Source organism: Epinephelus fuscoguttatus, linkage group LG17, assembly GCF_011397635.1.
Source record: "Epinephelus fuscoguttatus linkage group LG17, E.fuscoguttatus.final_Chr_v1".
Classification (NCBI taxonomy): domain Eukaryota; kingdom Metazoa; phylum Chordata; class Actinopteri; order Perciformes; family Serranidae; genus Epinephelus; species Epinephelus fuscoguttatus.
Genome location: NC_064768.1, coordinates 39,963,565 through 40,035,653, shown reverse-complemented (window position 1 = coordinate 40,035,653; position 72,089 = coordinate 39,963,565). Strand labels below are relative to the sequence as shown.

Here is a 72,089-nt window from a genome sequence, read left to right as displayed (position 1 = left end):
CATGCAAAAACAAATTGGGACACCACTACCCCTCGCGGGAACATGCAAATGTAGGGGTAGGGCTAAGGGGGGGTATTGGGACGGGCCCTAAATCACTCCTCCTGTCCTCTGTCTCTCTGCTGATGTAATTCACTGTGTGCAGGTAACATCAGCGCTGGTAGAGAGAGGAGGGGCTAAATACAAAAGCCAGATATTAGCGGGTGTTAGTGGTTTTTTTGGACGGGGCTTTAGCATCCTTTGGGTTTTGCTCACGAACCTCACTTCATTGATATCACTGATGTTTGGTAGATGGGTACCAATGATGGCCATAAAACCAAAACAGTAAGCAGAGAGATGCAGGAACGTTGCACAGAGCCGAGGGAAACCGCAGAGTCAGGTAATGATTATCCGTGGCTTCATTACTACAGTTAAATGACCTCTTTCACATCACACATGTTCTCCTGTGTTAATGTAGAAATATTGATTAAAGCGCCTTTAACTAAGTGCTGCGAGTGCTTCAACCTAAAAAACATGAATCATTCCCAGGAGTGGATTTTATTGGGAAAAGAAATTAAAGACGTTGGTAATGAATGTGATTCAGTTTGTGACTGCAGGTTTTTCAAAGTGATGCAGCACAAAACAAGTGAGAGACGTGTGTGTGTGTGTGTGTGTGTGTGTGTGTGTGTGTGTGTTGATGAAGAAGCAAAACAGGGGGAATAAGTTAGAGAAAGAGGAACAGGCGAAAGGGGAAGAGTCACGGGTGCAGATAGATGAAGCAAGCTTTAGTTAGGAAAAAAAGGAGACAGAAAAATAAATAAATATAATGATAATTAATAAAATAAAATAAAATAATCTCTTGTTGTCAGGAACAAACGGAGATTGCCTCCAAAGATTTCCATAGTTGCAGACAACACTAGAGTCCGCCGGTTATATCTAGACGGCTCACACACTCTGAATTTGGCGCCTTTAAAAACATTTTATGATTATGAAATTAAAAAAAGAAACTGACGGCAGTGTTGTTTCTTTCAAAAAATGTTTATTGCCGCAAATGAGTGGAGACAAAGTTGCTCACACACCAGTGTACCAAGTGCAATCTCCCATGTGCTCTGCAAAAAACTATCTATTTAAGCTTCACAATCAGCTGTAAAACACATATTTCTCTTCGATCCAAACAAACAGTCTGAGCTTAAAGAGATGAAATGAGGTCAGACCTGCAGATGAGACGGCACTCTTGTTGTTGAAGGTTGAACAGAAGCCTGTTGTTTGTTTGAACCAGCCGTCGCAAAACTTGAAAGATGTGAAGTGTGACAAAGTGTGACTCTGCCGGGCGTATGCTGTTGATTGGGTGTGTGAAATGGTGTAGGATGTGTCACCTCCAGAGCACCGGCTCCGTCTTTAACAGATGTTATTGACATTTTCAACCAGGACAGGTGCGACCACATGCGGTGAAGAATACTCTGTTTCTGTGTTCTGTGGTAAAACACCAAACATATAAATATATTTACGATTTATTATCAGGGGGGAACTTTTTTCTAGTCCAACTATTTCTGTCATGAAAAATATAATTAGGTACACAAGTGTGGTAGAAACAAGAAAGAAAATGATTTCATGACAACACTTGTTAAGATGAATTTTTTTACAGTGTACTTGTGTACAAAAACATGCTGCAAACAAACAGACACAGATGCTGAAGGAGAGATTCAGCCTGACACCCAGAGGCTCCCATTACTGCAGTGTGAAGTCAGCTGAGGTCATTAGGATGATTTTATGAATACAAACTATTTCAGATGAAGTATTCATGACAAGAGGCTGCGGTCGGACCGGTGATTAGTCCAAGATCTCTTTGTTGGAACGTTTAATTAGTCTCCCACATAATGTGCAGACCTAATACTGCTTTTTAAACACAAAAGAAATAAAAGGCATTGATCGTGAGCGATCAATAGAGCGTTGCCCCGGGGTCTCAGCGTTTGAACATTCATGAACATTTGAGCATTGTAGTTGTAAATTGCTGTTTTTCGGCCCCCCTCTCCTGCGTGCTGTGGGAGAAGCAGGAGCGGCAGAGGGTGAGGGGTGAGCTAAGGTGAGGCGAGGAGGGGGAAGCAGGGTGATGACACCAGAGTGAAACTGAAGGTGTTGGTGCGGAGGACTGGCGCTCTGTGGTTTGGGATTGCTGCTGATGTTGAGTGTGATCTGTCTGTCACTTCGACTCACTGTCAGCAGTGTTTGCCCCCGATAGATGCCTCACCTGCTGCTGGGATCTGGCCCGCGGCGTGGTGAGAAGTGGCACACACACTTTGGTGTCATGTTGGCCAGGGCTGGCTTTTTTGGCTGCGGGCAACACGGGCCACGCCCACTGTTACATTCATGACCAAAATGTTGGAATTACTGCGCTGGTTGCCAGTGGGGGTGTGTGTGTGTGTGTGTGTGTGTGTGTGTGTGTGTGTGTGTGTGTACACATTTCCTCCTCTCACAGTAACATTACTCTGCTGCCCAGCCGCCCTCGTGCACATGAAAGGATGTTGTCCAATTTAAATGCAAATTTCCTCGTGGCAGGAGACTCAGTGTTTGGCTAACGTTAGCCTGACAGTGCAGATTAATATACAGTTGGTTTGATTATTCATTATTTGATAGATTTTGTTTTTAATTTGATGGTTTTCATTACTGACTGCTACGGAGTCCTGTGAGGGTCAGAGGGAACAAAAACAAAACTGTGCACAAACAAAGTTCAAATTAAAATTGGTCAAATTAACAGGACACAGTGTTAAACATGCTCTTAACTTGATCATGGACATTCACTCTTGACCTCTGGAAACTACATCTGTTGTGAAATATTCTCAGTCAGACTCAAGGTTCTCTCTTGTGGAGCTCTTTACAGAGGTTGTACTCAGGTTGCACCAGGGTTAGAAATCGTATGTCTCTGAACTTGTAAGTTCCTTTTATCAGTGCCATTGTGCCTGTCTGACAGTTCAGACTCATCCTGCTGAGCTGCTGCAAACTTGCAACAAGAAGGAAACTGCTAACATTTGTATGTGCGGCCCATGAGGGCTGAAAAATGGCACTATATGGGATTATCTACGGGCAGTGTTGGGCTTGTTACTCTGAATTACTTATTATTTGTTATTATTTTCAAAAGTAATAACACTACTTTACTTATTACTCCCTGCCAACAGTAATTTGTTACACTACTCGTTATATTACATTTCTGTTACATTCCATAAAACTGGTAAATGCATATCTCCCCAAAACTCAGATGTGTCTCTGTGTGAATGTCAGGGTGATCATCGCTAAGTGTAGCTAAGGCTAGACAGCTTCTCTTTACCTGGGGTCTTCTGTTGCCTGCAAGCGGTATTTTCCCAAAGATCACCGATGGAGCAACATTTCATCCACCACATATCCAACCACAAGCTTCATCACGTCTCTGTGTCTGCAGCTGTCCATGATCAAAATCCAGTTTGGGTTGTTGAGCCAGTGTGGACCTGCACAGCCAAGGAGGGCTCACCTTTGGTGGGGTGTATTTCCTGGAGCTTCTCGTTGTTGTGCTGTCAGTCGTAGTAGCTGAGGTGTTTCAGAGCGGAGGTTTGAGGACGTGTTTTTCACAGTGGAAACAGTTAAAGTCCGACTACCTGCAGCAGCAGAGTTCTTGTCATCTTTCCTCCTGACATAATCAATGTAATGGGAATATTTCCAGACGCTAAGGTAACATTTCCAACTAGCTTGCTGCTTCATGACGTGCATGCGCAGCGTGATGATTACTAATATGAGTCCACTGATGTGACTGCTGTATTTAAAATCAGTAGTGATGTGACAACAAAAATAACGTTGTAACAAGTTGTTTGGTTTTGCAGTAACTGTAATATTATTACTGGAGTCTCATTAGTAATTAGTTACACTAGTTGTTACTGGAAAAAACGCGTTACTGCCGAACACTGTCCACGGGTTCCACATGACTTATGCTAGGGTTACGTGTTTATCAAGTGCATATGGGCCCAAAATGGACGTCTTATCTGGGGTATCTTTGGTAAACCCACCTATATGGGCAGCTGGCATGGGGCCAATATGGAACCCATGGACAATCCAATCTTCAGCCCATGCACGACCCAAATTGACCCCACATACAAGGAAAGAGAAGTACAGTACAAACAAGGACGATAAAGCTGAATAAGGGTGAACATAAACAGTCGATAAATATGGGAGTGTTGGTGTAACAGGATGCTCTCTTGTTTATCAGTAAAGTGTAACTACACTACAGACTGGATTCCCTACTCACAGTGACAAACAGAGTGACGGATGACTCATGAACAGATCCACCGTGTGTGTTCAATGCACATTGGCAGCTCTGTGTTTTATATACATCTGGTGTATGAGACGTTTGTACCGTCGCTGTGCAACATTTTTATCAAGACATCTGTCGTCCTCATCCAGGAGCCGTCTCACCGTCACATGATGGACTACAACACTGAGAGCACAACAACTGGAGTCAAATCCCGTACATGTGCACAGACTTACATACTCAGCCATTAAAGCTACATCTGGAATGTAGAGCAGCACTGAGCTTCATGATCAAACACAAACAAAGTCGCTCTCAATAAACAATCGAGAGACTTATATGAGGAACTGATGATGGCCAGTGTTGGGAAAGATACTTTGAAAACACAGCTTTGCAAGCTACCAATTACTTTACACTGGAAGAAGCTGGACTACAGCGAAGCTGCCCGAGGATTGATTCATCGTGGAAACGGGAAACAAAGAGCGTACCAGACTGAACTGAACTGGCCCATACTGCTCTGTGGAAGCAGGGCTTATAGTGGAGGGGGAACAACACAAACTGGGTGCTCATCATTAGCAGTGGCAATACGCGTCAGGTGGTTATGCTAATGCTAACGTTACACCAACAAGCTGCTAGGAGTTGCACTAACGTTGACATGCTGCTCCCAGTAGTTAGTGATGTAGGATTTGACTTGGTGTCACTTTGTGTTGCTCTTATGGAGCCGGCATAATGCATTGTAATGTTGTAAAGGCTTGCTGCAGACAGAGAACAGCAGGCGAGATCGAAACAAGGCGGCATTACAGTGTTCCCTGGGTAGCCTCCGTAGCACCCCCAGTGCCCCAGATGATGCTGTTTATTAGGGCCCAGAGGACTTGATATAGAGCAGAGAGAAAAGAGTACCAGCAGTTTGTAAGAAGAGTCAGTGCACAAGGAAAAGTCATGGTACACTCAAGAGTAAAGTAGAGTATGCTGAGAGTAACGGCCTACTGTAAGCACTGCATGTGGCGTTTCAGCTTCTTTCCACCTCTCTGTGGGTCATTTGTATCAGTTCAGATCAGTTCAGTTGTGCAACAGTAAATACAAAGAACACCTCTGTGTCGATGCCTGTGTGTGAAAATGGATGTTGTTGTTTTTAATCTGTCAGCAGACTTATTCCATCTTTACAGCTCCTGAGATCCATCAGAAATACAAGCAGTAATGTGCAGAGGATAGGCCCGTTTCCACTGAAGAAGATCCTGGTACTATCTGGGGGGCAGGAACTATTACAGGAACGTCCTCTCGCTCGGCCCTCTCAACCGCCGTGTCTCCACTGAGCGAGCGGAGTAGGAGGAAGGTTCCTGTAAAGTTAGCGGGCTCTGATGTGACGTAATCGTTGCGCGACCATTATGACCGTGGTGACGTAGGGGCGTAGGGACGCCGTTAGCCGTTAGCGGTGTCTGTAATATCTCCGGTCACGGTCTGTGAAAAAAATATTTTCTGCAGCGGATGTCTTAGTTACAACATGATTGAGCTAACTGGAGTAGTTTCATGTCATATCTGACAACGGGAGGCTTTTAACAGATGACGTCCTGATGTTAGCTTTGCTGCTGTTGTTAGCTGATGCTTTCCAGACATCGTGATTTCCCAAAACTGCTTTGCTAGCTCAACCATGTTGTAACTAAGATATCCGCTGGAAAAAATATGTTTTTCACGGACCGTTTATTGAGTTATTACAGACACCGCTAACAGCTAACGGTTAGCCCAGCTAATCTACGAGAACCTCTTGTTATTTATGAAACGTCACATCCCTCCTTGAGTATATCCAATCAGCACCAAGTAATCCCCAAGCCCCAACCAGGAGTTTCTTGGGGCCGTTCTGAGTACCTACTCTGAGGCAGGGACTTGTTTAGCCCCTGTAAAAGTTCCAGAACTCTGTCCTTCGGGGGTGGTTCCTGCGGTGGAGACACGCACCAACGGCCCCGGCCCCGTAAAATTACCCTGAAGTTCCTGCGGTGGAAACGGACCTGATGTTTTAGCTCCAGAGTTTAGTTCCTGGAACTATTGTTTGTAAAGGGACATGAGATTAGATTGTTCACGGCCATGGACGACTTACAGTGTCGTCCTACCACTAAGTTGGGCTAAACAGTTGTATGTAATGTGTACATCTGACTGATAGCAGCCAAGACTTATCTGTATTCAGTTCCAGTCGCCAGAAGACAGTGTTGGTACTGAATGTTTCTGCGAACCACCAGTACGTCACATTTGTACGTTTCAAACACATCATGTCAATGTTACTAAAGTGTCGTAGTATGTGAGCAAACTGTGGGTGCTTCCCCAGAACAGCAACAGTAATTTCGTTACCATTAGGCCCCCACCTGAAAGGGCCCAACAGCTTTGTTTCCACTGAGGGAAATGGTTTCTGCTCGTCGCTAGGCGATACGTTCTGCATTTTTTTCAGTCAAACTAAACGAAGGTCGAAGTTAATATTTCGAGATCAAGATCACTTACGCTGGACTTATTTTCTGAGCTGGGTGATCCTGTAGAAATGCCACAGCTGAACTGCGTCTCCTTCCTCTGCTGATTACATCCAGAGTCCAGGTGCTGACTGTGTGATGAGCTGCTGCCTCAGTAAATAAGGAGCTAAATGCACACACAGTGAGAACCACAGCGCACATTTGCACCTCGCCATTTTTTAAAATAAATGCAGCCCTCAGTATTTTTAGGCACCAGAACACAACTGATAGCTGGCTGTACTCACCACAACATCCTGTAAGGTCACTTCCTACTGCAACATTAACTTAACGCCTATTTAAGAGCACAAATGGCTCATTTAAAGTGATGAAGATTTCAGATTCCCCCTGCAGAGTTTTAGAGTCTGCTGCTTCGCAGTCTGACAAAAGTTCTGCTGGGTGTTTGATGCTGCTTTGACTGATTTGGCATCCCGGTCCTCTCCTAATGATGATGTTTTACAATTAGCTGTGAAAACTGTGCGAATGTTTTCCCCTCGTCTTGGCAACTGTTCTCTTTGGCAAAGTGCACTATGTTTAGAGAGTGTGTGTTCTCGGCCAAATCAACATTTATGATAGACTATCCCAGATGGGATGTTGCAGATGGTCGCATGATCTGGCCTCTACTGGGACAGTTTCAGTCCTACCCAAACAGTGTGCAATAATCATTTGTGAAAAATATTAGTCTTCGCATGGAAGTGTGTGTGTGTGTGTGTGTGTGTGTGTGTGTGTGTGTGTGTGTGTGTGTGTGTGTTGTATTGTTTCAACCTCCTCTGCAATCAATAACGATAATACAACTGTGAGTTTCTGAGACAATCAGGTGTTTTCTTACTTTCCTGCGCCAGAAATACTGTCAGCTTCAGACTCACACATCCTGTATCACTTCTCCTCTGCACCATCTTCATGCAACACAGTTATAATTGCACACACACACACACACACACACACACACACACACACAAACGCACGCACAGACAGAATCATTCATATCCGTTCAGACGTTTACTGCAGCTGTTATGTTTGTGGCACAGCCTAACTGCAGCGTTAATCATTTCTGCATGGTGGAGAAATCCGCCCATCCCTCTCACCCATCTCACAATTAATCCACATCCTCCACGCTTGGAAGGGTTAACACCGCGAGACGACAAATTATTCCCAACCGTCCAGGAACCCGTGTAAGTGCCTCTCCACCGCCGCACGGATTGATCGATTGCTTTGTTTATCAGTCATAAAACTATTAACAATCAATCTTTTTTAGCCCCTTTTCTTCCGTCTCTCTTCCCGGAGCAGTTTTGTATATGGATGATTATACATTCATTAATGCACGGCTAGTTGTGCGTTAGTCAAATGATCCATGTGCGACTGGGATGCAGTGAACACAGATTACTGCACAGATGCCCATTGAGGAATCTTTTAATTAACAGCATGGTTTACGTCTCAGAGAGGACCTCTTTGTGTCGGGGGGAGCGATGGAGGCTCGGAGTGAAGGATGGAGATGGAGATGGAGGAGGGAGGGAGGGGGTGACCCAATTCTCAAGGGAGCTGATTGAACATGACAGCAATAAAAATAAAATGCTGAGACCTTATGCGTGAGCTGTAACAGGATCTGTTCAGCAGAAGTTCAGCGTGACCCTGCCGGGGTCAGACACCATCTTTGATTTTTTTTTTTTTTGAACTGCAGCTTTAGCTCGGAGCCACGGCTCTGCTCTGTGGATCGACTCCAAGTTTCAATCTGTTGCATAATGTGTCAGCACACTGCGGAGAGGAGAGAAGAAACACTTGTTGTTTTTGTCTGTGTACTTCAGCTCTTTGCATCTTTGAAGGACATGCGCTCGGATTGTTGTTTCTTCAGTATGTACACGCTGGCTGTCCATCCTCCTGCTGCCCGAACCTCCACTGGCATTGAATAATACATCCAGACATGCTGTCAGAGATCAGTTGACCCTGAAACTATTGGATTTCACATTAAAAGCCCCAGCGCCGCAGATGAGTGCAGAGTTCTGCAGACAGTTTTGTTAATCTATGCTCAGACCTTGCCTGAGGGTGCGCGGTGGTGAGGTAAACGTGGCTTGAGTTATGGCACATATATCCATCCAATTACTGAACTTCAGTGTTTTGACCGTGCAAATGAAAGACGAGGGATCCTGAAAACACACACACACACACACACACACACACACACACACACTCGTGAGTGCTCAGGGCAGTGTTTTGTGTACTTTTTTAAAAGATGAGGCCAAACTGCACCAAGGCTAACATGGAGCTGGCAATAGCCTGGGGTTTAAACTTTTATTTACTTTTATTAAAGCGAGCATCACCCCACAGCCTGTACGCACCGTTGACTAACAGCTCACACCGGGTAATCCCTCCCTACTCGCTTGGAAGCTCTCATAACCGTGTCCTTATTGGAGACTGTGTTCCTTTGGATAGCATTAATTATTGACACTAATGCTCAAGTCTTTGCCTCAGCCAGAGTGTCATAATCACTGGGCGCAGATAGAAATGAAAGATTCATCAGTGTGGTGTTGTACTGATGAAAAGCGTTCTTATTGAAGGTAGCATGCCAAGGCTCTGTTTAGGAAGAACAGATGAGCCAAAGAGAGACAGAGACAGAGTGTGTGTGTGTGTGTGTGTGTGTGTGTGTGTGTGTGTGTGTGTGTCTGTGTATTCCAGTAGGGATTAGATAACACGAGTTCATCAGGTTTACCGTTATGTTTCCTCCCTGAGGCGGATGTGCTGGCATTTGTGTCTGTGGATGACTCTATCTCTCACACACGTACACACACACACACACACACACACACACACACACACACACACACACAGACACACAGACACACGCACACGCACACACACACACTCTAACCTCACTTAACCAGCTGACCTCCCTCCCTCTGCCGTCAGCTCGGCAGCAAAGACACAACAAATAACATGTAATGTCATTTGCCATCCCTCCTCCTCTCTTCTTCTTCTGCTCGTCTGTTAACAGTGTAAATTGAGGTAAATGTAATCTGGAGGCTCGTGTGCCGCCGCTGCAGATGATGATCTACGACCGCTGCCGTCCTGGATTGGTGATGTTTGTTTCTGGTGCGATTACCCTGCAGTCCTGGTTTGAAGCAACTTCACTTAAGCTGTCTCGACTACGACTTAATGTCTCCGCACCAGTGGTAGCCTTGGAGGGAGGCATGACGTGTTCGGGTTGTCTGCCTGTACGTATGTTCATCCCTCCTTACGTGTCTGTCCCATTCTCGTGAACACAATAACACCTTAGATTTGGCACAAATGTCAACTCGGACTCAACGATAAAGTGATTTGATTTCGGTGGTCACAGGTCAAGGTCACTGTGACATTGACATTCTTTTGAATGCAATAACTTAAGAAGAACCTTTGGGAGTTTTTTCAAATTTGACACAAAACGTCCCTTTGGCCTCATTGATGAAGTGATTAGAATATGGGGGTCAAAGGTCAAAGTCACTGTGACATAACATTCATTCTTATGAACATAATATCTCAAGAAAGCTTTGAGGGAATTTCCTCAGATATGGCACAAACGTCCACCTGGACTCAACAATTAACTGATTCGATTTTGATGGTCAGAGGTTGAGGTCACTGTGACATTGCATCCATCATCCATCTCATTCTCGCTAAAGCAATATCACATCTTGAGGGAATTTTTTTCAAATTTGGCACAAACGTACACGTGGACTCAACAGTGAACTGATTGGATTTTAGATAGTGAAAAGTCAAAGGTCAGTTTGACCTTGCATATGTCTCATTCTTATGAACGCAATATCTCAAGAAGGGCTTGAGGGAATTTCCTCAGATTTGGCACAAACATCCACTTGGACTCAACAATGAAGTGATTCGATTTTGGTAGTAACAGGTCGAAGTCACGCTTGCATCCATCTCATTCGTGCGCATGCAATAACTCAAAAACAACTTGAGGGAATTTCTTCAAATTTGGCACAAACGTCCACTTAGATTCAGTGGCCAAAAGTTGAGGTCACGGTGACCTTGTATACGTCTCATTCTTATATACACAATATCTCAAGAAGGCCTTGAGGGAAGTTCCTCAGATTTGGCACAAACGCGTACTTGGACTCAACCGATTAGATTTTGGTGGTCACAGGTTGAGGTCAGTCTTGCATCCATCTCATTCTCGTGCATGCAATAACTCAAAAACAACTTGAGGGAATGTCTTCAAATTTGGCACAAACATCCACTCAGGTTCAGTGGTCAAAGGTCAAGGTTGCTGTGGCCTTGCATACATCTCATTCTTATGAATACAATATCTCAACAAGGCCTTGAGGGAATTTCCTCAGATTTGGCACAAGCGTCCACTTGCACTCAACAATTAAGTGATTGGATTTTGGTGGTCACAAGTCAAGGTCACTGTGACCTTGGATCCATCTCATTCTCGCTAATGCAGTATCTGAAGAACACCTTGAGGGAATTCTTCCAGTTGGGCACAAATGTCCACTTGAACTCAATGACGAACTGAGGTAAAAGGTCAGGTTACCTATAACAGGGTCTGTTGCATTCTCATGAATGCGATACCTAGAGAACAAGTTGAAGGAGTTTCCTCAAATTTGGCGCAAATGGTTACTTGGACTCAAGAATAACCAGATTAGAAGAGGGTGGTCAAAGGTCAAAAGTCACCGTGAGCTTACAAAACATGGGTTTGGCTGTAGCTCAAGAATTCATATATATATATATATATATATATATATATATGCTAATTATGACAAAACTTGTGACAGGTTAAAATAATGAAGTGATGACATTTTATATCCAAAAGGACAAAGGTCATTCACTGTGACATCATCATGATCTGCAGAAAACACTGGCCATTATTTAAAGCTTATCTCAGGAACAGAAGGAGAGACAGTGAATGGGTGACACTAATCGTGTGTGTTCACCTTGAAACAAAGATCTGAGCTGGCGGGGAAAGTGTGTCTGACGCCTTCGTGTTTTCACAGACATAAAAACTCAAGTGCAGCTTGACTGGTTCGCAGAGGCACACAGCTGCGAGGCGGTAATTGTAGTTCTTATTGGCGTCGTGTCATCGGGAAGAAAGACAAGAGCAAAGTGATAGAGATTAAAAAACAAGACAGAAAGGCAAAGGAGAGCAGGGATGGTGAGTTTGGTGAGAATCACAGAGTGTGGAATAAAAGCTGGAGAGAGCGTCGAGCAGGCGTGTTCTTCTTCTGGCAGCAGACAAGCTGGTAATTAAAAGTATGGGAAACTCCTGTGAGGGATACGCACAGATCTGACGATTCAGAGAGAGGGATCAACAAATGTTATTGGACCGTATGGAATATTTAGCGCGCACGGCTGCTTCTGATGCTGATTCAATCATCTGTTTCTTTTTGTTTTCACTCCCCTCATCTCTTATGCTTTCTGATTTGTTTGCAGCTAAAGGCTATCGCTCTGTTTCGACTCTGTTACATTTTCCTCCTTAAAAACTTTATCAGAAAATAATCACACAACTTTCCTCGCCTCTCAGAACCTCACAGCTCAGTGTGAACCTGTCTCGCTGCCGCCGTTTACCGCTCTGACTTCTGACTCGTGCGAGGCTAAAGTGTGTCGCAATAAGGGAGAGCTACAGTGAATGGTGGCAGCTAAAGAGGTGCAGGGCTTAGCCGATCAGTAAGACACAAACTCCTCACACCAGCGAGATTTCAGCCCCAGCTTAAAGGCTTCGGGGGAATGGATTTGGACTAACATCACATGAAATTGCTTCTTCAAAGTCTCCTTATCTAGGCACGGGGAAAATCTCAAAATGGTTTTGCAAGTGGTTTTACCGCTAAAAAACATGCAATCACGTTTCACACTTTTAAATTACATACTTAGCTATTTTCTTTAGCAGGGCAGAGGGTCAAGTGCTTAAAGATTTGTCCCCTTTCAGTCTCTTTCATAAAGGTGCAGTATTCGTGTTATCTTACTTTTACAGCCAGACGACTGCCCATTCTAAAAATGCATATTTCTGGCAGATGAATACTGATGAGCGTTACAGACATACATGAACACACACACACATGTACACACACACATGGTGGTGTAGTCCCTGTGTGATTGAAATTGTGCAGAAAAACAAACCCTGAAAGGGATGATGGGACTCAGTTCCCATCTGAGAGACTTAAACTTGACTAATCTGATAAGTAGAGCGCTGGAACCAGCACTGTAAGCTGACTGTTGTTTGTTCACCTGAAATATGGGACATCAGCAGTATTTATAGTTAAAGCCACGATTTCTGCGTGCTTGACAGTCCCGTCTCCCAAAGGATGCCAGACATGCTCACATATGGAGAAATGGAGTCACACATGCAGTTCATGTGATGAAATTGAGAAATGAAGTAATGCGTCGCTATTGCAGCAACAACCACAGGGGAGGTCTTCATCCTCATTACAGGTGTGATGGTGATGTGGCTACATATGTGGCACTGGCATAATCACAGGCGCTATTATGAAGGTGGTGATTGGCCTCATGGGTAAGAGTGATTTTACACATCACACATCCCAACAAGTGAACAGTATGGAGGAAATGTTTCAGAATCATGGAAAGGTATATCCTACTGAGTAGAAAAAGTATTTTGATCGTCAGTCTGATGTTGAATGTCAGATTTAAGCTCCTGTGTATCTGGATGTGACGGCGGTCCTGTTACATAAGGACTTCGGTGTATAAAAGGGGTCGTGGGAACATCCAGCGAAGTCCGGCAGTGAAGATTTTCAGCCATCCAGGTCAGAGCTGTTTCACAAATTATCGGCCACAGGCAGACCCACAGGCAGTTTCACAACATTTCACACCTGACAGTATTTCATGGGGCCACAGTTTCATAAGCGCCTCGTGACCTTAATGACTCACGTGTGACTTCAGCCAAACTCTCATGCGACATAACAGTGTTGATAACCATCACAGACTCCCCATCTGTCTGTAAAGCCTCCAACAATCAACAGCACCAATCTGCACGTGTGGTTTTCTTTTCTTAGTACTTGTGTATATGAAGCAACGTCCAGGAAAGGTCTTCATGGAGGGAAAACCAACCCGAACCCAATGAAGGTGAAGAGTACTCCACCAGTTTAAAACCCTCTTGCTGTGTGAGGCAACAGTGCTAACCACTGTAACACCGTGCCACCAGTGAGAGTTGATATACCAAAATCAAAATGAAAACTTGTAATAATAAAAGCTTGTCTGTGTGTGCTAACTCAGCTTCATCTACGTTTTTCATCAATGCATATATCAGTGTAAAATAATAGAATCTCAGCTGCTTTTTATAACCTTTTAAAACTGTAAAACTTAGCTATGATGGTACGTGATAAAATAAAGTTAACATCCATGTGTGGAGATATGATAAAACTGACTGTGTTAGACCATGGATACAAACAGTTAGCCGAATATCAAGACTTCATAGTCGAATTAATAGTTTCAGAGAAAGTTTTGAATCGAGGTTAATGAACGTTTGTTGGCCGTTCTGTTGACATCAATCACTGTAGTCTTTTGTAGGCTGTGGAGAAACTTTGTGAAAATCATTTTTACCCTCTGCTGTCGATGCTAGAGTTAAGGCCATGTTTACACGAAAACAGAATCGTTTCTCAGTTTCGTTTTGAAAAAAGTTCTGCGTTTAGACGATGTTTTGAAAACAATCACTGTGCACATGGATTCAAAAAATGACCAAAAACGCTGCAGTATACATGTCAGGCCAGTAGTTGGCGGTGTGACGCTTACGCTTCCTTCTACATTCACGAATGTTTGTCTGAACAGACGACGAGGTGGAGTTGCTACAGTAAATCTACACTATGATGGGGAAGCGCTGATAAATTCAACAGGGTGAGCAGCACAAGCAGAGCTCGGGAGTCCACCATTGTTGTTGTGATGGTCGACTTTCTTGCGCGTAATGCGCATGTGTGAAAAGTCTCCGTTTTCAGAGGAACTGCATATTGCAAGTTTACATGACAATGGAGACGGTGCTGTTTCCAAAAAATTGCACTCTGGAACCCGTTTTCAAAACGTTGCATTTTCAGGCACCCAAACGCCGCTGTCGTGTAAACGATCGGCCAAAACGCAACTAAAGTTGACTGTTTTCAGTTGAAATTGTTGTCGTGTAAACAGGACCTAAGTTAAGATTAAGTTTCTGGTGTAGCCGGTCCAGTCTGGTGTGCGAGCTTAAACCAGTTTTATTTAATGCAATTCAGCTGAACCAGCATTTGTTATTACGACACGTTCTGGCAAATTAAAAAGTAGCCTACATGAGCAACCTGTGCTGATGGCGTCACAGCATAGCAGTTAGATTAACATAACAATATGTTTATTAATGAACAAATGGAGCCACTAGTTTCTGACAGGATGTGTGCACATTACCACCGAGCCCAGGTCGCTGTCAGCAACATGAAGGAGATCAAACTTAAGTAGACGTTTGGAGGGGCAGAGCAGTAAAAGCTGTGTTAGTTTTCTAGAAAGTTCATGTGATTTTTGGGGTGACAAGGAAACATGACAGTCTCTCAAGAAAACTAAAACTGTACCTATGACAACAATTTGGATTATCAAGCATTGTTTTGAGCTAAATTTTCATTGGATGCTGTGTTTCTATCGGCTGATTCATGGAGTTGACATAAGGACTTATCGATACCTTCTTATTTCATTACAGAAACCTAAAGACAGCAGCAGCTGGATGAAGAGAGATCACCAGGGAGCTGGACGTTTCTGGTAAGCTATATGACAATGGCTAATAACACACTGAGCTGCATGTTGTTGACTATGTTTTATGTTATTTCCAGTAAATATCACAACATAAAACATGTCTCCTCTTTGAAAAAGTAACGTTACAAACACATCTCCTGTATGATCTCAAGCACACAGCTGATAGCTGAGTGGTTTGTTTACATGACACAACACAAGTGCAGAGTTGGATGGATTAAATATGGACAAAATATTAACAGACGCTCGGTCTGTTAAGACATTGCGTCAATGGTGGGACACTTGGTACAATTCGGTTTACCTTTCCGATCCAGTGTTTGGCTTGTGGTCAAATTAGTTTGAACTTTGCCTTCTTCCACTTTCGGAGCGCACAGTGTAAAAGCCTCGATGCAGCCCCACTACCGACGCCTGAATCTCTGCTGGCAGTCACAGACTAACTAATGGAAAATAGTTTCTGTGGTGGTTATGGCATTAAGATATACCTGAACATTACACACATTGACATACAGACCTGAGACCAGTGGCAGTAAAACAAGATGCCACCCAACAAGATGAGTGTAATTCGGACACGTTCCCTGACTGGACCTGTGGAGACCTCGAAAGTCCAAAAACCCAAAGGCCTACACTGATACTGTACAGTAATGAAATGATAAGATGAAGGTGAGAAGAATTTGAAATGGAGTTTATGTGATAAATTATAAAAATGATCAGTCTGACAGAACTGAAGTATCCCATCTATCACAAACTGTATATCTTAAGATACAGTATGCAGACAGAGATTTATTAGCACTAATCTCTGTTACACACACCAGGCCTCTCAGACAGCGTTTGGCCAGACGATGTTCGGTTGTCTTATACTTAGCACTTATTGATCCTGGCTGACTGGACCGATGCCCATGGGCCTCGAAGCCAAAACACCCTCCAGCAGTTAAATTTTCAGGGCTGAATACAGACAGTGAAGAGACGTCCTGCTGATGACCTCCAAAGAAGAAATCAGGGGCTTGTGCCTAAATTACAGGGCATCCTGATTAACAACACTTTTTCCTTCTTAATCAAGTGAATGTCAAAAAACATGCTCACCATTTGGACTCTCATCGTAACTACTGTCATTGGATGATGTAACGTCCTAGATATAGTTGACCTAAACAATATCAGTTCCATTTTGAGACCATTTTATGCCACTGGTGTAATGATAATATTATAGCATCATGATGCACCTTTCAAAGAGCAATGGACTTTTAATTCTTAGACATTGGGATTGGAGAATGAAAAAAATGCTCAACATATTTTTAAAGTTAATGAACACCTGTTCACATAGGAAAGTGTCTATAAAGTCATAGGACCTTGACAGGAGAGCCCAGAAATATTCAGTCTGAGATCTGACATTTTGCCAACAAAAATAAAAACAAGTGATGCCTCTTGCAGTTAACAGCCAAGCCTAGTGATGCTCCGGGAGCACTCATAGATTTCTAACAATACCTAGATACCGGAGCCAAGATGGCGCCTATTCATTCCTATGGAGTTGCTCCCCCGGCGCATACGCCAAAAAAGTTTGTTGCATCTGAGTTTACTTCAGCAGTGTGTGTCCCACTGAATATGCACAGCTGTGTTTCTCCCGCTGGCCCCACTCGAGTTCCTGCTCATAATCATAATTGACTTATGGCTAAGCCACGCCCCCCTCCACTCACTCGGACAAACTATCAACATTCAGTGGCCGGCGCTATGGCAGGTGTCACAGTACACGGCATTTCACAGGAGGCAACTGATGATTTTTGGGGACATAACGATCAGATGTCATTGAGAAGTAACCAAAAGGGCCTAAACTACACATTGGAGGGATATATTCATCATTTTATTGTTGAGAAGGTCGATGAAAAGCTTAAATTACAAGCCAACATTTACAGGTCACAGTGTACGCTTGTGAACCGCATCTGGTTGCCGTCACCAAAGACAACAAGTTAAAGTGCCACTGAAGTTAAGGTTTTTGGCTCAGAATATGAGAAAAGGATAACGGCCTTTTTACCATCTTTACCAAGAGTGTCTCTCCGTTAGTTTGGTGCTACAGTATTTACACTGAATCATTCAGCATAACGTTTGCCAACCTTTGTTATCTCTGCCATTACAGATAAGTTAATGAAGCTAAGCTCCACAAGTTAACGTTAGCTTAACTAGAGCCCTTTGGACAACAGCTAACAATGATGTACCATCACCAAAGTACAAAACTAGAACAAAATAGGCTAATGAACTCCCAGCAAACAAGGTGACATGATGAACAACGCAGCTAGGAGCTAACGTTAGGCTAACTTTAGCTAACGTTAGCTAGAGATGTTAAAGATAACTTTATATTTCTTTGCAGCAAAGTGACAATATGTTGCCTCAAACACAATGTTGACTTACCTTAGAACAGATGTAGACATCATTGTTAATCTTATTCACGTTGAGTTGATGTTGTGGTCTAACGTTACCGCACAACTTTATCCAAAGGAGACACTTTTCTCGCTTGAGATGTGGTTTAAAGTGTAAAAATACACCTGGTCGCCCAGCCTCTCAGGATACCTTGTGTCAGAGTTGCATGTACCCTATGCACACCATTTGACCATTTTTAAACTTCAAATCTCAGAAAAGCTCATAAAACTGAACAAACTGCCTTTCTGTAATGCATTTCAATGGACGTCCAGGCTATATGCACTGTGATTGGCTCATCGCGTCTGAGGGCGGGACTTAGCCATAGGTCAATTGAAAGAATCATAATCGACCTTGTTTGCAGTTCGATGTGTCCTGTCAATAGTTTTACAGATGTCTCTTTTAAGTAGGAAGTCTATGGAGAAAATGGTTTTTGGGCCGCAGGGCATTTTTTCGTTGCCATATCGCAAGTGGCCACTGGGGAAAACTGGCTACAAGGCTGAGCAGCGTTCCTGCAGGCCTGTGAATCACTGTTTAATTTTTCAAAAAATATGATAATTCTTCAGGGGGTGCAGTTAGTTACAGTGCGGACTCCATGATTACTCCGACAGTTTGTCGGACCATCACAAAGGGGCGGGGCTTAGTGAACTGGCTCTCGTCTGGCACTAAACTCCATTAAACTCTCCCCGTTTGTCCTTAGTACTCGTTTATTTTCCATGTTGTTTATCTCTGTCTCAACGTTACTGCACCGTTCACTTTTTCAATTTCCATCTTTAACCTCTGTGTTTACTGTCACTTCAAAATAAAAGCACCTCCATGTTCAAAGGAAATAACAAAATAAAGGCAACATTGCTAGTGCGAATTTAACACGTCAGCTGCTGAACATTGGGCTCATTTACAGCCTGTGTTTCAGCCATGATGGTTGTAGCTGCTTACACACACACACTTTTGGGACACTTGTATTTCCAGGACAGAGCTCCAACAGGAAATGTACACACTCTAAAGATCTGGTTGTAGTCCTTATTGTGAAATAGGAACCAGAGGCTGAACGAGGCAAACTGACATTTCATGTATGAAGATGAGATACGAGATATGATCTGAACATGATGAAGTTGTTAGATTCTTGCAGCATGTCTGACACAGCTTCAGTCACCACTGAGTCGCAGCTTTGGTGTGGCTGCACAGAGAGCAGCAGCAGTGATTACAGAGAGAAGGAGGCTAATCCAGGGAGGATCTGGTTACTATCACATCATTCACTCCATCTAACAGCAGGACTCTCTCTCTCGCTCTCTCTCTCTCTGTCTCTCTCTCTCTCTGTCTGTCTGTCTGTCTCTCTCTCTCTCTCTGTGGTTATATATGTATCACAGATTCAGATACAACATGACTCACCACTCCTCCGCTGTCCTCTGCTCTTCAACTCTTTTCATCCTAAACTGGTGAGCTCAAATGATTCTTAAAAAAATTTAAAGACAGAAAATAAAGAGACACAGAAGAAAAAAAATGCATTTTGATAAACACACACTAACAGTCGCTCAGACACAACAACACACACATGAACACACTCCGGGGTGTAGCCCTCCCATTGGCTTAACATGTTGAATAACCTGTGTTGCATAACTGAGGTCAGATATAAAAAGAGGCACATCATCCCCAAAGACACAGACTCACTCACTCACTCATTTCATGCTCTATGTGGGTCACAGAGTGCGAGAGAAATAATAACACAGAAGTCATTTTAGATTACATAGCTGAGATCAATAGCCCTCACTGTCTGAGCATGAAAGCTTCATTTTGCCCTGAAAAGGGCCGATTGTGGACGGGATTGACTGTTTTATGGCATGATGATGATGCGCCCCCCCCCCCCCCACACACACACACACACACACACACACACACTGTACTGCACAGCATACATCATGGAGACACAGTCATCAAATAGTGGAGAGGAGAACAGAAGACGTGAAGACTGTTAAACAGGACACAGACACACTTCATACAGACAATCACACCGAGGCATGAAAATACATTTACATTGACAAAAGGGTATTGATAAAAGTTCAACATCGGGTCCATGATATAATATGTCTCCTTTGGTCACATGAGGAAGGCACACACATATATAATACACATGTTAAGCACACAGCACAAAGACATTAAAGGAATAACTCGACTTTTAGGACTTCAGGAGAGTTAGAGGAAAAGATCGGAACTACTGATCGAGAAAGGTTGGTCAGAATTTAGGAACCTTTCTGATCTCATTTTATTTCTTTAGCCCCATTTCCACCAGCAGTAAGCCTTCAGACATGGTACCTAGACCCTCGGTGTGTTCAGACAGTCCTCTTAAATGTGGGCGGGGTTGTTGTCACTCACTGCTCCGTCCAGCACTCGCTGTATTTCCTCATCAGCGGTGACACAGATGGAAGTCTGCACCTGGTTTATCGTCCACAGAACGAGGCTGCACGCCCACATTTTCACAACAAAATAGAACAGGCTGCAGTGAGAGTCTCTCTCCATGGGATATTTCAAAATAGCAGCTTTGTGCATTTAGTCCTTCTCAGGCAAGCTCAGGGGTTTAGTGTTGCTGTAGCCCACAGGAAGTGAGGATTAGAATATATGACCTTCACATAATCCGCTCCAAATGAATCTATATTTTTAAAGTCATTACTAAAAGTGTGTGTCATATAAAAACTAAAGTGATGGTCAAAGTTGTCACAGTGAAATTTAAGGTGTGCTGATGGATTCACGTCATCAACTCATGCATTGAGTAACATTACAAGTTAACGTTCCACCTTAAAAGTTGCCGGCAGTCGGCCCAGTGAATGAAGTGATTTTTTCTCAGACTCCAGCTGCTCAACTCACATTCGTTTGCGGTTTATTCATGCAGGTGTGAACACACCAAAACAACCGGACCGAGACCTTCTTGAAGAGGTGGTCTCAGTCCGGTTCCAAAGGAACTCTGGTGCGGTTGGTTTGTGGTGAGAAGGTGTTGCGACCTGGATGTGAAGCAACTGCAGTCACATGACACATTGTTTGGGTTAAACATGAGCATGTTACAGTCCTGGAGGATTATTAATGTGCACCTCCTCCTGTACTGCCTTAATATGCGCACAAAAAGGTGCACACATTCATAAGACACATGTAAAGCACACAGCACAAAGAGCTTAAAGGAATAACTCAACTTTTCGGACTTGAGAGTCAGAGGAAAAGATCAGCACTACTGTCTGATAGTTCTGTCCATCCTTTCATCTAACTGTATTTTAAGAAAGAAAGTAAAATGTCAGACTGCTCCTTTAAACTTAATTATTTGGCCACAGTGGCAGTGGAAACAAGTTGTGAACACAACGCTGACATGTGATCACCTTGTAAAGCTGTTAGAGTGAACTTGTTAGCTAACCGCTTTTTACACATCTCGTACATATGGAGCAGCAACATTCATTCAGAGTCATCTTTCTGGCCACCTGGCAAATCTAAGTCCAAAATTAACTCTCTTTTAGCTTCAGGGTTTCTGCCAGTGTAATTTAAGCCAGGCAGCCCGCCTGGTCCAAGCATGGAGAGTCTTATGACTCCCCGCCGGCCGCAGCCGTGACTGAAGGCATTATGTTTACGAGTTGTCCATCTGTACGTCTCTCCCATTCTCGTGAACGCTATATCTCAAGAAAGCCTTTGGGAATTTATTCAGATTTGACACAAACATCAACTTGGACTCAACGATGAACTGATTAGCTGTTGGCTAAAAGGTCAAGGTCAGCGTGACCTCGTTAGTCTCATTCTTGTGAACACAGAATCTCAAACACAACTTTAGGGAATTGCTTCAAAATTGGCACAAACAGTCTGTTGTGCTCAGCAGTGATCTGATTTGACTTTGGCAGTCAAAGTTCAAAGGTCACAACTATAGAGAGCTTTAAAAAGATGTAGAGACAGTATATGAATGTGGTATGCAGACACAGAGGGTTGGTTCTTCATTTATCTGGGCTTGGTTGAGATGTAATTATATATATAATATCTGAGACTTATTGTTTATCTATATTAATGGTTGTAAATAAGTTTAGGATAGTTGTTGACACTTTACTTTTCAAACGAGACATAAATACTGCGAAGGAGGTGGGGGTAGTGTACAGTTATTTCTACTCCTTTTTGAGCATATCTGTTGATGTTTTGTTTGTTTTGGTTTTATTTTTATTTTGTTGAAAAGTCATTCAATCATTCAAAGGTCAAGGTCACTGTGACCTTGCAATCTTCTCCCTCTCCTGAACACGATGTCCCAAGAACACCTTGAGGGAAATGCTTCACCTTTGGTGCGAACATCCACTCGGACTCAAGAATGGTTGGTGTTCAAAGGTCAAAGGTCACTGTGACCTCACAAAAATGTTTTTTGGCTATAACTCAAGAATTCATACGCTAATTATGCCAAAAATGTTTAATAGGATACAGTTATGAAGTAAAGGCCAATTTCCATCAGATGCGTGTTGGTTGCGTCTGCGCTCCGGCACGGCAGCGGAGCCGATAGGATTCCATTCTAGTCAATGCGTGTGTTTCCACCGGCTGCGGCTGTGCTACGTTCCGGCTCCGTCTCAGCTCCGGCACTCCGGAGCACCTCCGCAGCAGATACGCAGGACTTCTATTTTTGCCGGACGCCGGAGCACAACGCAGCAATTCAGCACAGAACAGATCGTGCGGGGCAGGAAGTCATGCACAGAAACACAATAAAACATCCGGTTAATTTTCAAAATAAAGTACATAGTGTTCATGGCGGATCATATTTCCCTGCACTACACCTTGAAAACTACATAATCGGCAGAGGCAGGCCTGAAGTCAACAGGTCAGAGATTTTCAGATGTCATTTCACCCCGTGAACACCATGGACGAGGAGATATTAATCTTGGCAGTGCACCAAGATGTCTTCCGGCGGAGCTGTACCGCTCCACACAGCAAACGCAGCCGGTGGGTATTGACGGACGGCGGAGCACGCAGCGGATAACCAGTGCTGCCGTTCCGCAACGGACACGCATCCAATGGAAATCCGGCGTAAGGGAGCGATCACACCGAGATGAAACGCTAGAAACGTGACGCCAGTAAAACCATTGTTTTCCTATGATACGGCGCATCTGACTGGCATTCAAGCATCTTTGTAGACAGCCGTTTTTGTAGATGCTTCTTTTTAGACGCGCGTTTTTGTAGACGCTTCTTTTTAGACGCGCGTAGACGCTGAAAAGTTACAAATATTTTCAACTTTTTGAGCGTCAGATGCCAGTAGCTAACGCGCATTGAATAAGTGCTTCCACCGTTTCAAGCGTCTTTGAAGCGTCCACGTCTCTAACGTCTCAGTTCTGTGTGATCACCCCCCTAAGGAGGTTTTATATTGAAAAGGTCAAAGGTCAGTTTCACTCTGACATCATCATGTTCTGTAAAAACACTTCTCTGGCCACATCTCAGGGTGCTTTCACATGATTGCCGATTTGCAGACGCCGAGCTCGGCGTCAGCTTGACCCAACGCTGATTATACGCACGCACTGATGGCCGGCGGAATCATTGGCTCTACACAGAAAGGTCAGCGTCAAACGGGGTCGAAGTTCAACAACATTGAACTTTCGGCGTTGCGTCAAAGCGCCGGTGAAGCCCGCAACGCGCCGCCAAAGTCGAAAAGCACCCTGACGTCAGCGTCAATGCCAGCTTCCATAGGAAAACAATGGCACAGCTGGCATCAAGAGATTTTTAACGCTGGGCATGTGGAAGTGCCTTCAGCTTCATATGAGGAGCAACTGGTCTGAGGATCTGAGAGATCTAGTGTTGGAGACAGGGCGGAGGAGCTCGGTGATGTTTTTGGGTGCCGGGCCATGTAAGGCTTTAAAAACAAACAGTAAGACCTTAAACTTAGATCTGTACTTGACTGGTAACCAGTGCAGGGGCGCCAGTACAGGTGTGATGAGGTCTGTTTCTAGTTAGAAGTCGAGCAGCAGCGTTCTGTACCAACTGCAAGCGCGATATGGAGAACTGACTTTTACCCACATACAGAGCATTAAAATAATCCAAACGAGAGGAAATGAAGGCACTCATGACTTTGTTCAGGTCCTGAAATGAGACAATTGGTTTCAGTTTGGCAGTGTTTAAGTTGGAGAATGCAACCTTTCACTACAGAGTCAGTTTGTTTGCTGAATTTTAAAGCTGAATCGAAAATGAAACCAAGATTTCTTGCCCAGGCATGAAGGTCAGGTGCCAAGGGCCCTAGGTGGTTTGCTATACCTCGGGTGGAGATGGGGGGCCAAATAAGACCACGTCAAACTTACTGTCATTTAGTTGGAGATAGTTTTTTGCCATCCAAGATTTCACATCATGGAGGCAGTCAGGGATACGCTGCAGTAAATGTTCACTGCAGAGAGAGGCTACATTCTCTATTATTACTCACGAACCAGGCGTCATTGGTCCAGTGACAAATGTTTGTGTGTGTGAGTGCAGACATGCGTGAATGCCTGTGCATACGTGGTGGCTGTTATTGTGACGTTGTGCTTCTTGAAGCCACAACCATCAAGACAACAAAGATAAAAACTAAGTTCCAATCCAGAGAAAGATTAGGGTTACCACAGGTTACCATCAGGGTCGTCACACACTCATGTTACAAGAAAAGGAACGATGTATTTGAGCTTAAAGCCAGTTGGATGTTTGTGCTTCCAGAGTTCATTCTGGCTCAAAGTCGGGACCCTTTACCCCACATTCAGCATAGAAAACTGCTGGCAGTCCTCGTACCCCGTGTCTTCCCCTCTCATCTGATGCCTCTATGCATGCACGCACACACACACACACGAAAACATTCCTGCTTTGATACAAATCCCTATGGTGAGCTTCTATCATCTCTAGCAATAACGAGCTGTCATTGGCCCTCAGTGATGTATCTGTCTGAACGTGTCAGCGAGCAGGCAGGCTGACTGAACGTCGGGCTAAAGCAGTTCTCCACTTCCAAGGCCTGCCAGTCAGCGCTGGGGGCACCTGAGACAGCCCCGTGTCGGTGAGGGATCATTTCTGAAGGCTGACACTGGATCAGAGACGGGAGGGAAGCAGCCATGTCGACGTTTGACCCCACCCCCACATACGGCAGCAAAAGAAGCCGGGGAAGACGGCGCAGTAAGGTGATGAGGTACTGACAGCTAAATGCCAAATAGGTTGTCTCGGGAGGATTTGATATCTGACCGGCTCCTATTTAAAGATAAGAGAGAGGCGTGTGAGTTATTAAAGTTTTACCACAGGTATATACATGTGTGCATTTACATGGCGGAATGAGTTTAAACTAAGTCAGCGGGCACCTTGAATATCTGAGTGATACAAGATAAACCAAAATAACCCCCGCTGATAACACTCAGATTCAGCCATCACAACACCTCCCTGTAATGTATTCCCTCCACATTGCATGAGATATATTATCTAGCCCTCCTTATTGTGTCGGTGATAAATGCAGCACACATTAACTCCACCAAATGTGTTTCTCCTATTTCCACAATAAAGGGGGCCTTACTTTCCTCTGACCTTCAGCAGGGCTGCAAAGCCAGCACAAAATATGCATTTAGAAGAAGCAGCAGGAGCGGATGTGAGGGGTTGCGGAGAGATTGCTTTCTTTTGTACAGCGTCATGCAGGAACATGCATCACTGTCCGCCTCCAACAAACAGCCAGTAATATGCAGAAATATTAAGTAGGATCAGCAAATAAATATATGGAGTGGAGCTAGCGCTGTGACAGATGTTGGCTATTTGCATGGAGCTCCTCTGTCATGTCATTAGCCGACTCTCTCAGGCAAGCAGGCGAAATGAATGAACTGGCTGCTCGGAACGTTCGCGTATTCGAGCCGCGTGGAGTTGAGGTGCATTGTGCGATCGAGGAAGACTCGTGAAGTAGCTTTGCAGCCAGGTGTTTGTTCGTGTGTGTGTGTATCACAGTGAAAGCATGTATTTTTCATGCTGCTGTAACTGGAACTTTGTTTGGTGTGGAGAGAGGTGCAGGTCAACCTTTGAACCTGCTTTAAAACAGCATGCTTTATGTGGTGCATTGTGTTATTATTTCATAATGCACATCCTCGCATGTGGGCACACACACACACACGCACACCGTACATGTGTGTGCCACACGGTCTGTGGTTACTGTATTTCGAAGCATTTCTTAGATGGCAGCAGCGCGTTGTATTAAAGATTGATTTAGTCAGTGAAGCAGAGAGTGTGTATTCACACTGTTCTCTGTGTTCTCTGGTCAAGGCCACTGAGTTTCATCTTGCTGAAAACATACACCCTACTGTATGGCTTCAGGGACACTACGTCTGACCTCCACCTCGCTGAACATAAATGAGTAAAGAGAAAATACAACACAGAACAATCCCCTTTATTAACCTGCCCCGGGAACATACAGGCTCTTACAATCAGCCCCAGCATTGTTCATGCTGCTCGGCGTATTGAGCACGTTGCCGACGCGCCTCGCAGTCTGCTCTAATGGCGTGGGTCATCAAGCACTATTCAAGATGGAAAAAAATAGACACAAGTATTGATTTGAAAATGTCTTGTTCTGTTATTTCTAAAAGCTTTCATCTGTATTTTTTTTCCCTCTGAGCTGGCGGAGTGCCTCGGGTCATGGTTGGGGAGTTTATAGAATGTTTTGTGATCAGCGTGTTTTACCTGTGTGTGTGTGTGTGTGTGTATGTGTGTGTGCATGTATCAAATCTTGTCAGCCGCAGAATACATACGAGGAGGCAGGAGAGTCGTATATCTGACGAAGTGCAGCCAATAAAGTATAATTCATGACCGTTACAGTGCCCGTGGATAGTAGTCATTACTCTTGTGTTGGTGTGCGTGTAGTATATCAGGCCTCAAAACAACAGCCCTCATCACTATATTGATTGCCTGACATCTTTTTTTTTCTTGAGAGTGCAGGATAGGGAAGAAAGAGGGAAAGAGGGAAAGATAGATGTTGAAATGAGAGGTAGGAAAGCAGCTCTCTGCCTCCTGATGCTGCTGCAGCACTGCTGTTGTCTGGCTTGTGTAGGTGGTCTCATGCCACCAGTACATACACTGGTGCTTACACATAAACTCAGTCCCAGGCTGATTCCCAGTTGTCATTGTGTGAGACATACAGTGTGTGTTCAGTTTCCTCCATTTAGACAGTGCAGTCCTTCTCACACAGTACACAGCATTGTTTACTGAAGAATTTCTCATGCAGGCCACAGTTGCTCCTCTGTGGACGCGCTGCTAATGTGTTGCATGTGAAAGAACATTTCCATGTGATCATCATCCATCTCTCTCTTTCATGAAGTCGTCCCCTGCGCAGGCTTCCCCTCGGGGAAATTGTGCTGTCTGTGGTGTTTTCTATCAACTTTCCCCCTCAGTGTTGTGTCTCCGTCAGTGTTGCCTCGTCAGTCTCACTTCATGTCAAATCACAGTGTTTCATAGAAGTGTGTGAGCTGTTGGTGAAGACCAGCTTCTTACTGTGGGTCTGTTTGATTTGTTCAGTTTGAACCCTCATGAGTGCATCGGTTCCTGTTTCATGACAAATCAGATCTATATTAAAGGGTTAGTTCACCACAGTTCGGTGCTATCTAGCTATGTAGATAAGTTCAACAGGCTCAACACATGAAATACAACTGACTTGACTTGGAGCCAATTCACCGACTGTATCTACAACTTTTTTTTCATTTCAAAAGATGGTCCGAATTATCACACATCGCTCAAAATGAAATTTACCCTTCCAGTTACATTAACATTTGTGAGTAAAGTCAGACAGTTTAAGACTCCTGTGTAACATTAAGGTGCAGACACACCAAACCGACATCAAAGAACTAGCGGCGACGAAAGCCAACTGATGCGTCGTCTACGTCGCCTCACGTCGCCCTGTGTCAGTTGCATTTGAACACACTACACGGACTACATCCGACGGCCAAGTAGCACGTACGTTCTGCGCCTGCGTGAGAGAGAGCGGAGTGAGAGAGTGGTACATCCTGTCAGCCGAGGGGTTTCCTATCTGTGCAGCCGAGCACCGCAGCACCTCCACGGACTATTACATCCAGACGGTCCCGGTGTTTCCTCCGCAGGCTCCACTTCACTCAGCTGCCCGATAAACCCGCTGCTTCTTCCCACTTTAACCTGAATAACAAACCAGGGCTCAGTGCTCCGGTTGGATCCAAACGGAGAGCCGGGGCTAGCTCAGAGACTAGCGGAGGCTAACTGGCTGTGCTTCCCTCCGGTCATGCTGCGGCTAACGCTCCGCTAGCCGCTCCCAGCTAGCTCCGGTTTGTTATTCAGGTTAAAGTGGGAAGAAGCAGCGGGTCTGTGGGGCAGCTGAGTGAAGTGGAGCCTGAGGAGGAAGCACCGGTTAGCCCCGGTTTCACTACAGGCAGATTCACTCGCTACAGGGGCGAGGAAATAAAACCTGAACAGCCAATCAGAGTGATCTCTCTCACCGACAAGCTCCGCCGCCGATTCAACATGCTCAGTCAGCTGAAAAGCTGTCGACGCTGAAGTGCCGACAGTGCGGGACACACTGCAAAAACTAGGGTGACAGACGCTCACCGACGGCCCGACTTTGGTCAACAGCCAACCGTCGGCTTGGTGTGTCAGGGCCTTTACTCAGTAATACTAACACAATGTGGTGTCCAACTTTACATTTGTAAAGGTTAACTAAACATCCGCTGTCTTTGTTAAGCAGCTCGACGTCCTCTGTGATTGTCATGGTAATTGCCGGTAAGTGTAGCTAAGGCTAGATCACTTAAATGATTTTTACTCAACATAAAGTTACGCACTTAACATAATGTGACAATCCGAGGACGTACCTCAAAGTGAGTCAAAGTTCAGTTAGTTTCAGACGAGACACAAACACTGGTCTTCTCTGGGAAAGTCCTGTGTTTGTTGACCCATCCCTCACCCCAACCTGCCTTATGCAGGCTTTCACTCTTTATACTACTTTCCCTCTCCGCGCATTAGTCACATGATTTCAGCCTTCACAATTACATGGGTTACATACAGATTTCTGGCTCGTGGTTCTGTGGGTTATATTATAATTCTGGTGCATTACTGAGGGGTTTGTAGGCGTATGTATGAACAGTGCATGAGAACAGCCTGATCATCTGGCATCGTTTAAGGGCCCCCAGGCTAAACAGGTTATGACAAGGGCTGCCCCCTGATAGTCGACCAAACGTTAGTCGACCAGAAAGGTCATTAGTCAGCAAGATTTCATTGGTTGCTTAGTCGCAGGAAAAAAACTAACAAACATGAAACTCTATCAGGAGCTGCACCTTGTCAAAATAAATCCAATCCTATCTGACTGGACCATGTGTGAGTTTACTTTGAAAGGACAGACACAGGAAGTGTCCACGCTCAGCAGTCAGACAGGAGTCAGGTTAATCTCCAGGGCTGGTACCTGCGGTTATTCCACAGGCTAGTTAATAACATGTCGGGCAGGAAATCCAAAGTGTGGGATCATTTTGAGAAGGTGAAGGACGAACCCAAGGTGATATGTAAACTCATCTTCATTGGTCGACTACAAACATGACGTATCATGTGAAACATGGAAGTAGCTACATGCCCATTAGCCCACAGCGTCATTAACAGGCGGCTCGCTCAGTGTGTGACGTGCACTTGGAGATAAAATATAGGCCTATATTAATGAAGGTTCATTAGTACGGTTTGTATTTCTCTGTAATGTAGCACAGTGTTAACAATGTTACTGATACTATTCTTTCTCACACCTTCAACTCAAACCACCAAAATATATCATTTAATCATTACATTCATATCAGAAACATGCAGGAGACTAGTCCACTGATGGACCCTGATGAGGACTGTTGGTTCTATATAGTAATATTTGACGAAGGCAGTGTAAAGCACCTTTAAAAGATGGCTGCCACATAACACCACAACAGCTACGGTTAAAAGCAACCCTCGGTGCTGTTTACCATCACGGGCAAATCAGAGCATGTTTTTTATTTTTTGTAATTTGGGGCAGCTGACCCTTTAAAAGTCTGGAAATCATTTAGTGCAGATATCAGTCACATATGTACACGCACACAGAGCCGTGTGTGACTGCTGATGTCACATTCATCCAGTTTTACAGGTGCAGCTTTTCAGGTCAATTTTTTTCTCTGGCGAACGCTGTCGTATCAACTTATTCTCAGTGTCAAAATTATTTGCTGGGTGTCATTTCATGTTCTCTGTCTGATCAACGCTCCATTTAGATTTTTTCCTCATTCTGCCTTTCTTCATTTAATCAACCCCCCCGCCCCTCCATGGACTGTTCATGGACTTGATGGAACCTCAGATTTTTATACGACGGCTGATATACGGCCGTATTAAAGACGGGTGCTTTCCGTTTGACGAGCGTGGTTTAATCTAAATCAAGATACGGGTCCCTCGAGGCCGGTGCTGTAATCATGTCAAACTGGCGATACCGCTCACTGTCACTCTCCCTCCATCTCGCCTGATCATCATCTGCATTGCAATTATTGAGCGGATTTAGATGGTATCTGGCTCTTAGGTAATCAGGAGGAGAATGGGATTAGATGTAACGTTATATGGTTATGTTGTTAATCTCAATGAGTTTGCATCACACAGCTCATCTGGCTGTGGGAGAGATGACATCTGGATGTGGGGCTTTGTGTTCAGTTCAAGGTTAAACTACAGATCACTGATGACTTAAGCCAAAAAAAATCTATCTGTGAAACAGAAAAAAGAACCGGACAGGACGTGGCTGCAGTGGAGATAATTGCTCACACAATAAATGAGTTTTAATGTGCGAGCATATACACACGCATGCATGGCGATATTATAAAGTCTCTGTATTACTTAATCAAGCAGTCATGTTAATTGTGTAATAGGCTTGTATATTTCCATGCTGTCTCATCTCATTTACATATTTACGCCCGTGTTAATGAGAAGGGCTAAATTAAAGAGGGGGAGGAGGGGAAGCGAGTGGCTCCTCCCTCAATATCACTGATTTATTTATACTCATTAAGCTGAATTGCACAGATCTGCATTCCCATCTGTAATAAGGAAAGGATTGTATTAAATTTCATGGACACATTGCGGCAAAACCGTACTGTCATGAATTATATAAGAAGCTTTTGTGCATAGTTTAAATGAATAAATTACCAAGACAGATGGAAAATCCTGTTGAGGTAACATTTTAATATGGCCGAAATGGGAGGATGAATAAATTCTTAGAAATTAGAAGTGGATGAAGTGAAGACTATCAGGACATCGTTGCCGCGGGGACACGAGTAGTAGCGGGCCTGTTCTCTCCGGCTGCAGCAGCGACGCAGAATAATGAAAATAAGTGTGTCCATTAGACCAGTTAATCTTATTTGGCCTGTAACATTGGTCTATGTTTTCATCGCAGACTAAAGGTCCCTTGTTCTCTGCTCTTTTTATGCGCACATGTACTGTAGAGGATACATACACACACACACACACACACACACACACACACACACACACGCACAATCCCAGCCTTCATGCAGACACATTGATTTAGCGGTCACACACAGACAGTGGCTTCATATCTCTGTTCTCTTGCTCCTCCACTCCTCCCTGCTCCTCCTCCTCCTCCTTTTCACAAAACAACACAGGACTCTTCTGAGCCCCGAGGAGAAAGAGCAAAATTTACAAGAGGGACACAGGGGATCAGTGGTGCTGTTGTATACTGGTGAACAGCACCCCTTTGACTGGGAACCAGAGGTCAGGGCATGGCTCCCAAAGCCTGCTGGCTTCTTTGGTGCCTGTGTGTGTGTTTGTGCATGCATGCGTTTGTGTTCCTTGAATGTGTGTGTTGGCATTTATATGTGTGTTGGCCCCAGGGCACATGAAACCCCGCCTGCTAATGTTACGGGAAAGTCACAAACTGTTTTTGTGGTAGGCTGAAGTCACATGACGGCACAGCCTGTGCATAATCTTTTTACACACACTGGAAACTGTAGTATTTGGCTTGTGTTGGTGTGTGAAGTGCTCGCATGGTGTGGGGATGAACAGTTAGCTCATGTGTGGTGAGTGACATTGAGAGATTCTCTCACAACAGAGTTTCACTTCATTCCCCACCGATCCGTAAGTAGCTTATCGTCCTTAACACCAGTAAATAGCAGCAACACTCAGTTTAATAAGATTAGACCAGTAATTTTCACCAAAGTGCCCCCTGAAGACAGGGTATTTTTGGTCCTCTTTGGGTTCAACTCTACCACCCCACGCAATTATTTCCCTGTCAAGGATCCGTTTTTTTCTGGAGGAGATTTGCAGCCTTGAGTGGTGCATATGTATTGATAGGAACAGCCAATCAAAGACCTCCACATCCAATTCTAGGTGCCGACATGTAGATGTGGGATGTAGGGAAAGGTGTAGGACATCTTTCAGTATGTGATGTAAAACACAGGACGTAAGAGGTAGATTAGACCAGTGGTTCCCAACTGGTGGGTCCAGGTCTAAAAGTGGGTCCTGAGTTTATTCTGAATGGACCACAGGTACTATAAAATGGACATGAGACCAAAGATGAAGGCTAGAAGATCTTGAGATATACATGTAGGGTGAACAGTGACTCATGGACATAGATTATAAGCTTTATGGAAAGGCGCTACCTTTTATGTGGATGACCATTCAGTCTTTATTGAAGCAATAAATTCTCATTTATCAGAAAGCTGAGTTTTTGGTCATGTGTACATGTACCAGGCTGTACAGAGACTTAGTTTTGGCAAAAGACATAGCATCAGATGACAAAATACCAGTGGTCATCAGTTCTCTCATTTGTCATACATGATAGGCTCAAACAAGGTCTCAAACTGGTGTGACAACAAACTGCCAACTTTGAAATTTGCTGCAGCAGAAAGATTTCAGTTTCTGTTAGCTCAGGGGAAACTGGAGCAAAGGCACCACCAGTTAATACAGCTAAATATCCATATAGCCAAATCACTGTTGAATGTATTTCATCCATAAAATTCTTTGTTTGGTATGCATTTTTAATTTCTCCTAGCTGAGGAGGTCGTGGACCCACCTATAACAACCTAAACTTTCCTTGAAGTTCCAGTGTCCTCAAACAGACGATGGCTAAAGTCCTAATGAATCATTGGATCAGACTATAAAATGGACATGAGACCAAAGATGAAGGCTAGAAGATCTTGAGATATACATGTAGGGTGAACAGTGACTCATGGACATAGATTATAAGCTTTATGGAAAGGCGCTACCTTTTATGTGGATGACCATTCAGTCTTTATTGAAGCAATAAATTCCTTAGTGTTGCTCGGCTGTGTTGACCTAGAAAGCTGAGTTTTTGGTCATGTGTACATGTACCAGGCTGTATTGCAGACTTACTTTTGGCCAAAACATAGCATCAGATGACAAAATACTCACCGTGGTCATCTGCTCTCTCAGCCCTTTCATACATGATAACGCACAAACAAGGTCTCTTGGGGCTGGCATTGGTGACAGCATAAAAACTGCCAACTTTGAAATTTGCTGCAGCAGAAAGAGTCAGTTTCTGTTAGCATCAGGGGGAAACTGGAGCAAAGGCACCACCAGTTAATACAGCTAAATATCCATATAGCCAAATCACTGTTGAATGTATTTCCGTCCATAAAATTCTTTTGTTTGGTATGCATTTTTAATTTCTCCTAGCTTTTTGGGATCGGTAGGACCCGACAAGTATAAAACCTAAACTTTCCTGAAGTTCCAGTGTCCTCAAACGAGACGATAATAAAGTCCTAATGTCTTCAAATAGTCCTTCCTAATTAACAGCGTCAGTGTTACTGTTTCTTAGATTGGTCAGATTTGTTAGACTGACTTGGCAGAGATGGCTGCCATCTTGTTTTTACATGGATTAGTGTATTGTGCTCTTATAACCACTAGATGGCGCAAAAAAGTGTCCACAAACAGGGACAGCAGGTCTGAGATACTTAGACCTAAATGTTAGCAATTTAGTAATACATGATCTGTAATGCATGACGTAGGATGTATCACAGGAAACAGCTTGTAGAAAAGAAGGATATAGCACAAAGGTTTTTGGGTAATGTAATATGCATATGATTTGAGACGTAAACTAAAACTAGTTCCCTTCTTCCATGACCACCTTTCGGCCAAGCAGAGTCAAACCAAGACCCTGAAATACTTGAACTCCTTCGCCTGGGGAATTAACTCACATTTTTAGTGTGCTTTAAGTTCATCAAAGTTAATTGTCACATTTGGTTGTTCAAAAAAAAAAATTGTGTAACATTTAGTTTTACCAAAAGACCCTCTAAGGAGTCGGATAATCAATTTTCCAGCAAGTACATTTTGTTTTAATGGTTTTAAACATGTTTTTCCATCCATCCATCCATTTTAATTCACTTATTCGGAGCCTGGTCACTGGTGCAGCAGGCCGAGCAAAGCACCCTCCTGGAGGACCCCGAGGTGTTCCCAGGCCAGATGACATATATAATCCCTCCAGAGTGTTCTGGGTCTGCCCCGGGGCCTCCTACCAGTGGGACGTGCCTGGAACACCTCCAACAGGAGGCACCCAGGAGGATCCTCATCAGATGTTGAACCACCTCAACTGAGCCCTTTCAACGCAATTTTTTGGTGGCACAAATTAGCATTAGCATTCTCACAGTTAAGCAATGCTGTAAAAACCAAGCTAGCAGTTAGCATTAGTTATCTCCACCCTCTCATCCAAATATGGTCACTTCTGGCTCAAAATATTTAAGATGGCGACAGCTAAAATGCCAAACTCAAGTTTTAAAGGGAAATTTCGGTTTATTAAGGTAAGACAACACGTTTACATGTCGTTTTCTATATGTTCTCTGACATTTATCCTAACGATATGAGGCGGTCTTTGTGGAAAAAAAGCTTGTTTAGTGGACTAACTTTGCACTTGAAGGTTGCCCGTTCACTTACGTTTTAACAGGTCTGACGCTACTATGTGCCCCGGCTGTATCTAGGCTAACGGCTAACATGCTAACTATTATTTTTATGTCACTAGTCACTTGAAACAAATTTAGGACGATAGGAGACAGGTTGAAATAAACCGAAATTTCCCTTTAAAAATGGGATTCCATGAACCAAGGGTGAAATCATGGTGGCTGCATCCATTATTTTATACAGTCTATGCACAACTGCCAAACGTTCTTATAGGAAATACAAAGGGACCAGGACTAAATGATACAAGACGCAGGACAAGGAAGACGAGGTAGGACAAAGGACTCGAGCTGTGTCTTGCACAGTATGGATATAGATTTAAACAGGGACCTTAATCATGAAATACGACTACAGAGTGTACGCAGCGCAGGGGTCCTGATTTCTCTGGACTAGATGTTTCCTTCACCAGCACAAATGCTGATAGAGGCTGACTAGTTTTTAATGCATGGACACCGGGTGGAGAACAACATCAAAACACCATTTGGAGTCACAGAGATGACTTAAAGCAGGAGGACAGCCTCCATAACGGCTGAGTGGATGAACGGATGGATGGAGCAGAGGAGCTACAGGGCGTGGAAGTGTTTCATCTCCAGCCTGTACTCCGAAAGGTGTAAGTAAGTAATGGGTGCTAGCTGCCTTCTAACATCCCCATCATCACTTTAGTCAACACCTGCACTTGAGATTGCACAGCGTACACACTCATAACTGCACACACACGCAAACACAACCTGAAAGCACTTTCATGACACAAGAAAGCAAGTGTTAAAGGCAAGAGCCTGCAGGGTCAGAAGTCATCAGCTAAGGGGCCTGAAATCATGTCAGACTGCACTTATCCTATTCCAAAGCCCTCACATCACATATCTCAAACAGATGTGCAGCCCGCTTTTTTTTCTTTCTTTTTTATTACCGTTGATGCCTTTCAAAAATGGTATTCAGGAAACTCTCATTGATATATACCCAGTGGCAAGGTGATAGTCCCTGTCCCTCCTTAATTCAGTCCTCCCAGCCATCCAGGCTGCCTGAGTGCTACCAGCAGAGCAGTGATGGATGACGCAAGGCTCATTAGGATAAGACAACAAAATCAATAGACCAAGCTCAGAGGTGTCAGCGCCTCAGACACGCCAGTAAAAACCTCACTGATAGTCTATTCGCCGGCAGTGAAGTGTATCTGAATTTTGGTGTTTGTGTGTGTGTGTGTGTTCCCGTGCCTGTGTGTGGCTGAGGACGGGGAGCAGTTACAGGGTGAGTGATTGATGCTGATGGATACGGATAATGGATAAACTCAAATATAAGAGCTCTCGATGGGGGGGGTGGTGTGTGTCTGTGTTTGTGCATGAGGTGCAAAGGAAGAGTGAGTCACATTCGGGGAGAATAAAGACAGGTTTGGGGCTGCAGTTTGCCACACAAACAATATCCTCTTTTTTTTTTTTACAGGCGTGATATTAAAAAGTTAGTGAAGTCATTGTTCCTGCTCTGGATATAGATACGGTGCCATAAACAGCCTATTGTCTTAGATCTACATCAGCTCTTATCTGTGACAGAAAGTGCCTGCTCTCCTGTCTGGGAACTTCCTTTATGCTCCAAGGTGTATTACCATACCGCATACTGCAAAGAATATCCACCCAAACAAGTCATTTAGTCCTGCGTTGACTCTTGAATTTTTATCATCTTAAAAAAAAAACTTTTTCTTTCTTATATCTCGATTTTCTGGGGTTTTTTGACACTATATTTTAAATTCCCAAAATCCTTTACAGGATTTAATTGCACTGGAAATATATGTTTATTAATGTAGAAATTTTTGGCATCGCTTTTTCTATCTTGACACTCATCATCTTCTGCTTATCTTAAGCATGACAGTCCAAACACATCTGTGCCCAGCAACATTTCCCAGCTCCTCCTTGGCATTCCCTGAGGCACTCCAAGGCCAGATGACATATATAATCCCTCCATCGTATTCTGGGTCGATAGGTTTTGTACCTGTCGACGAACCAACCATGTTTCTTTTCCTAAACCTAATCTAACCAGTACTGGTGCTTATTCGTCGGGCCCTAATTTGTTATATATCATACCAACTGTTGTGCATTGCAGAAGATATACAAATTTACAAGGATACGTTAAAGTAGAACATATACATCATGATATATGAGAATATATCATGATGTATATGTTCAGCCATGTGTAAAGAAGGAAGCTGTCCGTTAAGGAGGCGGGTATTTGAAGGTACGTCGTCACGTCACAATAACCACATGCCTCCACAGGATGTTTTAATGTACTGTTTTTTATGTAAGGTAATGCACCAAAATTCATACATATCCTACACAATCTCGAGCTAGTAATTTGTGCATTATGTATGGATTAGAGAGGGCTGCGTTCGCGTGACAAATACTCGGCTGGGAGTAAAGAAGAAAGTGGTCCGTCAAGGAGGCAGGTTGGGATGGTGGATCGGTCACAAAACATTGGACTTTCCCGCAGTATTTTTCTTTTCCTAAAGCTAACCGCAGTAACTCTGATTTAATCTGTAGGATATCATATGAAACGTTGTATACGTTGGCCTTCATCATCACATGCTTTATTGATTTAAATTCCTCAATGGATATCAAAGTTTTTTATATTTTATAGGTTTGTAACATCCTGCTAATTTCCTGGGAAGTTTCTATATAATTTGGCACTATTTATTGGTACAGTGTGATCAGACAGTAAATTTCCAGTTAATTTCTAGTATCACCCATAAAGTCTTTCAGTCAGGTCGGCTGAACATACAAAAATGGGAAATTTAAACAACTAATTGACCCTTCGCTAGCCTTCGGACGCAGACTGGCCAATCATAACGTAGCATCAGGCCGGCTCAGACCAGGGTCCGTCAACACCACAGCTGTGCTCCATTGACTCTAATGCAGTCGTTTCAGACTTCCTTCATTTTCAGGCTGGTGTTGTGGATGTGGAGCTAAATGTTGTGCCTGGGGCACGTCGTGTATTAATGATACTCGTTACCTGGAGAGGTTGGAAAAAGATATACGTTTCTTCCCTGTTCCAAAACCAAAATCAGACCCTGAAAAGTGTAGGGTTAGCTAGCTAGCTACTGAAGATATAGCCTACTGAATGTATACACATGCTGCTTTTGCTTTGTAATGATTATAACAGTGAAACAAAGAGCGACCCTGCTGTACAGGAACCAGTGAAGGGAAGCAGGGAGACTTTCCCTTTATATTCATTGTGTTGTGTGGCGATCAGCAGTGATGTGGTGGTTCACTTTTACACTGTGATCTGTAGCCTATAGTTCGGCTTCAGCTTCTAACTATCTTTGTCTTTTTAACCTGTTGCTGCTGAGTCAGTTTGACATCCTGGATATATCCTTCAAACACAGACTGTAGACCCCTCTGTCTGCTGCTCTGTCTGCTTCTCTCTGGAGTCACTCTTTCATTTGTCCAAAAATATGATCATATTTCTTCAGGGAGTGCAGTTAGTTACAGTGTGGGCTGCGTGCTTACTCTGACAGCTTGTGGGACCATCACAAAGGGGCGGGGCTTAGTGAAAGGTCAATTGATGTATAGAGAAGTATTTATCTGGGTTTCCTTGGGGGTAGTTCGTCACTGAGAATCCTCTGGAAATCAACAACTTGCTGATGAACTCGACGCACTTTGTCTCACAACTTCATCTCTGTTGTCCCCACAGTCAGTACAAATTGTAAAGTTCCTTCCGGGAAGCTTCCTGGGGAATTATGAGGAAATACCAGACTCATACAATAAACACATAATGTATTTTCACATAATTTCTTCCACAAAAACAAAATGAGATTGTTGGACTCAGCATGAGACAAAACAACTTTCTGTGATGGGCATTTTTTGCAGTGGGCTTGAAGTGATAGCCTGTTCTTATCTCCAGGCGGTGGTAATTTATGGTTGCACACGCTGCCACTGAGATGCGTTAATGCTTATCTGTTGTTCTTGCAGTCACAGGACTGCACACACACACACACACACACACACACACACACATGTGCAGAGCTGTACGATGACACACACAAACACACACGTAGTGAGGGAGGTTGTGGGGGTAGATAGTTGTTGACAGTTTGCTGTTTGTGGTCTCACATGCAGCAGATGTCTTCCTGTGTGAGGCTCTGCAGCTTTCTGTTGAACCAGAGTCTTCATGATTTCCCTGTTTGACTCGCAGGCGGACGACTGCAGACGGTTAATGCTCCACTTCATTCTGAGGGAAGTAGTGAGGGTTAATATCAGCCGTTCTCTCCTCTACTACCCTATTCCCATATAGATTATGGACTTGAATGACTTTCTCAGTAGTAATGGAATTCCCAAGTAAAGTTCATTGAATGGATCTCCACTCTGCTCTCCGAACAGTCCAGTAATTGAATTGAAATCAAACCTAATTGGATTGGTGTAGGAATGCCACTGAACAGCGTGTCTTTTCCTGGGAAGGAGACGTACAGCACAGGACACTGTGTGTGTGTGTGTGTGTGTGTGTGTGTGAATGGGTCTGGCGATGGACAAGAGGCGTCCCTCAACGATCAGTTTGATTACACTTAACGATGAGATCAGATTCGGTGGTTGTGGCGTGGAGGACGGTTCCCGGCATGCCGGTAACGTGCTGACAGTCAGTAGAAGTCAGACCTCACTCCACCCCGCTGTCACATCTCACAAACAGATGAACTGAACATCCTGTACAAGACACAGCGTGTACAGCGGCCTGTGTGCAGCACATTGACACAGTGCAGCGTGCTTCTTATCTGGCGTACAGCTCGTCTTCTGTCCTGTGACCTGCTGAACTGGGTCTTACTCCTCTGCACTCCTTCCTTCTCCTTCACTCCTCTGTACTCTACCATATTCTCATACACTCTTCTTTAGTGTAATCTACTTCTGTGTCAACATGCTCTCACTCCCAGCTCATCAAATATGGCAATCAGTGAGTGGCCTTCAAACTATGACACTCTATGAATCCCTCCAGCTTCAGGTTTGGACGTCAGGAACAGCAATTTCTGCTCATTAAGTCCAGTTCAGACTGAAGATTGGCGACGAGATGAAACCATTTTAGAACGTTGCAGAGAAAAGTGTCGGCGGTGTGAACTGGCCAGTCTGAGCTCGACTCAAGCCGGCTGACGTGTCACCTGACACTCAGCTGATCACATGGCTGGTGGCTGGTTTTAACCTCTCTAACTCCACCTGGACACCGATGTCCTCGCTCCCCTCCTCCTCTGTTAAATGGTATCTCCCAGGCGCACTGCGTCATCAAACCGTGTGATGTTTGGTATTGCCGGATTCAGGAAGCTCTCGACTTTTCAAAATAACATTGTTTTTCTTTTATTTCTTATGGATTTCACACCAGAGCAGCCTAAACACACAAAGTCCAAAATCGTGATGAGTGGTGACAAGTCATGTCATGCCGTTTTTCGATGGGAAAAGTTTAAGGATTACTCGCGATCTTATGTGGAGCCGTCAGCGGGGACTTAGCTGGTTTATAAAAGGTAAGAGTCTCACTCCTACCACTATTGTTGGCTGAGATACACCGTCTAGAAAGTGGGATCATACCTTTCACGTTTCATATGGCTTTATTTGGTGATATTTGATGGTGTTTCTGTGTCATAAACAACATCAGCTATCATAATCACACCTGATTTCAATAAGGTACAATGTTTGAAGCTGGCTGAGTGTTGTTTGATCACTGATAGTACTGTTTTGAAGCAGAGTGACCGACTTGTCATTTGGAGCTCCGCCTGGATCTTTTCATGGTAAAAACACTGTAGAATGGTCATACTTTGAGCAGTCTTCTTCAAATTTGACACAAGTGTTCATTGATAGTGTGCCTACAGCCCCACAGTGTCATTTACCTGCTCAGATGAAGCCACAGTTATTCATCTTGAAAAACAGTTTTTATTTTTTTTTAGGCAAAATCTCAGGCAATTTTTTACTGACTTCAGAGGCCCATTACTCTGTCTCTGTATCACCTAGAGTGTTTCTGACACTTTCACAAGAAACTTCAGAGAGTTTTCTTTCTGGTGAGACCTCATGCATGCATGTAGTCAGAGCGGTTCAGAAGCTACAGTCATTTTAATTTGGGTATATCATTTTAGGTGTTTTCACCACAAAATGGGGGTGGAGTGCAGCATGACACCTGTTTCAACAGCCAATCAGCTTGTAGTGAAGTTCGCCGGTCAAGTTAAAATGACCACAGACGGCATGTTGGCTTGCTGCGGCAGGTGCTCAGTCTCCACTGAGCCTTCTGTTTCTGTCCTCACGGTGTGCAGGTGTCGGACACCACTCACGTAAACATGAACCATACTCTTTCACGTGGACTCGGACACAGATCAGCGCACTACTCTTTACCCAACTCTCGTCCTCTCCACTGTACTCCATTACTATTTTACTTCACTGAACACTTCTCTCTCTGACTTCTCTTTGCTGTTCTCTGCTCGACACAAACTCCAGCGCAGCTCTATTGTACTTTAATCTGCTCTCCTTCACACAGTCCTCTTGTTTATCTGGCCGTGCTTGTTTTCCGTGTTCAGCTCCGTTTCCTCTAATTTGTGGTCTGGCTCATGGTTTTGATCACAGCCATAATGAAAGACAAAGACTTGATGCACTGATGCCATTATAACCAGAGTCGCCAATGATGCCACAGTTGTTATGACTGGGACTTTGGGGTGGGGCTCTGATACGCATGTAGGGGAACGTAATTACCCCAAAATGCATGTTGTTCTCCCGTCTGTTTACCTTTATCTTATGTAACAACAATCTTAGCGGAATAGATCTGCAAATACTTATCTAGGAATGTATCTTTAGTTTATCCCCATAAAAGACACACTGAGTAAATGCTCTTTTTTTCCTTGCTCTCCTCCACAGGAAGGTGAGCGTCAGCTGGAGAACGCCGCACATTGGCCCTAAGTGTCTCGTTAAAGGACTCTTCAGCGAGGTTGAAGTGTCTGCAACAGTGAGTATCTGAAAATATGTGGCGCATTACATCTTGTGCTGAAGTGTGCAACATTTTATTTTCTGCTTGTAGACCTTTAATGCAAATCACAGCGTGAGGGTGAATTTCATTCTGCTTTGCAACATCAGTTTGTCAGATTAGAAAGTCCAGGTAGGCCTCTAGTCTCATTATTTAGAATGAATGCCGTCCAATTTTAATCAGCGTCCAACCGAGGGAGTTGAGGGCATCCCAAGGGTCTGTATCGTACATGAAGTCTTGATTTTGCCCAAGGTTGTTCTCTAGATATGAGTAGCTCCAACTTTTTCCCCCTCACGTCTTTTTTTTTTTTTCTCATTAGAACTCATTTCGGACTTCATTTTAGCTGTAGGGTCCAACAGGGCTCCAATTAGATGGACGACAGAATTAATGAAGTCTGTCTCTCTCTCTCCTCCTCCTCCTCTTCCTCCTCCTCCTCTTCCCTTGCTCTATTTATCCCAGTGCTCAGGGGGACACTCGGTCTGGATTCAGTCAGTGTGGCGGCGTTTCTTCTCTTACTAAATTAAATATGTGTAATTGATGGTTTCATAAACAGAGCTAACCTTGCCAGCAGCGAGCGGGAGCTGCCGCTGAGGAGGTCCATGTGAATATGTATTGTGTCAGAGAAGAGCCCGCAACTACATCCACAAGTTCTCCGCTCGCAACGAGAGAGACAGAGAGAAAAGGCAGAGCGGGATGCACGCGGCAAGATATTGACTCAAGCAGTTTCTTCGCCAGGTGTAACACATGACATAATGTCTCCTGCAGACAGACTGAGCTGAGAGCAGACAGCATTGTTCTCGGGTAAACTCTCAGTCACAGGATGTTCTATTCTTTCTTTCTCACGCTCTCGTCGTGCTTTCTTTACCCCTCTGAAACCGGAGAGATGAAAGCAGTTTGAGCTATACAAACGGAGAGATAAAGGATGTTCAACGTAAATGTCATGTACAGTACAGTAGGAAGCGTGCGATTACAGCAGCCGTGTGGGAAAACAAGCAGTCTGACATCAAGAAATGTGTCACTAAAACACTTCTTAGAGGACACTTTCAGTTTCAGCTGTAAACACATCGCCTTTGTGCAGGGATTACTTAAGCTGTCACTTTATAGCTGTGTACATTCACACATATTCACAAACATCTCGACTTTCATGGCAGGAAAGAACATTTCCTCCAGCAGCCTGACTAATTATAAAACACAACAAGTGAAGCAGCTGATTGCACAAACATCAGTGAATAATCTGTGTTACAGTTTGTCCTTTGTCTTTATATATTAAGATGTGACTTCAAACGTCCACCTGCATTCATTGACTTTTTTGCTCACTTAAGGGCAGCACATCGAGCTGTAAACACAACACTGACCTAATAAAGTTTGTTCAAGTTGTTTACCATAAAACTTTAATTAAAAGCCCCGTCCCATGCCTCTCCCCCACAGGGCTGTAGGCTCCATAGGAGTGTTAAAATGTGTTTGTCTTGTTGTGTTATTGGGAGCCAGAATAGAAGGAGTCATGGCTCAAAACCAGCCGCCACTGCCCGTCAACAAAAACAAAGACAGCTATGGTTAAATGTGATAAGACCAAAGGACTGGACGGAGGCCATCATCAAAAATGCTCACATGTGCAGCGCACACTTCATATCAGGTTAGGGAAAAAGTATTTCCTGTTGTAGGGATGAATAAGGTTATGTGTATTAAGGGTTATCATGTCCACCTCATCAGAAACTGGGGAGGGATTAAGAGGAAGATTGGATTTCTCTGCAACGCTAACTTTTTAGCACATTAGCTAACGTTAGCTTCCATAGCAAAACAAACAAGTGTGGTCCTCCTTTGTAAGATTGGCTTCCTGTGACATCATCCATCCACTGAGTGAGAGCATACGGGTCGGCCAGTCTGGTCCCGTTGCTCAGTGTTTACTTATTCAAGTAACACTGGCGGTCCCGGAGAGTGAGTGACCTGACATGGTGCGTTGGTAAATTCAGTCTGACGCTCTACACTAAAATGAGAGCCCTGTTGGTGGAAGAAACGCAGCGTTATATTTCTACATGAATGAACCAACGGTTAAGTTAATCACACATTCACTCCGCTCAGCGCTCTGCTGCTCCGTCTCCACAGACAGAGTGTCCAGAGTGCGCTCTGCCACTCTGAGAGTGCGCTGCTCTGGATAACCCAACGCTACATTCACACAGCGCTCCCAATTTATCAACGCTCCAGTTTGTGTCAGAGTGCGCTCCCACACTCACAATGAGTGTTTCTGAACGCACCACTCACATCATCTTCCTCCATCGTCTAAAACAAGACAACAGAACCTGTTAGCTAGCGCTAGCTAACGTCTGTGGAGAATTGTTTTGCCTCCAGCTAAGCCCCGCCCACCAAAAACATCACTGTTTACTAACTGTAAAACGGTCTATAAAACCAGGTTGTTGGCTACATCAAATTATGTGTCTGTTCCTCAGTTACCCTGTAAGTTATTCATAATCCTTAGCCCTGTAAGAGACCTCAGATCAAAAGAATCTAACGGGTGTGACAGTGGTTTTATGCCTCTGTGCTGGTGACAGCTTTTATCCATCTGTCTGTCCCATTCTTGTGAATGTGATATCTTAAGCATGGTCTTCAAATGTGGTGCAAACTCCACAGACACCTCCACATCGTTGAGTCCAACTGATGAGACTTTTGTGGTCAAAGGTCAAAAATGAAACACGTTTTTGACCGTGTGGCTGTTAAAGTATAACAGAGACCGACAGCGAATCATGCCGACGTTATGGAAAGGCTTTTCCGTCAGTGTTTGACGCCACAAGTCACTGCGCAAGCGCTGGATATTGACGACTTGGAGTGAAACAGGTTTGGCTGTGCAGAGGATTGTGGGTCAGAATAGACAGAAAAGCATGCTGGCTTGCAAACTGCAAAATCAGACCGGATGTAGTAGAACATCCTGGTATTTTTGGCATACTGCATGTGACATACTCTGTACTGGGACACAGTGAATCTGTTTCTGGCATACTGTACGGATGCTGGAACACAGTGTAACATAACTGTTTGTCTCTTCCTGTTCATGAAGATTTCCTGTTCACACCTGAAACTACAGTTGTGTTCAGTTACATTTGGTCACTCTTAAAGAGGATTTGAAACTCCGCTCTGACGTAACCTCACTCTCTCTTTCATGGCTTTATTTTTCATAGACATCAAACAGATCAGAATCAAACTCCTGTTTGCTCCGTCCCACCTACAAGGGTAACGAGACATCACCCTCCATGCCTACAGTATAATGAATGCATAAAAAAGCTTATACACATTTTTTCCTGCAGTCCTACTATCAATAACTCAGACACATCCATTAGTGCGAGAGAGGCTAGTCCGGGGCAAACACTCCCTCTAGCATTTAAACAAACCTCCACTGGGACTCATTCTCCCAGACTCCCCTGGGGCGGGGACACACCACAGCCAGACCATACTGTACTGCTGGGATCTGTCTCCTTCACGCCTGCAGTGCTTCCAGCAGCAGAGAGGCAGGGAGACACACAAAGACGGAGAGAAAAGAGGGAAACAACACACATCAGGGAGCACGCTCGTTTCCGCCGCCACCGCTGTGTTTGCCTAGAACTGCTCGGTCGGGGTTGGGATATTCAAATTAATGAATGAGAGTGAGGAAAGTGAAAGATGAAAAATGTGCTGGGAGAGGCTCTGACTTTGAGTAATGCTGGTAATTGGAGGGAAACATATAGAAATGCAGTGGGCATGTTTTAGCAAATGAATGTGGGGAAAAAAAGAGAAACCTTTCCCGGCGCATGTCTCATTACTTACTGCATCTTTGTGGTCGGGACAAAGAAAGCTGCAGTGCAAACACAAAATTGTCCCCACAATCCAATGCTTTGAAATTGGGAAAGGAGCCAGCCGCTTCTAGCACGCCGCTGTATTGTCAATTTATCAAGTGCGTTAAAGCTGCAGTGCAGCTGATATCTTCTCTTAGTGTGTTACGATCTTATAGCCTTGTCTGATTTATCTGCTGTCTGCCTTCAGTACTCTCCTGTGTGTTTAGGTGCTAATTAGAGTACAACACACACACCCTCTGTCGCTCACACACACACGTGCACAAACACACACACACATACGTAGGGACCACAGGCTCACAGGTGATATAGGCAGTGTTTTATCACAAGAGAAAAGTGGGTGTTGCACCAAAAGAGGGCCTTAAATTACTTGTGACATCTCAAACAAGGCTCACCCACACACTCACACACGTAACCACACACATGCTGCAGGGATGCCTATACACCTTTACACACACACACACACACACACGTATACCACTCTGCGGGAAAAATAAAGTGTTCCTGTTTTGGCCAAAAACAATCTTCTCTCTTATCATTTTCTCTTTCATTTTTTGGAAATCACCCCACTGCTGGCTTTCCATTTGTCTTTTTATCCCTCACTTACAGACCCCCCTCTCCTCCTTTCCTCCCCTCGTTGGACTGACCACCTCCCTCCCTCCTCACGCCCTCCACACCCCAGACCCCCTCAGCTCGCCACAGCTCAGTATGTGCAGTAATCCTGGATGCCTTGGAGGGAGAACTGCACCGAATCACTCCATAAATGTATGAGTGTCCAAAATGAAGAGGAGCTGAGAAATGTGTGGGCAGCGGGCTGGGAAGCATGTCCAAGCTTACTAACAGGATGGGGGGGCACGGCGTGGGCGGGGTGGTGCTGTAAGTGGATGAGTGGGTGGTTGGGGGGGTGTTGCAGGGAGAAGGGAGATGGAGGGAGGTTCGGATGAAATGTCTGTCTTGACAGAGGGGAGTCAGACTCAGCAGCAGGGATGCTTTTTTACAATATTTATTTTGAGATGTGGACAAAATGTGAGCCAGATTTTGGCCTCCACCAGTGTCTCTTTTTGCTTTTGATTTTGTGAATCCAGGCTCAGCACCATATTGTCTTTAAGAGTATTTGAGTCACTGCAGCAATTTGGGTTAAGTGCCCACCTCCGCTTAAAAATGCATTTTGCTCATTGTTGCATCACTGTGAAGGATGTATGTGCAGTTTGACAGCAGACGGCTGTTTTCACGTTCATAGAGAAGTTCCTCTGCGCTCACTTCAGTCTGACTCTAAGGTTTGTACGTACAAGCAGGACTTTGTGACATCAGCCAATCATGGTCCAATATGTAGCTCCTGTGATGTGGACACTCGAAGCCTCCAGCTCACACACACACACACACACACTGAGGACGGACTTTATAGTGCAGCGCGAGACATCTTGCATCCAGCAGTTAAACTTCTGAAATGAAACACATTAGCATATTCATAGATTATGGATTTTCCCATGAGGGAGAAGGAGTACATGGGCTTTGCAGAATTTGTTGCTAGTTTATTGATTTTTTTGTGGAAACACCATATCAGACACACATTATCATTCAAGCAGAGTGTTTTTATTGGCTCTTTCTGAAGAGGACCTTGAGAGGATAATACTGTACTAGGGTCTTTGCAGTCGTGTTTTCATATTTTCTGGCCATTGTACTCACCAAGCCAAGTGCTGATATCTGAAAACATCACCATGAAAAGGTCAATGGGGTGTTAAACAAGAGCAGTCGGATGTCCAGTCAAGTTTCAGACCACTTTACACTTTGTTGTAACAATGCAGCTAAGTCTGTTAAACCCTGCACAGTGTCTGCATGTGGCAACTAAATTACAGTTGAGGTTTTGGTTAGGATTGGGAAACCAAGGAGGCTTTCACATCAGCGATCCGTGGCTAGATCCAACGTACACTTGACCCCAAAGTCCAGTTTTTTGATTAGAGGTAACAGTGTACCATACCCAGGCACAAGACTGAGGTTAGGTTTAAGAAAAGAAACCTGGTAAGGCAACCCAGTCTCACTCCGAAGTCATTATAATCCAGCGCTTGGTCAGTGACTTCTGGCGTCAGGCACCGACAAAAAAAATATCCTTTCAGCATGATGCGTGGCTTGTTTAACGGTGTCAGGTGGCAGCAGGGGGAAACACAGCGGGACAACAACAAATGTTAAGGTAGCGGAAGTCAGGGCAGAATAGGGCAGGCCTATCAACAGTAAGAGAACAGGAAGTGAACACCAACCTCCCAGGTGAAAGTTGGTAGTTGTTGGACACATCCACCACCACTTCCATCAAACCGACTTGGTCTCCCACCGCCTTGACTTTCATTGTTGCCCTGCTGCACTTTCCCCTGATGCCGCAGAGCGTCGTTAAACATTAATGCCGTCTGGCCGCGTATCATGCCAACTGAAAGGACGTCTTTTTTGTCCATGTCTGACGCCTGAAGTCACTGACTGGGTGCCAGAGTTTGATGACTTCAGAGTAAGACCTTCAGAGTTTCGACTACACCGTCTAGTTGAAACCTTGGTACTTGAATAAAAGAAAACATTTTTGCATCGAGTCTTAGAGTGTGCACCTGACATCTTTTTCCAAAATGTATATTTTCGTCAGTGGTCAGCACCTCTCCAACCCTGGTGTGCGCTCCTCCTCTCTCTTCACCGTTTCCTAAACCTAACAACAGTAAGAGAACAGGAAGTGAACACCAACCTCCAATCCGAAAGTCACAGGTTGTTGGACTGTCCGCCAGCCTTACTGCCCATCCTACTTTGACTTCTGTTGCTTAACTTTGGTTGTTGTCAGCCACATTTTCCCCTGACATCGCCAGGCACCGTTAAAAAGGCATGAAAGGATGTTTTCCTTGTCCATGTCTGATGCTGGAAGTCACTGACCAAGTGCCGGTTTTTGATGACTCCAGAGTGACACCAGGTTGTCTCACCATGTTTCTTTTCCTAAACCTAAAGACAGTAAGAGAACAGGAAGCGAATACCGACCCCCTGGGTGGAAGTCGAGGTTGTTGGACCCATCCACTGCCCTTCCCAACCGACCTACTTGGACGTCCACTGCCCTAACTGTTGTTGTCCTGCCGCATTTTCCCCTGACATCGCCGGTCACTATTAAACAATAACCCCAGCCAGCCATGTATCATGCCGACATGAAAGGACGGCTTGTTTCGATTGTGTCTGACGCCTGAAGTCACTGACCAAGTGCTGGATTTTGATGACCTCTGAGTGAGACCGGGTTATCTCACCAACAATAGCGAGTGAACAGGAAGCGAACACAAACCTCCCAGGTGAAAGTTGAGGGTTGTTGGACCGTCCACTGCCCCTCACACCCGACCTACTTGGACTTCCGCCGCCTTCACTTTTATTGCTGTCCCGCTGCATTTTCCCTTGACATCACCGGGCACCGTTAAACAGTAACGTCAACCAGCTGCATATCATGCCGACATGAAAGGATGACTCACCATGTCTTTTTTCCTAAACCCAAAGACAGTAAGCGAACAGGAAGTGAACACCAGCCCCCTGGGTGAAAGTCAGAGGTTGTTGGACCCATACATCACCCCTCCTGTCCATCCTACTCGGACTTCCACTGCTTTAACTTACGTTGTTATCCTACCACATTTCCCGCTGACATCTCCGGGTTGTCTCACCATGTTTCTTCTCGCAAACCTAACGACAGTAAGCGAACAGGAAGCAACACCAACCTGCCAGGTGAAAGTCAGTTGTTGTTGGACCATCCACCACCCCTCCTGCCCGCCCCTTAATGTCATCCTGCTTCGTTTCCCTCTGATCCTGCCAGGCGACCAACCGCGTTTCATGCCAACATGAAAGAACAGCTTTTTTTCTGTTGTTGTCTGACGCCGTAAGTCAATGACCGAGCGCCAGATTTCGACGTCTTCAGAGTGAGACCAGGTTGTTGAAGAAGTAGAGAGAAATACTTATTTACCTCCCAAGGACCATTATCCTACTGACAGTCTCGGCCCGGCTTCTTTCACGTTCTACGTTCTCAGTTGTGAGCTGCTTTACTCTCCTCTTAAGAAGAATATTTGGGGATCACAGGTGAAGTCATTTAGTTGGGTTCAATTATTCATATTGAGAGGGATTGAATCAATACATATTAATAATAATAGTGCAGGTGGGAAATCATATGAGCCCGTGAAGAAATCTCTATGTTTTAGATACCACGGATCAATAAAGTGTGTACAGCTGCAGAAGAAGAGACTTGTTGAGTTGCACTTTTATGCCAAATTCTTGAATTATAGAGGGTCAAGTCCAGCAAGAGGAGAGCCTGAGGAGTATTTCATGGAAGGCTTATGAGCTTATTCCTCCCCTGGCATCCTTCTCTCAGTCTCTACACCTCTCTCTTGTCCTCTACCCGTCCTCTCCTTCGTACCTCAGTCCGTTCAGAATGATGCACATTTGTTCACCCTGTCACATCTTTGCCACTCTTCCCTCATCTATTCTCTCTGTTGTCTGTCCCTTCCTTAGCCCTCCCAAACCCTCCCCCCTCTTCTCACTCCCTCGATGACTTTAAATGACTACAGGGAAAGTTATTTGGAGTTCAGGTAGAGTTCAGACGCAGACCCGGTAGCCTCTCTCTATTCTGCCCGTCTGAGCTGACACGTGAAAGTCTCCCCTGGCTTCCTCTTGACATGGGATCAGCCTCGGAGCTCACAGCCCCCAGAATGGCAATCGTAATTCAGTCCCCTGTGGCTCGGACTTTGTGTTTGATCAAATGAGCTGCAGCGTCTGCGTTTGACACTGGCTCACTTGTGTTTAATGGCATTTTCTTTTGCTTTTTAGTATGGATGGATCATGAGACAACGGGCTGCTGATCAACATGTAAAGGCCCCCCCATCTCCTGCAGACACCCAGGCTGAAAGACACAACACGCCTACAAATGAAACAGCCACTGTAGTCATTTTGTGTCTCTTTGCAGTCATTTTGTGTCTGTTGTTAGTCATTCTCTGTCACTTTGTAGTCATTTTGCATCTATTTTAGTCATTTTGTGTCCCTTTTTAGTTAGTTTGTGTCCCTTTGTAGTTTTCATATATTTTTAGTTGTTTTGTGTCTTTTTGTAGATGCTTAAGTCTCTTTTAAGTCATAGCCCTTTTGTGTCTCGTTTTTTTTTCTGTCACATTATAGTTGGTATGTGTCCCTTTGCAGTGTTTTTGCAATTTTTTTTAGTAATTTTGTGTCCCTTTTTAGTTGTTTTGTGGCTCTTTGAAGACATTTTGTGTCCCTTTTTAGTTGTTTTGTGGCTCTTTGAAGTCATTTTGTGTCCCTTTTTAGTTGTTTTATGGCTCTTTTTAGTTATTTTGTGTCCCTTTTTAGTCATTTTGTGGCTCTTTGAAGTCATTTTGTGTCCTTTTTTAGTTGTTTTGTGGCTCTTTGAAGTCATTTTGTGTCCCTTTTTAGTTGTTTTATGGCTCTTTTTAGTTATTTTGTGTCCCTTTTTAGTCATTTTGTGGCTCTTTGAAGTCATTTTGTGTCCTTTTTTAGTTGTTTTGTGGCTCTTTGAAGTCATTTTGTGTCCCTTTTTAGTCATTTTGTGGCTCTTTGAAGTCATTTTGTGTCTCTTTGCAGTCATTTTGTGTCTGTTGTTAGTCATTCTCTGTCACTTTGTAGTCATTTTGCATCTATTTTAGTCATTTTGTGTCCCTTTTTAGTCATTTTGTGTCCCTTTTTAGTTAGTTTGTGTCCCTTTGTAGTTTTCATATATTTTTAGTTGTTTTGTGTCTTTTTGTAGATGCTTAAGTCTCTTTTAAGTCATAGCCCTTTTGTGTCTCGTTTTTTTTTCTGTCACATTATAGTTGGTATGTGTCCCTTTGTAGTGTTTTTGCATTTTTTTTTAGTAATTTTGTGTCCCTTTTTAGTTGTTTTGTGGCTCTTTGAAGACATTTTGTGTCCCTTTTTAGTCATTTTGTGGCTCTTTGAAGTCATTTTGTGGCTCTTTTCAGTTGTTTTGTGGCTCCTTTTAGTCATTTTGTGGCTCTTTGAAGTCATTTTGTGTCCCTTTTTAGTTGTTTTATGGCTCTTTTTAGTCATTTTGTGTCCCTTTTTAGTCATTTTGTGGCTCTTTGAAGTCATTTTGTGTCCTTTTTCAGTTGTTTTGTGGCTCTTTTTAGTCATTTTGTGGCTCTTTGAAGTCATTTTGTGTCCCTTTTTAGTTGTTTTGTGGCTCTTTTCAGTTGTTTTGTGGCTCTTTTTAGTCATTTTGTGGCTCTTTGCAGTCTCCCCTTTTAGTCATTTTGTGGCTCTTTGAAGTCATTTTGTGGCTCTTTTCAGTTGTTTTGTGTCTCTTTTTAGTCATTTTGTGGCTCTTTGAAGTCATTTTGTGTCTCTTTTTAGTCATTTTGTGTCCCTTTTTAGTCATTTTGTGGCTCTTTGAAGTCATTTTGTGTCCCTTTTTAGTTGTTTTGTGGCTCTTTTCAGTTGTTTTGTGGCTCTTTTTAGTCATTTTGTGGCTCTTTGAAGTCATTTTGTGTCCCTTTTTAGTTGTTTTGTGGCTCTTTTTAGTCATTTTGTGTCCCTTTTTAGTCATTTTGTGTCCCTTTTTAGTCATTTTTTGGCTCTTTGAAGTCATTTTGTGTCCCTTTTTAGTCATTTTGTGTCCCCTTTTAGTCATTTGTGTCCCTTTTTAGTCATTTTTTGTCCCTTTTTAGCCTTTTTAGTCAGTTTGTGTTCTTTTTTAGTCATTTTATGTCCCTTTTAGTCATGTTTTGTCTCTTTTTAGTCATTTTGTGTCTCTTTTTAGTCATTTGTGTCCCCTTTTAGTCATTTTGTGTCCCTTTTTAGCCTTTTTAGTTATTTTGTGTCCTTTTTAGTCATTTTGTGTCCTTTTTAGTGATTTTGTGTCCCTTTTTAGTCATTTTGTGTCCCTTTTTAGTCGTTTTGTGGCTCTTTGAAGTCATTTTGTGTCCCTTTTTAGTCATTTTGTGGCTCTTTGAAGTCATTTTGTGTCCCTTTTTAGTTGTTTTATGGCTCTTTTTAGTCATTTTGTGTCCCTTTTTAGTCATTTTGTGGCTCTTTGAAGTCATTTTGTGTCCCTTTTTAGTTGTTTTGTGGCTCTTTTCAGTTTTGTGGCTCTTTGTAGTCATTTTGTGTCCCCTTTTAGTCATTTTGTGGCTCTTTAAAGTCATTTTGTGTCCCTTTTTAGTCATTTTGTGGCTCTTTGAAGTCATTTTGTGTCCCTTTTTAGTTGTTTTGTGGCTCTTTTCAGTTGTTTTGTGGCTCTTTTTAATCATTTTGTGGCTCTTTGCAGTCATTTTGTGTCCCTTTTTAGTTGTTTTGTGGCTCTTTTCAGTTTTGTGGCTCCTTGTAGTCATTTTGTGTCCCCTTTTAGTCATTTTGTGGCTCTTTGAAGTCATTTTGTGTCCCTTTTTAGTTGTTTTGTGGCTCTTTTCAGTTGTTTTGTGGCTCTTTTTAATCATTTTGTGGCTCTTTGCAGTCATTTTGTGTCCCTTTTTAGTTGTTTTGTGGCTCTTTTCAGTTTTGTGGCTCCTTGTAGTCATTTTGTGTCCCCTTTTAGTCATTTTGTGGCTCTTTGAAGTCATTTTGTGTCCCTTTTTAGTTGTTTTGTGGCTCTTTTTAGTCATTTTGTGGCTCTTTGAAGTCATTTTGTGTCCCTTTTTAGTTGTTTTGTGGCTCTTTTTAGTCATTTTGTGTCCCTTTTTAGTCATTTTGTGTCCCTTTTTAGTCATTTTTTGGCTCTTTGAAGTCATTTGTGTCCCTTTTTAGTCATTTTGTGTCCCCTTTTAGTCATTTGTGTCCCCTTTTAGTCATTTTGTGTCCCTTTTTAGCCTTTTTAGTCATTTTGTGTCCTTTTTTAGTCATTTTATGTCCCTTTTAGTCATTTTTTGGCTCTTTTTAGTCATTTTGTGTCTCTTTTTAGTCATTTGTGTCCCCTTTTAGTCATTTTGTGTCCCTTTTTAGCCTTTTTAGTTATTTTGTGTCCTTTTTAGTCATTTTGTGTCCTTTTTAGTGATTTTGTGTCCCTTTTTAGTCATTTTGTGTTCCTTTTTAGTCGTTTTGTGGCTCTTTGAAGTCATTTTGTGTCCCTTTTTAGTTATTTTGTGTCCTTTTTTAGTCATTTTGTGTCCCTTTTTAGTCATTTTGTGTCCCTTTTTAGTCGTTTTGTGGCTCTTTGAAGTCATTTTGTGTCCCTTTTTAGACTTTTTAGTGATTTTGTGTCCTTTTTAGTGATTTTGTGTCTCTTTTTAGTCATTTGTGTCCCCTTTTAGTCATTTTGTGTCCCTTTTTAGTTGTTTTGTGGCTCTTTTTAGTCATTTTGTGGCTCTTTGAAGTCATTTTGTAGTTTTTTTGTGCAGCTTTATAGTCATTTTGCATCTCTATTTAGTCGTTTTGTGCACCTTTTTGTTGTTCTGTGTCACTTTGTGGTGTATTACACCTCTTTTTTGTTGTTTTGTGTCCCCCAGTAGTCGTTTTGTGTCCCTTTGTAGATGCTAATGTATCCTTTAAGTCATTTTTTTTATCTCTTTTAGTTATTTTGTGTCTTTTGTGTAGAGTCCCTTTGTAGTCAAATTTTGTGACTCTTTAAAGTGTGTGTGAGACTGATTTTACATCTCTGGAGTCATTTTGTGTTTTATTGTTGTCTTGTTGTGTCTCAGATTCAGATTCAGTCATTCTTTATTGTTCTCTGTGGAGAACATTTGTTTTCACAGTCTACAATTAAACATGTAGAACAAGTAACACACAAAATATAAACAGACAGGGACATCACAGTAAGCCCTGTATAAGTCTCTGTATGTCTGTTGTCATTTTACTTTAGTGTCTTTTTAGTCATTTCTGTGTCTCTCTGTTATCATAGTGTGTCTCTACGTAGTCGCTCTTTGTCTATGTGGTGGTTTTGCATCTATTTTTTAGTCATTCTGCGTGTCTTTGTGGTAGTCTTGTTTCCTTCTGAAGTTGTTTTGCATCTTTTTAGTCATTTTGTGTCCCTTTATAGTGGTTTGCATCTCTTTCAGTAACATGGTGCAGGTGAGCCAGAGTTCTCAGGTGCTGCTGCTGGTTTAAAAACTGCAGATGAACTTCAGTGTTTAGTTCACACTTGTGATGAAGAGTGGCTATGTGACTCATGTCCAAAGCTCTGTACCACAGCACATCCACACTGGAACTATTCTGAAGAGTACGTGTTGTGCAGCTGTGACAAGAAGGAAATAATTGACAAATACAGGATTGGGATAAGTAGGCAGATACGTTATTGTAAAACACTGATCAGGACCAAAGATGGTCAGGACGGAGCTCAGTGAGCTGCCAACAGTTTTCACAGTCACTTCAAACAGCAGCTGACCCAGGACCCACTGTGGGTCAGAGCCTGTTCAGTAATCCACCCATGCTGTTTAGGGAAACAACATAATCAGGAATCTATGGAACAGTATAATGATGAAACTTTATATATGCTGACAGTCGGGACTAATGTACAGCAGGTCTGCAGAACATGATCTGTTGCTCAGGAGCACAACATGACAATAGGATAAGTTGTGTGTAATTGAAGATCCTTCATTTCAGCCTGTTATGAGGAGCTTCAGTGGCGTTCTGTCTCCATCTGGCAAAGCTCACCCTTGCCTCCTGGTGGTCAGCCAGAAGGTTGCACCACTTGAATCCAGGATGAGAGTTGTGTGTGTTTGCAAGTGTCAGTGTGGGTGTGTCGCTGCCAAGGACCTGTCCGTCTAGTCCGTGTGCGTCCTGTAATCTGCCTGACACGCGCGAGGCCCCCAGTGACTCTCCGTTATTAGGCCCATTAGACAGCTCAGGGATGAGGTTGAATTTTTATTAGCTCAAGTGAATGCCTGCGCATGCGTGTGCGCTTGCATGCGTGTGTGTGATGAGTATGTAATCTGTCTGACACCAGCCAGCCGAGAGGGAGAGACACTCGAGGGATGACGGATAATAACTCGGCAGAACAGAGAGAGCAGCCCAGAATGAGTGGACAGCAGCAGCCCTTCATTCATTGCACACGTTCTTGTTGGTAAATGGCAGCGCTGATGGTAAATCTGTCGCATATAAGTGCGTCCGTTTGACCTTTGAGGTTTCTCGACTCACCACTCTGATCACAAATGTAAAACTCCGGCTGCAGCCTAACTTTATTTGCTGCATTTACTATTCAAGTCAGGCCTCTAATTCCACAACATTCTCTTCTCTCTCAGCCATATCGTCCCATTCCATACTCATTTGTTGCCCCTCTATCATATCACAGTGCATTTCCCAACCAATAAACGGAGGCACTCTTCTGTAGAAATGTATTTATCTTTCACATAAACTCCATTCCGGCTCCACTGGTCTCTCTCCAGTAGCTCTCGCTGGCACTTAATTTCTATTAATGGTTCTGCAACTGGCGCTCCAATCCAATCCACTGCTAGTCAGGGAGCGCATGGAGCGCACATGAGGAAATATGCATAGGCAATTATCCTCTGTAATGTGCACGGGCCCCAACCACTAATGCATCTGTGCTCATTGTGTGGTGCAGGAAACATTGCGCATGCATACATTAACTGTGATGCAGAGGCCAACGTGGAGGGGGAAACGCACGTGCCTAAGTGTGATGTTAGTCAGGTCACATTATTGTAACCATTGAAGTCGCTTTCTTGACAAACAAATGGAAGAACTGGCTGCACAGAAACACACACACACACACACACACACACACACACACACACACCTGGTATCTATCAGTGCAGCACAGCAGCAAACCAGCTCGCGATAATAATCATCATCAGCATTGTCCGCTGAGTAGCTTGTAAAGCCTTGTCTTTTTTTTCCCCCCGAGTGATAGCAACAGTGTTTCTCTCGCTGTGCCATTGTTTCTGGAGAGTCCTCCAATATCTGCTCAGCTGTCAGCTGGTTATAGATTTAACACGGCTCACTGGGACAGTGACAGGAGGCCAATAACAGGCTCCTGGGCTTGTAAAGCCTCCATCTGCAGAGGAAACACAGAGCAAATAAACCCGGAGGAGCCGACACACACGCACAACCCTATTAGAGCTGCTGTAATGACACTGTGGAGTGTGTTCACGCACACCAAGGTGTGTTAAAGTTTTATAGTGTGAGGTCAGTGATGAGGTGGGCTCAGATATGATGGGATGAGGCCTAATAGGGTGTTTTATTGATGCTGTGAGTGTGATTGTGTGTCTGTGTGTGATGATGGTTCTTTGTGTGTGTTTGTGAGCACATGTGAATAAATATTTCCTAGAGATGCCCGTGTGTGTGTGTGTGTGTGTGTGTGTGTCCTCAGCAGTGTAGTAACACTCTGCTGCCATGCTGTCATGCTTATCAGCATCGGCATGGCAGCAGAGTATCAGATCTCTGCAGTTCACTTAAATGTTAAATGTTATGGATGGGGGCCGACCTGATGCATTACACCCAATCCTCCTGAATATTCCGAGATACAGCACACACACACACACACACACACACACACACACACTCGTTCACACATGTAGCCACCTCCTGACCCTGCCTGATATGAAGGTTTACCACCCGTCTCTCTCTGGTGGAACTCATCTACCTTGAAACCTGAATTCCTGCTGCGCTTTCTGCTCGATCAGCTTGTGATTCTTTTACTAGACATCCATCGAGTCCTGTAAAACCCTGAGCAACTATCCCTGTTTTTTCACTTTGCTCACAAGGGCAGTGGATGGAGAGGAAGCCCTCTATTGTGGCCGAGGCAATAGAGGCAAGTAGGCTTCTTTCTGACGAACAAAAGGACCCCAGCAATAGACTGGTCTGTTTGACTCTGACAAGCAGAAGAGAGGGAAAAATGCGCCTTTAGCTTTGTTGATTGCGACAATAATCAATGTAGCACAGTTGAGGAGTGGGCAGGAGGAAGTGAAAGAAATGGGTGAGCTGTGTTTCTAGAGATGAACCAATCGATTGGCTGGTGACTGGAATCAGATGATTTTCAGCTAGATCAGTCATAACTGATGACCGACTGGTCACCAGTCAAAATTACACGCATGCATTTTACGATGGTTCACGTCACAAACAGCAGCACAGATTGTCACAGCCGCTGCAAGCCATTCACAAAAGTTGTACCAGAGTGGTGCAGAAATGAGTCCTAACCCAGAAATGAGTTAGCATTTTAGCACTCCAGCTCCCCTCATCTTGAAGTCAAGGGGTGATTGTTAGATGCCGTAAATAAGGTCTGTGGTTAACACAAGTTTAAAGCCGCAGACAGACGCAGACCTCCTGTCTGTCTCTGTAAGCTGAAACCATTTCCCTCAGTGGAAACAAAGCTTTGATTTACTTTAATTTCACAGATAAGAAACAATAAATTGTGAAGACAATAAAGCCTCCACTAAAATAGCATTTTAAGTCTTGTGTGTGATTTATCCTGGCTTCATATGAGCAGAGGAAATCTCTGCTAGCTGCTAGGCTAATTTATACAATGTAAAATGCCATAGGCTTGTGCTAATAATGTTAGCATGTTGTATTTGTGGAGAAACGTGTTTAGTATAAGACAGTTGTTTTGTCAGTGAACCTTGTGAGTTGTGGCACCAAAACAACCGGACCGAGACCTTCTTGAAGAGGTGGTCTCAGTCCGGTTCCAAAGGAACTCTGGTGCGGTTGGTTTGTGGTGAGAAGGTGTTCCGACCTGGATGTGAAGCAACTGCAGTCACATGACACATTGTTTGGGTTAAACATGAGCATGTTACAGTCCTGGAGGATTATTAATGTGCACCTCCTCCTGTACTGCCTTAATATGCACATTCAGCACATCCAATGCATCAAAACATTGTTTTCTAGTTGGAGCCGCGCCTCGTTTTCAAACTGTATGCTTTGACTAAAATGAACAATGACAGCAATATAGTCCACGATGAGCAGCGCTAAAATCAACCTGCGTAGTTGTCCCTCCATTGTGACATTAGAAAGTGTCACATTTATCTTGCAAGTGTACTCTTCTTCAACGTTTGCTTTACTTCCTGGATTTTTCCCACATGGAAATTCTGACCAATCAAGAGCAGCTTTCTCACACAAGGCATTTGATCTGGTCCTCTTGTAAATGCTGCCGTGAGAACACCAACCAACTCTAGGCAATTATACAACTTTGGAACAACATGAGTCCCTGATTCAGACCAGAGGAGACCACTCTAGGGCTGACAGCAGCCTCAGTCTCATGAGTCGGGTCCATTTGACAGGTTCGGTACCTTATTCCGTGGCAGCAAAAGGTTTTAACTCTAAAGACTGAAAGGACAATAAAATGGTAACCTTGCTTGAGCTGATGGGGAGCTGTCTATCAAGCATGATCTGATGACGCCTTCATCATCCTCAGAAATGGTTTGAGTTGCCACAGGAGATGTTTCTGATCTAATTGTTATGAACATTTATTTTCACTCAGATTTTTGTGAATGCTTAATGAGACACTTGTCTTTGATATCATATATCTATTTACACTCTCTGCCAAATATGTTTGTGTATGCTCTTAATTGTTGTTCATAGAAAGTTAATGTTTCCCAAGGAGAGATGAACAGATTGAAGAGGCCTTGTGAAGATAAGTGCAGCACGTTAATTATTTGCAATATGTTTGTTTTTGTATGCATGTGCTGTACTGTGCACTGGTGTGTGCGCGCGCAGACGTGTGTGTTAAAAGCAGGCCTAAGGGGAATGAAATTCTAGCCAGTGAGCTCCATCCCAGAGCTAAATTACACAAGCCAGCCATGATTTCATGCTTCACTACATTACTTCTCCTTTTTCCTCTGCTCCCTGCACTCTCTCCTCTCCCCTCGTCTCCCCTCCTCTCCCCTCCTCTCCTCTCCTCTCCTTTCCCCTCCTCTGGCTCATGTACCTCTGCTTTAACCCCGCATGGATCTTATCTGGTTAAAGAGCAAAAAGAGGTGAACCACACAAGCCATGCGCCATGAATATTTCATCCGTGTTTGGATTACCATTTTCTCCAAAGATTCATTGTTCAATGTATAATACATGCAGCGTCGCACCTCGGCGCCTAGATCATAACCCCTGCCCCTCTAATCACAGGCCAAGCATGCCCTCACCTAGCCAGCCATGCCAGCACTGTGTGTGTGTGTGTATCAATATGTGTGTGTCAGGAGGGTGCTCTCTGTGTAGGTGGATGCCAGTGTACAGTAAGTGCGTGTATGTTGACACTGTTCTTCTGTGAGCGCACGTTTCTGTGTGTGTGTGCAGGGAGCGCGGGGTTAGAGTGAGGCTAAGACCGGCTCATCTTTCACACACACTCCTCCACCCTCAGGCCGGATTAGATGATGAGGTGGGAGAGTGAGTGAGATTGGAAAGGAAAAATGTGTTGGTAGGAGGGAGAGAAGAGAGCGAGTAACAGATTAAGAGTGAAATTCAAGTCTTTTGGCTGCTGGGCTCGGATCCAGCTTTAAGTTGCGGCTGAAATCTTCTTTCAAATGATCTACCTCCGTTTGGATATACACTGTAGTGTGAGCGCCGTTTCGCCGGCCCACACCGTTTGGCTGATCTGAACGCCTCGCTTTCCCTTCATCTTCTCCCATCTTTCTATCGCTAAATGAGCACTGAATAGAGAAGCGGGTGAGGCTGCATAGATTTGAATGGCTCACTCAGTGGGTGTTTGATGGGGAAAATGGGTGCACGAGTTATTCTGACCTAAACCGCCCGTATCTCTTCATAGCCATAGAAATGGGCTCTTTTAAATGTATAGTTTCTCCAAAATTACCATACAGGTAATTCAAAATAGTGAGGCTCAGACAGGCAGTGAATATATCAAGAGCGTTTGACCTGAGTGCATCTGAGAAATCTCGGCGCATTTACCTTGAGCACGTGTGTGTGTGTGTGTGTGTGTGTGTGTGTACTTGTACATGCCTCATAGTGAGGACCAAAATAATATTTAAAAACAGAATGAGGACATTTTTGGAAAGTGAGGACATTTTGGACAGTCACTCACTTCTCCAAAGGCCTGTTTGAAGGTTAAGACCATACACGGTAAAAATAATGTTTTTTGATTCCCGTGTTGGAGCCTCGAGTTTGGCATTTCAGCCGTCGGCATTTGTTTTTTTGGAGCAAGTTGTGACCATATTTGGGGCTGTGGAGGAGCGAGGGGTGGATCTGACTCAAAGTGGCCGTCATGAAATCATGCGTAACTTTTGAACTAATTAAGCATTAACAGCAGAGTTATAAGAAAAATTCTTATGAAGAAGGAAATTAGCTGTAGAGACCAAACAGTTTTTTGTACCAGGTTGTAAACACGTTTATTTCATTTGAAGTTGGGCATTTTAACATAGAGGTCTACAGGGATTAACTGGCTTCGGGAGCCAGCCTCAAGTGGTCATTAGAGGAACTGCAGTTTTTGACACTTCAGTGTTGACTACAGTTTGGTTAAGACTTGGTTATAGAGTACAGGTGAGAATTAGATTTAGGGTAGAGTGAGGGTAAGGGTTGACATTCATACTTGTGTGTCAGCTCTATGCAGACCCTACGTCATTGTGAGCATTTATACTTGTGCGCTGTGTGTCTGTGTCACTCTGCAGTTACACCTCCAAAACACTGGTGGGTGCGGCCAGGAGTGGGGATTTCAGCACCACGGACAGCGCGTGTAAAAAGACTTGACAAGCATCTCCGTATGTTTGCTGCTAGCGAAATTACACATAATAAATGAAGACAGTGACATATTTTCAATAAAGGTCTGCGTCACTGAGACACTGTGCAGTTACATTTCTGGGGAGGTGCACGTCAGGCTACAGTGTAGGGTACGGCGTCGATTCAATGCAGAAGGCATTAGGCCTTCACTTTTGATGGTTAAGGTTAGGGAATGCATTATGTCAATGAGGGTCCTCACAAAGTCAGAAGTACAAGAATATGTGTGTGTGTGTGTGTGTGTGTGTGTGTGTGTGTGTGTGCTTCCAAAAATGATGTCATCTCACTATCTCGCAGAGGCGTGAAGGCAGGCATCTGACAGATTTTGGCAAAAGCTCATCAAAGAGGAAATTATTCCCATTTATTCCATATCCAGGAATAATCAGAGTGCTAAGGTCACACACTCTCACACACACAGACACACTCTCACACACACACACACACACACACTCCTTGCACGACTGCACGTATTAGTCGCACATATGGATTTAAATTCGTGTTTCATGTGTTTCTTGTGGCAGAAACAGAACTGGAGCCTCGGAGACGTCACATTTGGATTTATCAAGTTGCAAGTTCTGGTTTTTCACCGTCCACAATTAGCACAATTTATCTGTTATGTCAAAGAAAAAAAAGTGATTTAGGAAGAGGGAACTTTTGTCGCTTAACGCTCTCAGAACCAAAGCGTTTACCTTTTTACTCATCAGATTCTGATGAAGGCTCCGCCAGATGAAAGTTGGTGTCTTGTTTTACTTTGAATTAGACTCCCTCTTTGAACGGCTCCTTGTTTGTTTGTGATGGCGAAAAAGCTCGCAGCATTTGTAATCAAACCCCTCGGGGCCGCCTGTCTCAGTTTGGCTCTTCAAACTGCCGTGTGCATCTCATCGTCTTTCTCTTCTTTGTGCTCATCATGAAGAATCTCGAGCTGGGCTCTGACTGCTGTGTTCACCATCCTCTCAGTGTGTGCGGATAAAATGCACTTTTATTTTTTTAAACATGCGACATGCTGTGAGCTGTTGTTGTGCAGTTGAAACTAAGTCATAAAAGACAAGCAAACCACTTGGGAAATATCCATTTAAAGCTGTGGAAATCGTGATCCTCATGTGGCCTCGGGTACAGTTTCAAGTTTGTTGCAGTCATCTCAAATGTCAACACGGCAAAATCAATTAAAAAAACGAGCCATATATGAAGGAAATCGTCCTTTATTTTGACTGTTCACACTGCAGAGAAAAGGGATTCTTATTTTTAACCACATCATACAAAGCTCATGTTTTGTAGTGTTGGCGATGGCAGTGAAGCAGCCATTAGATCCACAGTGACAGATTGCAGAGGCCAGTACCTCAATCTGCCAGCTCTCTTTCTTCTTCATCGTGTTCGTCTTCCTGTCGGACCCGAACGTTCCTGTTTCCTCTCCAGTTTTATTTGGACAGGCTCAGAATTCAGGTGTTTGCTCTTCCTTTTAGGTCCAAGCTGAAGAGCACAAGTGTCCTTGTTCTTGTTCTTTGATTTGCTTTTGGAGTGGAGGTCTCTCCACCTCTTCGCACACAGTGTGGGAACTGGATCACCACGCCCAGCCAGACTGGGTCCAGCTTTGTAGACAGTCAGAGAGAGAAGAGGTGTCGAGGCTGCAGGTGGATGGTTTAAAACCTGATGGTTGTCTGTCACATGTGGGTCTGAACTCTTGGAAAAGATCTACTTTGACTGAAAGGTAAAGATTATGTAAGGGCAGCCATACATGCAGTCTTACCACGTGATGTTTAAGAATTGTCTGTCTCATAGGGATCATGTTTCAGCCCGACATCACCAGATGCAAATGCACATGACTCCAGAACCTGTCAGTTCATTTTTGATTTCCAAAAGGTGTTTTCAACAAGTTATCTAATGGTGGACTGAATATCTATACTCAAGTAGAAATATAAGTATCTCAGGGTCTTGTTCACAGAGCGAGAGTAGAGGCGTGAGGTGGATTGGCGGTTTGGTGCGGCGTCTGCAGTGATGCAGGTGCTGCATTGGACAGTCATGGTGAAGAGGGAGCTGAGCTGGAAGGCAAAGCTTTTGATATACTGGTCCGTCTTCGTCCCAACCCTCACCTATGGTCATGAGCTCTGGGTAGTGACTGATAGAATGAGATTGTGGAAACAAGCAGTAGAAATGAGTTTCCACCATAAGGTGAGGTGAGGAGCGCGGACATCTGCAGGGAGTTCGGAGTAGAACTGCTGCGCCTTCACGTTGAAAGGGGTCAGTTGAGATGGTTTGGGCATGTGATCAGGATCCTCCTGGCCTCCATCAGAATTTCCATGTGGGAAAAATCCAGGAAGTAAAGCAAACGTTGAAGAAGAGTACACTTGCAAGATAAATGTGACACTTTCTAATGTCACAATGGAGGGACAACTACGCAGGTTGATTTTAGCGCTGCTCATCGTGGACTATATTGCTGTCATTGTTCATTTTAGTCAAAGCATACAGTTTGAAAACGAGGCAAACGCGGCTCCAACTAGAAAACAATGTTTTGATGCATTGGATGTGCTGAATGTGCATATTAAGGCAGTACAGGAGGAGGTGCACATTAATAATCCTCCAGGACTGTACCATGCTCATGTTTAACCCAAACAATGTGTCATGTGACTGCAGTTGCTTCACATCCAGGTCGGAACACCTTCTTACCACAAACCAACCGCACCAGAGTTCCTTTGGAACCGGACTGAGACCACCTCTTCAAGAAGGTCTCGGTCCGGTTGTTTTGGTGTGTTCACACCTGCACAAATGAACCGCACTGAGGGGGCAAACCAACGGGAGTATGAGTGAACTGATCCAAACAGGGCAGGCGTGAAAGCACCCTGAGACTCTACAGTGTATTTCCAGATTCAGCCACATCAAAGCTGAAGGCTCAAAACAAGAACTCTAAATGAAATACTATAATCTGTCGTTTAATGGTCTTGTTCTTAACCAATCCAGATGAATGTCTATGGGTCTTTTCTTAATGGGCTTTACTGTAAGCTTGTTCTAAACTCGGTGCAGCGCGGGAGCATCTATTCATAACTCAGGACTTAACACAGAAATCACTCCCCACTGCTCTCTGATATAAATCCGTTTGTATCATTAGACACATGGAAGGATTAGCTCCTAATTAGAATTTTATATACACACCTTCCTCTACAGCGCTCTGTCTGACATACTGAACAGTGTGCGCTGCATTACATTCATCATAATGTAAGCTTACCTCATAAAGTGATTTAGCTCTCTGATAATAGTTGTAATACACGTCCGCCTGCAATTACACACACACACAGACACACACACACGCTCACAGCTCCCCACACTCAATACTTCACCCTGCCTGCCACGACTGGTGCGGTCCATCAATCAGAGTGAGCTGACAGCTATGGCTAATGCTCCCCTTTTATTTAACCGTGCTTCATAATTTACCATCAGATTACTGGGTTTAGATCATATGCAGCATATGTTGTGCTGTTTGTGGTGCTCTGTAATTGTGATGCGCACTCAGAGTCACACAACACTGTCATTTTATGACATTTACTAACAACACGTACACTACCTTTTGCATGTTTTGCATAAACGGTGTCAAGATGACACGCTGATCCATGAAAATGTGCTTTAAGGGATGTTACTATACATATATACATATATATATTTATAATTCTACAAACACAATATGTAGATTTACTCAATATCAATATAAGTGATTTGCCACAACATCTGCACACAGACATGTTAACAACTTTGACAGTCACACTCCATAATTGGCAGGCCGGGGCATGCTTAGTTATTCAGCGATAATGAGAATCGCTTTCTCTCTCTGTGCCTCTCTCTGACAAACGCTCACACACAGCCATATCCTGCAGATGTTCAACAGAAACAGTGATTTAAACCATCAGCTCTGCCCCGTCGCGCCAACTGGACGCGTGCCCGTCCTTCGGTAAGACTTGAGTAAACATCAGTGGAATCATCATCAGTAGAATGAGCGACTCGAGGGGAGAGCGCCGGGCAAGTTTAACTCCAGAGCCGTGAACTTTGATCGACCTCTCTGCGGGCTCGGATCTATCATCTTAACTGAGGCGATCCGGAGATGACAGCCCTGCTCATCCATCATGGGAACTGCTCAGCCCTGACACACATAAAAACCTGAAAGAGCAGAGTCGGACTCCATAGAACAGAAAAGTTTCAATTTGATAAGTTGAAGTTTTCGCAGCTCGTTCAGGACGTCCATCACACCTGTGCGACTTCGCTTTGACTTTCATAATCACCCAAAACATATATATGGAAATACGCTGTGGTGCCCTCTGTTCGGCTTTGCTTTACATTTTAATACGTCTCTCCGTTCTAGCAGGTCTATTTCTTTGTCAGATCCCCTCTGTTCAGGCTGCTGTATCCCTCCATATAGAAAGGTTAAACACACCTAAGCAGAGGCAGTGTGACTGATGCTGGGGCTGTTTCTAAATGTTAATGACACCCTCCGGGCAGAACGCTGTACACCGCAGTATCCTACTGTAGAGTTATAGCGTGGCGGTTATGCTATAGTGGCTCCATCTGTGCACGCACACATCAGAGTGCGTGTGTGATAGGCGCAGACACACACACACACACACACACACACACACACACACTAGGGACGGCCCACTGTACAGCTGGCACGCAGCCAGGAGTCCTTCCACTGAGTGGTCAGGGAGAGAAATCAATCAAACATGGCTTGTCAGGCCCCTGAATCCATTATGGCGGGGAGAGTGGTGAGGCTTGAGTAAACAGGGATGACAAGGAGAGACAATTAGCAAGAATTCAGGCTGTTGTTCGAGGCAAGCTTTGGGATTTGGTAGTCCTGCATGGCCTAGTTTGGCCCACCTCAGCTTAGCTCCGTCAACAGGCTCGACTCGCAGCTTTATTGCCGGTAATTCACTGGCCCTCAGTGTTTTATGCCCGCTCTCTTTACAGCCTTAGCAGGCCAAATCCATTTAAATAAACACCAGTGCTGCAGAATGATGGCCGAGGTGTTTAAAAGCACTGATGCAGGACCAGCACATACACCGCATCACAGCTGGGGCCATTACAGCTTTTCAGGCCAATATAGTGTACAAGTATTAGATCAGACACAGGGGATCTGGCCGAGACTGAGAGCCTCTTTGAGTTTATATACCGTACAGTAGTGGTGTTCATGACTGCTATTGTATAGCGTGTGTTGATTACACCTGCGAACACGCCATAACACACCCATCTGTATGCAGAAGTTATTTGCTGAGAATCATTCTCCAACCTGCAAAAATTAGTCGCAAGATTTGGCGCACTCGCATCAGGAGAGGAACTGATTTAGAAACAATGTGCGGAGAGCTCTCTGTGCGAGTAAGTGCGCGGCCATTACTCATACGTAAACTCATTACATTGGTCTAATAGCTCTGTCTCGTGACTCTGCCGGTGCCTGCCTATATGGAAAGAACATTAGTGTGGCCTATGTATGGAACACAGTGCTGGAGTTCATTCATTCTTCTCTATGGTATGGATCAGACAGATAATTAACTGCAGAGACATGAAGTCATTGTTCAGTTAGAGATATGGGCCGCTCTAATAAGAGCTCACACTGTGGAGCGGCGAGGAGAGAAAGGGATGAAATTATAGGGATGGGTCTGCTAATGTCTGCTGAATGACTCGCACTGTCTCTTTGCACCGCGTGTCACATCCTATGGTCCCTATACGACACTCTTACTGCGTGCTGTGTTCATTTTTTAAGCTTCGTTCCACTCAGAAATGTGTTTTGCTCATTGGTCCTTCACTTGGTGTCTGAGCTTCACTGTGCAGCGCGATGTATGAGCAGACTGTTTTCACATTCATCTGCTGAAGGAGGAAAGTTTCTCACCTTAAATCTCACTCTCACAGCTTGGAAGCTGTCGTGGCCCAGTGTGGAACTTTAACAAGTGTGACTGGGAAACCGGCAACCTCCATCTCATGTCTAAACCAATCAATCAATCAAACTTTATTTTATTATTATTTATTATTATTTAATAGCACTTTTCATACAAACAGAATGCAACACAGACTGCTTCACATAATAAAATCAGTACCTCCTCTCAAACACACACACACACACACACACACACACACACACATAAAGCCAAGCATGTAATGGTAAAGACTAAAATTATAACAGCATTCATAAAGAATGGGAACCAAGGAAACACTATCATAAGAAGGGAAACACCAGAGGAAGGATAGAAACTCAAAACAGAGTCTTTCAGGGCCGACATCACGATGACGTCAGTTTGTTAGCTGCCCCTCCCCCACAGGGCTGTAGGCTACACAGGAGTGTTAAAATGTGTTTGTCTTGTTGTGTTATTGGGAGCCAGAATAGAAGGAGTCATGGCTCAAAACCAGCCGCCACTGCCCGTCAACAAAAACAAAGACAACTATGGTTAAATGTGATAAGACCAAAGGACTGGACGGAGGCCATCATCAAAAATGCTCACATGTGCAAGATTGGCTTCCTGTGACATCATCCATCCACTGAGTGAGAGCATACGGGTCGGCCAGTCTGGTCCCGTTGGTCAGTGTTTACTTATTCAAGTAACACTGGCGGTCCCGGAGAGTGAGTGACCTGACATGGTGCGTTGGTAAATTCAGTCTGACGCTCTACACTAAAATGAGAGCCCTGTTGGTGGAAGAAACGCAGCGTTATATTTCTACATGAATGAACCAACGGTTAAGTTAATCACACATTCACTCCGCTCGGCACTCTGCTGCTCCGTCTCCACAGACAGAGTGTCCAGAGTGCGCTCTGCCACTCTGAGAGTGCGCTGCTCTGGATAACCCAACGCTACATTCACACAGCGCTCCCAATTTATCAACGCACATCGCACCACTCACATCATCTTCCTCCACTGTCTAAAACAAGACAGCAGAACTTGCTAGCTAGCACTAGCTAATGTCTGTGGAGAATTGTTTTGCCTCCAGCTAAGCCCTGCCCACCAAAAAAGGTCATAAAGTTCAATTAAAAGCCAGATTAAAAAGGTAGGTCTTAAGTTTGCTTTTAAAAACATCAACACTCTGTGCGGCCCTCAGGTCTTCAGGCAGCCTGTCCCACAGATGTGGACCGTAGTTATGAAACAATGCCTCAACGTGGGTTTGTTCTGATTACAAGGCCACGACCAGAAGCCCTTAGGGTTCATGAAGGTTCATGCAATAAAAGCAAATCTGATAAACAGGCAGGACTGAGATCATTAAGAGCTTTATAAACCAATAAAAGGATCTTAAGATCAATTCTGAAGCCAATGCAGAGACTTTAAAACGGGTGTAATGCGTGCTCTCTGTCTGGCCTTTGAGTTTTGAAATAACTGTAACTGAGCAATACTTTTTCTGAGGAAGACCAGAATGTAGAGCATCACAGTGATCAATTCTGCAGGTGATAAAAGCATCAGTGTCTCTGTGTCGGCTCGGGAGAGGAAGGGTTGCACTCTGGCAGTGTTGTTAAGATGATAAAATCCAGTTTTGGTTAAACTTCTAATATTTGGTTTAAAACTAAGATTTGAATCAAAGTTAACTCCGAGGTTTTTCACCTGTTGACAGGTTTTAGTGTTGAGTTTCTCTCTCTGAGCTTCAGGACCAATAACTAAGACCTCTGTTTTGTCCTATCTGTTGTTTCTATCAGGTTTCTACCCATCTGTAAAGAAATGCACTCCCGGTCGTTGGACACTAGAGGCATCATCTGTGTGTTTACAGATCTGCAGACACCAGTCACATATGTAAGTGGAAACGAGGCGTTAGGGGAAATGTATCAGAGTAAAAGTATACATTTTATTTTTGAGATGTAGTGGAGTAACAGTGGAAGCTGACAGAAATCTCAAGTAAAACTCAAGTAAAGTACAGATAGAAGTGAAGAGCATAATATTTCCCTCTGAAATGAAGTCGAGTAAAAGTAGAAAGTGGCTTGAAAAGAAAATACTCAAGTAAATGTGTTTAGTTACATTCCACCATTGCACGCCCGCCTTGTGCCTGTACACTTTTTTTACATGGATGTTCCAGTTAGGGAGAAATATTTTTAGTGAAATGATTAAACTCGTTTGTAGAAGAAAAACATATCAGACACAATATGTTATTGAATACGTCTTATAATACGTCTGCATGGGGTCTTTTTTTGTTTGTCGGCTCTGTTACGCTCCATTTGGCGTCTTCAGATCCAAACGAGTCCACGTATAGTAAACTCTATCTACATACACAATATTTGAATGTTTCTTTGTGGTATTATTGGGTTTGTTCTTATCTAAACATCACCCATCTGCTTTGTCTGCTGCTGTAAATGATGCTCAGTGTCTCAGAGCTGCAGTTTAATGTGTCTTAAATCTCATCTGTTGTCTATGTGCAGGGAAAACAACACAATATGTCACAACTGATAAATGAAAGGATTATGGTTTAGATGTAAACAAAGAGATGCTGGGTGTGAAAGGGACGAGAACAGTGAGTAAAAATGAGACGGTTATAATCAGCTCTGCCTCATGTGGACATTCAGGTTTTTTAAAGCCGAGCGAGTTCCCCTCATAAAGTCAAATTTATGTCCACAGCTCGGGTGTTGTCTGGGGCCCCCACAAAAGGCCAGCCTGTGCTTGGCCCGGCCCATAAATCCTAACTTTTCAATTTTTGAATGGACCTCTGTGCGGGGCCCCGGAGCCCCTGTCTGCAAGGCCCCAAATTACAGAACCTCCACAAGCGGTCCAGTAGGAAAACAACTGTGAGGTTTATCACGTAATTCCAAGAACAGGGGAGCCTTCGCACTGCGGGGCCACGGAGGACACGCATCTGAGTTTATTTGGTATTTTAGTGTATTTGCTGAATATATGGCTGCATATATATATTTAAAAGGTTTGAAAATCCACAGCAATTGCATGTCTCAGAGTGCACGGCTGCTTCATTCGATCTGTCCCTGTGGGATAGCTCGCATGTGTGTGGGTCTCTGTGGAATAGCTAATGCATTGTATATATACATGTCTGTGTGTGTGTCTGTGTGCTAGAATATTTATCAAAGGACAACTGCGTGGACTAAAAGCATCAAATAAGCAAAGGCCGCATGCTTTTACACGCAAGCACTGTACTGTTCTTATATTGGTCCCATTGATTCCCGTCCTCTGCACCACGCTGGAGGCCAGCGCAGACGACAGAGACGGGGCCAAGTGGAAGATTATTCAGAATAACATATAGCGCTCTGTGGGTCCAGATAAAAGTGAGTGACAGCATCAGAACAAATGGTGATGAAATGCTTGCATCACGGCGAGCTGATAGCCGTCTCTATACTCGGTATCCTCTCTTCTTACATGTATGATTTATATGGACGCATGGAGGATTTCTTCAAAGCTCTCACATGTTTATGACTCCATAACATCTGACGCATTCCTGTTTACGCTCCCAAGCCACATTTGACATTTTCTGGATATGATGAATCATTAATGATGACCTCAATAGGCTTTCACATCTTTGGCCCACAGATCAATAAAGTGGTTAGGGGAGTAGGTCAGCAGCTCTCCAGAGGTGTCTGTCAGTGTTCGTGTGTTCGTGTGTGTGTCTTTGAGTGTGCCTCCAAACAGTCACACCCAGCAAGCGACTGTAAAATGTTGGTGCTAATTGGCGGCCAAGCGCTGCCCCGTCTCCAGCGCGACGCTCCGGGGCTGGCAGAATTGCGGCTGGTTTTTCCAAGTTTTTTCCAAGCAGTCCCTGCCTGCGAGGCTGTGGGAGTTCCATCCATTATTGATCAGATCCAAGGATGAAAGCAGGAACGCTCAGTGGGGACTGAGCATCTTTGGCCCCACACAGGAAAATAAAAAAAAACACAAAACCAGCCTTGACCACCGACTCTGTGTGAACAGAGACGAGGAAATATCTTTTTTATTTCACATCAGAGTCAGCCTGAGAACCAAACTGTCTGGAAAGTAAATAAGCCGAATTTATGTAAAAGGAACTCGAGGCGTCATGTGCTGTGAATCTTTACTCATCCCTAACATTTAGAAGCCGAATCCTCACTGAGATTTTTTGTACCCAGATGATGACATTGTGTTACGCACTGCTTTGCCAGCCTTGGCAGCCGCTCGGCTCGGTGCTGTTCAATGATTCAGCTGTGTAGAATTGACCTCCACCTCACCTTGGCAATCCTCCCCGACCAAATGGACGTTTGGCAGCCAGAACACACACTGGATATACAAGCATGTGTGTACGCCAGTGATAACACACACCGACTCGCAGAAACACACAGACACACACACACACTCTGGGAAAGGTTACAATGATGCTTGAAACAAAGGGGCAGATGGTTGACAATGATACAGTGCCAGCGTTGGCAAGGTGGTTAAAACATGCATTTCTGTTTGTGTGTGCATGAATATGTTCCTATACGTCTCTGTGAGGCAGCTCTGCACGCCCAACATCAGTCTTAACTTCTCCCAACTGTGTGTTTTCATGATGCAGCTCTGTGTGTTTGTTTTGGCCTGTTGGTGTGTCTCTGCAGTCCCACAGCAAAGCAAAGCGCTCTGCCAGAAGTTGCAGTAATATACTTTGAAATTTTATAATTAGCTGTAAACTCAACCAGTGCTGCTGTTGAATCATCATTTAAGGAAAGAAGGACTCATTTGCACATTTGAAACATTTTTGGGGAAATGGAGAAAGCAAATAAAATTGGTGATATTCACTCTTCTATTTTTTTTCCCATTGAGACATTTTTGGGATACAAACACTGAAGTTATCATCATTACAATTTAAATTTCTGGTGATATGGCAACGCTGGTGTTTGGTGTAGTACCAGCCTGAACTGGACCAAAAAAGGTGCCAGTGCCCTCATTTAGCAGGTGCATGACATCATCATCACATGTCTTGGATAGATTTATATTTATACGCCATCACGTCCTCACTGTGACCTCGTCACATATGGCGTCCAAGGTACCCTGGGTGTGTTGGTTGTTGACGTTCTGGGACGCCGTGTCAACTTCAGCCTGTTACATGCATTGTCTG

At 43.9% G+C, this 72,089-nt stretch overlaps 1 long non-coding RNA gene across 1 annotated transcript; it reads left to right on the top strand.

Annotated features, from left to right (window-relative positions):
- Positions 1–15,373: 15,373 nt before the first annotated feature.
- LOC125904642 (uncharacterized) lies at positions 15,374–71,393 on the top strand. The gene is made up of 3 exons (XR_007451515.1): positions 15,374–15,435; positions 41,577–41,664; positions 68,749–71,393. It is a non-coding gene; the product is annotated as an uncharacterized LOC125904642 (long non-coding RNA).
- The last annotated feature ends 696 nt before the right edge of the window (positions 71,394–72,089 follow it).